Source organism: Humulus lupulus, chromosome 2 (genome assembly GCF_963169125.1).
Source record: "Humulus lupulus chromosome 2, drHumLupu1.1, whole genome shotgun sequence".
In the NCBI taxonomy this organism is placed as follows: Eukaryota; Viridiplantae; Streptophyta; class Magnoliopsida; order Rosales; family Cannabaceae; genus Humulus; species Humulus lupulus.
Genome location: NC_084794.1, coordinates 293,417,823 through 293,479,219, shown reverse-complemented (window position 1 = coordinate 293,479,219; position 61,397 = coordinate 293,417,823). Strand labels below are relative to the sequence as shown.

At 32.7% G+C, this 61,397-nt stretch overlaps 6 protein-coding genes across 8 annotated transcripts; 5 read left to right on the top strand and 1 right to left on the bottom strand.

Moving 5' to 3' along the window:
- The first annotated feature begins 13,187 nt into the window (after positions 1 to 13,187).
- LOC133819837 (dehydrogenase/reductase SDR family member FEY-like) lies at positions 13,188 to 14,983 on the top strand. Its single transcript, XM_062253192.1, has 5 exons — positions 13,188 to 13,532; positions 13,603 to 13,723; positions 13,809 to 13,926; positions 14,234 to 14,370; positions 14,837 to 14,983. Exons 1-5 carry the CDS (start codon positions 13,252 to 13,254, stop codon positions 14,966 to 14,968), a joined length of 789 nt encoding a protein of 262 aa, XP_062109176.1. The 5' UTR covers positions 13,188 to 13,251; the 3' UTR covers positions 14,969 to 14,983.
- Positions 14,984 to 16,499: 1,516 nt separating this feature from the next.
- On the top strand, positions 16,500 to 21,253 carry LOC133819836 (dehydrogenase/reductase SDR family member FEY-like). The gene is made up of 8 exons (XM_062253191.1): positions 16,500 to 16,844; positions 16,915 to 17,035; positions 17,121 to 17,238; positions 17,546 to 17,682; positions 18,149 to 18,250; positions 18,761 to 18,853; positions 18,953 to 19,025; positions 20,711 to 21,253. Exons 1-8 carry the CDS (start codon positions 16,564 to 16,566, stop codon positions 20,971 to 20,973), a joined length of 1,188 nt encoding a protein of 395 aa, XP_062109175.1. The 5' UTR covers positions 16,500 to 16,563; the 3' UTR covers positions 20,974 to 21,253.
- Positions 21,254 to 23,013: 1,760 nt separating this feature from the next.
- On the top strand, positions 23,014 to 25,878 carry LOC133819835 (actin-related protein 2/3 complex subunit 4). Its single transcript, XM_062253190.1, has 8 exons — positions 23,014 to 23,175; positions 23,511 to 23,576; positions 23,833 to 23,885; positions 24,041 to 24,068; positions 24,171 to 24,245; positions 24,811 to 24,915; positions 25,057 to 25,146; positions 25,611 to 25,878. The coding sequence occupies exons 1-8, from the start codon at positions 23,173 to 23,175 to the stop codon at positions 25,698 to 25,700; spliced, it is 510 nt and encodes a 169-aa protein (XP_062109174.1). The 5' UTR covers positions 23,014 to 23,172; the 3' UTR covers positions 25,701 to 25,878.
- Positions 25,879 to 28,096: 2,218 nt separating this feature from the next.
- LOC133819834 (protein NO VEIN) lies at positions 28,097 to 45,507 on the top strand. Of its 2 annotated transcripts, XR_009886462.1 has the most exons (14): positions 28,097 to 28,601; positions 28,805 to 29,142; positions 30,162 to 30,849; positions 31,433 to 31,531; positions 31,747 to 31,921; positions 33,575 to 35,355; positions 36,835 to 37,047; positions 37,840 to 40,101; positions 40,726 to 40,835; positions 41,395 to 41,794; positions 41,873 to 42,187; positions 43,193 to 43,450; positions 43,894 to 44,988; positions 45,059 to 45,507. XR_009886462.1 is itself a non-coding variant. In XM_062253189.1 (13 exons), the coding sequence occupies exons 1-13, from the start codon at positions 28,149 to 28,151 to the stop codon at positions 44,926 to 44,928; spliced, it is 8,127 nt and encodes a 2,708-aa protein (XP_062109173.1). In that variant the 5' UTR covers positions 28,097 to 28,148; the 3' UTR covers positions 44,929 to 45,507. The 2 variants fall into 2 exon arrangements, 1 of the variants encoding a protein (XP_062109173.1); XM_062253189.1 differs by having other exon boundaries at positions 43,894 to 45,507.
- Positions 45,508 to 46,123: 616 nt separating this feature from the next.
- Positions 46,124 to 48,329, top strand: LOC133819833 (uncharacterized). The gene is made up of 3 exons (XM_062253188.1): positions 46,124 to 46,567; positions 47,744 to 47,927; positions 48,025 to 48,329. The coding sequence occupies exons 1-2, from the start codon at positions 46,169 to 46,171 to the stop codon at positions 47,912 to 47,914; spliced, it is 570 nt and encodes a 189-aa protein (XP_062109172.1). The 5' UTR covers positions 46,124 to 46,168; the 3' UTR covers positions 47,915 to 47,927; positions 48,025 to 48,329.
- Positions 48,330 to 48,332: 3 nt separating this feature from the next.
- Positions 48,333 to 51,662, bottom strand: LOC133819832 (alkaline ceramidase). Of its 2 annotated transcripts, none has more exons than XM_062253186.1 (3): positions 51,506 to 51,662; positions 50,264 to 50,587; positions 48,333 to 49,290 (listed from the first exon to the last, which is right to left on the bottom strand). In XM_062253186.1, the coding sequence occupies exons 2-3, from the start codon at positions 50,512 to 50,514 to the stop codon at positions 48,777 to 48,779; spliced, it is 765 nt and encodes a 254-aa protein (XP_062109170.1). In that variant the 5' UTR covers positions 50,515 to 50,587; positions 51,506 to 51,662; the 3' UTR covers positions 48,333 to 48,776. The 2 variants fall into 2 exon arrangements, with proteins under 2 accessions (XP_062109170.1, XP_062109171.1); XM_062253187.1 differs by lacking the exon at positions 51,506 to 51,662 and adding an exon at positions 50,880 to 51,289.
- Positions 51,663 to 61,397: the final 9,735 nt, after the last annotated feature.

Sequence of the window (61,397 nt, the reverse complement as noted above, 5' to 3'; positions counted from 1 at the left end):
GGGTATGAGGCTATGTTGTCGGTCGAGTTAGATCCGCCATCACATTGGAGAATCACATACGATCAGGACCAGAATAGCCAACTGATGATGGAGTCCCTAGACTCGCTTGAAGAGAAGAGAGAAAAGGCCCAACTCCGAGTAGCTGCGTACCAGCAAAAAGTCGCCCGGTATTTTAACTCAAAAGTGAAAGAAAGAAAATTCAACGTCGGAGATCTAGTACTTCGACGAGTTTTCTTAAACACCCGCAACTTAGCTGCTGGAGTACTCGGACCAAACTGGGAAGGACCTTACCAGATTGAAGAAGTCCTTCATCCAGGCACATACAAACTTGCACGCTTAAATGGAGATCTCGTTCCACGCTATTGGAATGGAGAACACTTGCACAAGTATTATCAATAAACAGTCCTTCTTAAAGGACTGGCTTGTATTAATTTTTACTTTTTACAAGTTTTGAAAAAGGGTCAATCATGTTGTATGGCTGATCGCTTATAAGTGTAAGATCTTTTTAAAAGATCACTCGTGAAGACATGTTTAGTCCATTTTAATACGAGAATTATAAGGGACTGTGCGCAGCCAGTCATTCTTGCCAACCTTTGTAAATTTTTTTTACAAGTATTTGTTCATTACGTGTGTTGTTTTGCTGTATTACAAGTGTTGCATTTTTTTACCGAGCAGTAATGTTCGTACAAGTCGTGGTCAAGGCAAGTGACCAAGGACCTAAAGCTCCTCAGTCACTTGGGGGGCATATAAGGTACATCGATAGCAAAGCATACCAAGAGGTATGTAAACACATGAACAAAATAAGTGAAAGCATACTACGGTACTTAGAATATTTTTCAAAAATTATATTTTGTTAAATCATGCCAAAGTACTATGCTAAGTTCGGTCATGCGAACAAATGTTATAATAAAGCAGAAGTATTATAATATCAAAAGAAATTATTTTACACCGCGAGCAGTACTGCTCAGATGTAACTGTCCAATTAAAAGTAAAAAGGCTGCCCTTGCAGCATTAAAAGTAAATTGTCTGTATGATACGACCTGTGAGTCGTATAGTTGAGATAAAAGAAAAATAATTTTTAAGGAGCTGGAGGGTCCTGAGGGTCTTGAGGAGCGCCTTGGTCAGCGGAAGGGCTAGCTTCAGCATCTATGTCATCAATCCCCCCCGCCAGGGAGATCTCTGGAGAGGTAGGCACTTTGGCTTTTTCTTCTTCTTCCAGTCGGATGGCGCACTGCGCCATCAGAGTCGTTTTCAAACACTCAGACAGGTAGTTGAAGTTAGCCTCCCGGTTATGCTTCTAGAATTCGTAGAAGCAGAGATGAGTGGCCTCCTTTTACTTCTTCAGATCCCTGGCCCCGGCCTCCTCGAGCTCCCGCACTCGTTGTCCGAGCTCCTCCGCCTCCTGCCTACTGGCAACCAGATCAAGCTTGAGCTGTGCAGCTTCTTGATAGTTGAGCTTGGCGCTTTCCCTGAATTTTTCCCTGGATTCGTTGGCTTTCTTCAGGGCGTCTTAGGCTTCCAGAAACTCCTTGGTCAAAATAGCGTTGTCCTCGAGTAGCTCAACTTTCTGCTTGGATAGCTCCGTCCTCTCCTCGAGCTGCTCACCGTTCTATTTTATGAGCTCAATGTTTGCAGCCTCGAGTGCTTGCTTAGCCTCGGCAAGCCTGGAGTCAAAGTTCCTTCCCCGAGACACCAGCGCCCCAGTACGGCGCCAGCCAGCAATTAGAGTCAGCATCCCCTGAAAACAGATAGGAAAAGATGTATGAAGTAAAGAAGGGAAATCAAAGATAAATATTACAGTAACAGAAATTAACTTACGCTGACTATCTCATTTGGCCCTCTGTTGAGGACTTGGTCAGCCTCCATAGAGGCGGTGTCAGTGATAGCTGCCTGGCTGCGTTTATGCTTGGAGAGTTTGTATATCCTCTCCCTGGCCGAGCTAACCACGAGGCTGGGCAGGGAGCCTTCAGGCTGGGTGTTTAGTGCCTCCCTACTAGGAGCCTTAGGAAGAGGCTGTTGGTCGGCAGGAGTAGGGGCTGGTTCCTCGGGGGATAGTGGAGGAGGTGAGTTCTCCTTTGAGGGGGTAGTAGTTGAAGGTTCATCAATTCGGGCCTTCTTCGAGGGAGTTTTGCTGCTCTCCCCTCGTGCCCTCTTGCCATCTTTCTTCTGGCCAGAAGAAGCGGCCGCAGCCTTGTAGTGCTCAAGGACGTCATCGAACTCCATATCTGCACAAAACGAAACATCGCGGGCAGTAAGACTAAATAGTCACGCAGGGTAAAAGAATGAAAGTAAAAGGATTACAAGTAGAGTACCCGCGCTACAACTATTGGTCGTTACATTATTTACTGAACTACCTACTGTCTGGAAGAAATCTGAATTTAAGGGGGGAGCATTCTTAAAGTTGCCATCCCCATCGAATAGATGACAAGGAATTGGCAAATGGTATAAAAGCGAGATTAGTATACCGTTTTCATCCGACGAGTTGTCAGAAAGTTCAGTACGATCAGCGGCCTTTTGTTTCCCTTTTCCCCTAGGAGCCGAGGGCCTCTCTGTTTGGTGAGTAACGGCAGGTTCCCTGATTATAACCCCAGTTGTTCTCCTCTGTGGAGGAGACGCTTGGGGCTACTGCTCGGGTTCCACTTCGGCATGAGCGTCTTCTGCCGAAGGTTTGCTCGTCGATGGTTGGAGATTCCAGAGGTCGGCCAACCTAAGGTTAGCCTCCGTAACTAAATCTTTGACACTCTTATTAGCACTCGGCATGCTGGCTAAGAGTGCCGCCCTCGATTCCATCCCTAGAGTTGGGATTGGACGCAACCATGGGCCTGAAACACATTGAAAATTCAAGACATTGTGGCAGAAAAGCACCAAGTGAAGAAGCTAGCGACGTAAGAATTTTTACCTCCTCGGGTGAAGGCCAAATTGTCTGCGACTAGGTCGGGTGTAAGGAAGTATTCTTGGTGATACCTCCCCACGTTGGAGATATGGGTAGTGTCAGTCAGGAAAGTGCGCCCAGTTTCCTGGTGGCAAAAATGGAAAAACCCCGTGCCTTCTTGGTTAGGGTTGGACTTAAGGTCAAAAAGGAAGTTGACCTCGTGGGGAGTGGGCTCTGGCCACTTTTTAAGTTTGTAAAGGATATAGAGTGCAGCAAGCATTCTATATCTGTTTGGAGTAATTTGAAAAAGGGCAACTCCGAAATAGTTTGCCACACCCCGGAAGAATGAGTGAAGAGGCAAGGTGGCACCTGCCTCAATGTGAAACCGTGACCAGGCGCTGTAAGCCCCGCCAGGCAGGTTAGCCCTTTGGTCGAGGGAAGGTTTGACTAGGGTCACCCCTGTTAGTTTGTATTTATTTAAATAGTTGGCGATCATCCTGATCGTCGCTCTACTCTTAGGAACAACATGCCACTCGACATCCGGCTGAGAAGCGTGTCGAGGGCGGGCATGCCTTTGCACATTGGCATCAGGAATATTTTTGCTTCGACCACTGGTCGATGGGGCATCAGCAGCAGGCTGGCAGGAGGTGTTGGGCGTTTTTCTTTTTCGAGCTTTGGTTTTGGTACGAGCCATTCTTTGAGTTGGAACCGAAGAAGTATTTGGGCTAAGGCGAGAGAATGGAATGTCTGGTATCAAAGTAGAAGGGCGTTCTTCACCTTTAAGCAGCTGAGCTAGGAGGTCATCTTAAATGGGTCTTTCCCCTCCCCAAGGGTCTTGCATATGAACTGCAAACAGACAAAGGAGGAGATAAGACGCATAGCCTGGGGATTTATGTGGGAAGTTGGGATAACGTTGCTCGCGTCTATTGACCAGCAGCATCCTAACCAAACACTAACTTTTATTCTAGCAATTTGAAAAACGGATCAAAAACTAAAGAAAAACGTTTTCTGTAAAGAAGCTTTTTCAACTCCCAAAGGACGGGAAAAAACCCAATTTTTCAACTAGCCTAAAAATCGAATCTTTTCGTCGATTTTGCGTCCTAAATCTATGATCCTTACTATCAAACTAACTCCTAACTCATATAAAGCACAAATACACCACCTTACCTCGCATCAAACAATTTATACAAACTCCTCACAAAATTCTACTCAAGAACGCAAAAAATTTCAGAGCATAGTAGCAGCAAGCATAGCATCAAGAAGAGTTTAAAAGATTAAGGAATTACCTGAGCAAAGGTTGGAGATTCAGAAAAATGAAAAGATTTGATTTTGAAAGACCCTCAGCAGTACGTCTGAAATTTTCGAAATTCTGAACTCCGGAGTAAAGTTCTTGAAGGTTCTTGACAGAAAATGGTGAGTAAAAGATTATAAGAAAGATGTGGAGGTTACTTATAGAGGCTGAAGCGTAACAAAAAGTGGCAATCATGACTTTCCCTTTTTCGAAGCGTGGGGGAGTGTATAAGCCGTCAAAATGGTTTCTTGGAAACTGGAAAGGCTTGATTATACATAATTAGGCCACGGTTTTAAAAAACGCACGAGGACTCTGACAGATTTCGTGGGGCATATGAACAGTTGTTTTCCTAAAGTTTGTTAATTGCTGGTCGCACTAAACAAACTTGGGGGGCAAATGTTATCCAAAAAGCAGGTATGGGTGATGTGTTAAGCGTTTTCAACACGTGGTTGACACTTGGCAGAAGGCTTGTTCGACCATCGACTAGAAAAATGTCCATGGCGCAACGCTTGAACGTTATGTACGACCAGCTTGGTCGTATACTCGATATATTTGGAGAAAATCTTATGCAGTTATGATCATATCCGAGATTGTCTCCCATGATTTCCTGAGTATCCGATTATTTAGGAGAGAATATTTGTAACTGATTCATGTAATCATTCTTGAGCCTATAAATAGAGAAAGATAGGGCAAGGAAGGGGACTTTTGAATTTTTTTAATTGAGATTATACACTCACGAGAGAATTAGAGCTATTAGACTACGATTGTATTGTTTATTCCTCTGAGGTTGGTGAAACTCATTGAACCCTTAGTTCTCTGATCACTCCTTTGAGATCTCATATCAATAATAGCTTAAGTGGACGTAGGTCATTACTAGTTTCTGGGGCCGAACCACTATAAATTCTTGTGTTCTTTACTGTTCTTTTCATTATACTCATTCCAACACTTATAGAACTTATAGAATCCTAAAACTTATAGAACCTAACATGCAATAAAAATACTATGGAAACAACTTCAATAATACTTCAAAACAACCAAAAGGTAAAGAACAAAAATCGACCAAGATAACAAAATCACAACTTGACAATAATTTTTTTTAGAGAAACTAAACAAACAAAAAATGTAAAATTTATGGGAAATCATAAAAAAACAAAAAGGTCTCATCTTCAATCAATAAATATACAAAAAATAAAGGGAAAAAAAAACACTGCTTCACCATTGAAGACTCCAAAATCAGAAACGAAGTCTCCTCCACCATCGGCAAGGGAGATGGTGATGGTATTCACAGTGCTTTGGACTCTCATTTTTATTTATTTTTTGGATATTTTTTGTTTTTTTAAATGAAGAAGAAGATGAAAGGATATGTATGTAATAAAAAATGAGTTAATACAATCATATCAATAAATGAGACAATTTAATTACTCATACAATCCCACATTTTACAAAATCTCATAAATTACAATTAACAAATAATATAAAATAAAATCAATATTAGAAAGAAATATAATTACATAAAATCTAAAATTGGTTAAATATTGTATATAAAAATGAAATAACTACAATCAACATTAATATAGAAATATAAAGATTAATTTAATGACTAAGGTAAAAATCCCTAAAAATAATAGTGATTAAGGAAATTTATGTCAAAAGTCAATAAATAGTTTGAAATATTGTGCTTAAGTCACTAAATAATTTTTTTTACAATATAAATCATATTTGTTACCATTTTAGTATTGTCATAGTTCATCTCAAGTTAACTTAGCCCAATGACCATGTGACAGCATCTAATTAGAGTAAAAATAATTTATTTATTATATATTTTAAAGGTTGTTAAAAATATACTTTAAAAGTAGGAATATTTACAGCAAAAGTATCAAAGTTATTATGTTTGACGCACTTAAGTTCCAAACTTATTTTTTGGTAGCGGAAGTACCTTTCGTCCATATTTTAGTGCAGTTTAGTATTGTCGTTTATTCCCACCGTTAAAGATGTTTGCGACACGTAAACGAAAGTACCTAATTAAAGGGATATTAGCGGCGAAAGTACTCAATTTAAAATATATTTGCGACAAAAGTACCCAAGTTATAAGCAAATTTTACGCCACATAAGGAGACTTAACGACAAAATAAATAGTTGCACTAAACTATACCAAAACGTGAACGAAATGTACTTTTACTACCAAAAAAATAAGTTGATACATAAGTGCTACAAACATAATAACTTTGATATTTTTACTGCAAATATCTCTTAAAAATATAACTAGTTTAAAATTAATTAAAAGTATATAAAATAAACGTAGAATATAATTTCTAATATATATATAAAAAAAATATAAATCACTAAAACCTAAAAACTAAAGAGAAATCATATCTAAAAAATCCTTAAAACAAAACACCAAATTAAATTAAAAATAAATAAATAAAATGATAAAATTCAAAAATTAATAAATTAAATTCAATTTATAAGTTTATTGAAAATTTCAAAGATTACTACTCCACCCTTATATTTCTCTTTCTACATATTGTGCTTGTTAATTAATTTATATATATGAAATTTACACAAATGTACTTACTAGTTACTAAATTTTAAGTAGTATAATTATATTTTTTGACATACACACTTAGACTTATAGTACATCACAATACAAACAAACAAGTAACTTCCCTTTAGCTTGGTAGACTTTAAAACATTCACTAATGAGGAGACTTTAGCTGCCAAATTTGCAACTAACATCATGTACTCTTGCAACTATTCTTGTGGCATTGACTCTTTTAATGAGCCATTGGTAATTGTTGCTGGCTATTCTCTCTAAGCAACTCATAAGCTTCATTAAAAGATATAGGGAGAACAGTTCTATTGGTTGAAGCATCATCTATAATTCTTGTTTGATCATTTAATCTATTAGAGAAATATATTTATTCCAATTAAAAACTGAAACAAAATACAACTCTAGACAAAATATTATAAGGGACAAGATGATAAAATAAGTGTTACAACTCAATTGTAAAAAGATATAAATAAATAGAAAAAGATGATGATACATAGAATGAAACATACAACTCAAGAACAAAATAGTACAAGTAAATAAAGACTACAAAAATGAAATAAGAACAAAGAAGAAAGATGGAAACTCTTACACTCACGCAATCTTAAGTATAGAGTAGTGGAGATCACAAACTTGAACAAAATTCAAAACATTTATCTAAAAGCTTATTTTTCCATATTCTCTAAACACCAAGGGAACTCTCAAATTGAAAATAATTCTATGGAATTATCAAGTCTTTGGTGAATTTCTAGCCAAGTGCTCAAGTGGATAGAACTTGGCTTGAAATTGTGTTTCTTACAAGTGATCACTAAGCTCCTATTTATAGAGTTTTGAGACACCATTTGAATTTCAAATTTCATCAACCACTTGGTTGTTACACATATTAAATTGGATGTTTATGGAATTAAATAGAAGATTTTGGAGTTACTTGAGCTGTTCAAAATGTTCAAATTGATCAATGTGCAAAATAAGATTTGGCTGTCAGCACCACATGTCACGGTCGTGTCTTTGCGCCGTGATCTGGAATGTTTTGTAACCTTCCAAATTTTCACATTTTCACAAAAATGTCCCAAACTTTTCTCAATTGATTTTGTAACATCTATACACCTAATAAAATAATATAACACAATCTATTATAAAAATGTCTCATCTGAATTCAGTAGGGAATCTCATGATTAAGATATTTTATTAACAATTCCTCGAATCACTCCCGAGTCTCATACGTGGAATCCGCTCATGAAGTTGGAATGTCATGCTCTAGCCCTATCTCATAGTGAATAAGGAAATGGCTTAAGTCTAAGAGCTTCTTCAATCATTATTGTCCACTTAAATGAACCACAAACCTCTATGAACAACCTCAAATGCAAATGAGGATTCTCTATTGGTTACCCACTAAATTGTCCCAATTTTGGAGAAATTGAAACATCAATCATTTATGACGATCCCTCCAAACAAGCATAGGCTTATCGCCAAATGTCTCTTTTATTATGAAGACCACCAGACCGCGAAGCTTTTTCTGGAGATGTTTTTTATTTGCATTCACGCCTTTTGGAAAGAGTTGCTAAATCAAATTCTAGTTTAGGCGATGGAAGTATGACTGCTTTACCAATAGTTGAGACCCATTCGGAAAATGTTTCGCTTTAGCTCAAATTGTGGGACTTGAATGTTGGGTCTAATGATACAAGGATTCAGCCCCTCCAACACAGATGTTTCATACTCCCTTGTAGTTTCTATCATCCATGGGTGGTGTCATATTCATCAAATTCCATAGTATTAATAGTAATTGGAAACGTTTGTTCTCTCATTCTTTCTCTAAATGTGCATTCAGTCTCCTGCTTAGCAATAAAAGAGCATTTCTGACAATAAAGTCAAAAATTTGTTGTAATATTTTCACATGTATATGAGATTTGCTCAAAATAAAAAGAGATAAGAGAAGAAAAAAATAACAGAAAAACCACACAAATTGTTTAGATTTTTTAAAAACTATGAGTTGAATTGACGAATGAAAATCTTATTTTCTATATAAAAATCACTTTTAATTTAAAAGTATGCATCCAAAAAATTTCATATTAACCATGATTCAAACATTAAATGGTCATAGAATTTCAGCTAGAATTAAAGGGTCTTTAAATTTAGTTTTTCTGAGTTGCAAACATTGTTGCAGGAATAATTTTAGTGCAAATAAAATAAAATGTCGACCTTGTAGAGGGGTGCATATGGGTCGAGTTTTTGGGTTTTGCGGGTTTCAGGTGGGAAAATAGGGTACCGAACCCGCTCCGAAGTTTTCGGTTTTTGGGGTGATTTCAAGTTTCGGGTGTCGGGTGAGGTCGGGTTTCGGGTGGGATTGGTCCAAAAATGGACTTTGAGCCGAAAATGGGCCTTGGTAAAAAAATTTCAAAAATACCATTTTTTGACACTTTTTTAATTTTTTTTTTTACTTTTCACATGTTTTTTTAACTTTGTTGTTAGTTTGGTAATGTTGATTTTTTACAAATTGGGTCTTGGTAAATTTTTTTGAAAAATGCATTAATCTCTAAAGTCTAATTTTTTTTTTAAATTATGTTCGGGTTCGGGTGGGACCCGAACCCGTGTGTCCTTAGTTTCAAAACTTGAACCCGACCCAAACCATGTCGGGTTCGTACAAGATTTCACCCGAATCCGATGAGTTTTGCAAAAAATTAGGTTTTTGGGTTGCGGGTCGGGCGGGTTTACTGGTTTTTCGGGTCAAATGTTCACCCCTATTGTAGACTACTAAAGACTCCCAATATATCTCATAAAATATATAATATAAATTTGTACAAATTATACGAACTGCCCAATTTTAGAGATATCATTTAATTTTTAGCCACTTTTTAAAAAAATTAATTTTATACCCAATATTTATTTGATACTACCAATTATACCCTTCAGACATATGTGAGTTATATGATTTTAAGCAAGGATACTATGAGAAATGTCATTATAATAATAGGTAAAATTTAACTAAATTTATTTAATGGCTAATTTTAGTTAACTAATCCTAAAAATAGGTACTTACCAAGTTATCCCAAAAAATTTAGGAATATTTGCGGCATAAGTACCCAATATTTGGGAAAAATACCCGACATAGACCCAATTTTTTTTAGCGGGTAAAGTACCCAAACATCCTAAAACTGTAATTCCGTCCAATTCCATTACTTAGGGTTTCGTTAGTACCTTGTTCTTGTTGGCGATCGAGCACAAGTTTAAAAGGCTCGAGCTTAAGCATCAAGCTCGAAAGAACGAATCTTCTCTGATGCATATGAGTGTTATTCGAGCCTTAGTTGCAAGCTCGAAGATGTTGGTCTCTGAAGATTGAGCTTGATGAAATCACTAGCTAAGGATGGGGCTGACTAGAATAACGAGCTAAGGATGGGACTGACTAGAATAACGAGCTTGAAGTGTTGGTTGATCTCGAAAGCGCGTAAACTTTGCGTTCGAGGTCAGCAACGCGTTTAGCACACGACAATTGCTAGGAGATCCCTATTCCTTAGGGATTTATTGTTATCTGGTATCAAATCTCAATTATAATGAGATATTATGCATTTAATGTATTTATTTACATTTATTTCAAATCTGTATAATTGATTGTAACTTCCTTGAATTAGTGGAAGATATTATTCTAACCAGGCCTATAAATAGCCTGATATTTTTCATTTGTACTCACGCACAATATTGTACTGAGAATACTCTGTTGAATTGCTGTGAGAAAGCTTTGAGAGAGTATTACGAATCAATAATATTGACTCGTGAATTAGGCAGATTTAAACTGTTGAACCACGTAAAAATCCTACTGTTCTTCTCTTATTTTATGAATTTTTGTTTAGTGCTCTTCAGATTTAAGTTGACGAAAAACAGCGTCAACACCTTGATTTTTACATTTTAAAGAATAATTTTTCATAGATTGAATACAATCCTATAAAATATAGTTGTCACGCATATATATGACACACTACAATAAGAATGCATTTCCAATTTAACTATAATATGACACATATAATACACACATACAATAACACTTAGAACCATGTGCTCAAATAAGGGTAATTTGGAAAGTCTCATGATAATAATGAGTAAAGTTCAACTATATATATTTAGTGTCTAGTTTTAGTTAACTACTCCTAAAAGTAGGTAGTTCTCAACTATGGCCAACTTTAGTTAACTAATCCTAAAAATTGAATTTTTCAAAATTATGGCTTTTATACCATCAATATGCAAAAATATGAGAATTGTACTACTTTCTTAATTTGTATGAGAAAATTTATTAAAAAAAAAATTAAACTATGGGAAACACAATTAGTAGCTAACTAAAATAAGAAAATGCCACATTTTTTTATTATAGTTATGTTTTCTTTTATTTTGAAGGTAATTTTATTTTATTTTTTTCTTTCATTTTTTAATTTTTTTTGTTATTTATTTTTTCTTTCTTTTTTTCCTTACTTATTTATTCTTCCATTTTTTTCTTTTTCTTTTTTTTTCTACAGATTTTTTCCATCATTCTTTTTTTTTTCTTTTCATTTTTCCATTATTCTTCTTCTTCTTTTTATTCATTTTTCTATTTTTTTTTCTTTCATTTGTATTATTATTTTTTTTTTCCACATTTTTTCAATTTTCTTTCCTTTTATTTTTTCTTCATTTTTGTATTTATTATTTTCTCCTTCTATTTTTTTTTCTGTTTTCACATATATGAGCTTTTTTTTTTCTTCTTCCATTTTTCTTTTTTTTTTTTTCATTTTTTTCTACCAATTTTTTCATTCATTTTTCCATTATTTTTCTTCTTCTTCTTTTCATTTTTATTCATTCATCTGTTTTTTTTTCTTCATCATTTGTTTTTTTTCTTCATATTTTTTTAGTTTTCTTTCCTAAGTTTTTTCCTTCTGTTTCTTCATTTTTTGTACTTATTATTTTCTCATTCCATTTTTTTTCACACATATTTTAACATTACATAATTATTTTACTATTTTTTTTATTTATTATTGTAATTTATTTTTTATTTTTTCAGTATTTTCTTTTTACTGTAACCCTCATAGAAACATCAAAATTTGGAAATAAAACTAATAAAAATATGAAAATGTGAATAGGTAACCAGTTACCTAATGAGAACATTCAAATCTAGAAAAAAAAATTATATGAAGAAGATGGGATAGAAGGGAAAGGGGGTGGATCTCACTTTTTTTTTTCTATCATCAGATCTGTGGTAACTAGTTACCTTCTCGTTCTTTGTCTGTATATTTATGGGGGTAATTTGTCACCTTCACGTTCTTTGTGGGTATATTTCTGGTAGAAACTAGTTACCTTCACCTTTTGATGCGTATGTAGATTTCTGGGTTCTTTATGGTAACTGGTTACCTATGTTACTAAAATCATAGTTACTTCTTATTCATTTTTGAATGAAGTGTTCTTCCTATTTTTCTTTCAAATTTGATGTTTCTTTTTATATTTAATATGAGTAACCCGTCACCCCTCTTATAGTAACTAGTTACTCCTCTCATAGCAGAAAGTTACTCATCTCAGGACAACTGGTTACCCCTCCTGGTATAAGATCAATCAAGTAACTGATTATCTTACCCAATATTTGAAAAAAGAAATGTACAATCTAAAAAAAATGAAAAAATGTTTATAATAAATATAAAATAATTTTAAACACAATTCATATTAGAAAAAAAATGCAAAACAACCAAAGAAAAATTTAATATAAAAAACAAATAAACTAAAATAATAATAATAATCAAATTACAAATATACCATTCAAAATTAATAAAACTTGATTAAGAGTAAAACTATGACATAAACCAATTTTTATAGAAAAATATGAGAAAATAAAGGGTAGATAACCATTTAGTACCCTGTGTTTTTGCAAAGTTTCATCTTGGTACTCTATGTTTACAAATAATGCTCATTTAGTACTTTGTATTTTGAAATCGTACATATCTGGTACCCTACATTTTAAAATCGTACATATTTGGTACTCTTTATTTTAAAATTGTACATATTTAGTACCCTAAACTCAAATTTAATTAATAAAATTTTACCAATTTAATCAAATTACTCTCAATCGTACGAGTTATAAATTATATATAATTGCTGATAGTTTGATCATATTGACAAAATTTTATTAATTAGGATACCAAATATTTATGTTTTCAAAATACGGGGTACCATATTAGTATTATTGAAAATAGAGGTACCAGAACGATACTTTGCAAAAACAAAATGTACCAAATAAGTAAATTCCCAAAAATAAATCTATAAATGTTTTTTTATTAACTTTTTTTTTAAAGTCATATTTTTTAAAACTATTAAAAATCTCTGATAAAATATAATTTCCAAACCTAAAAATATCCCAAAAAAAAAAAAAATTGTCAGAAGAACCAACCAACAGATTTCATTACGTGGGCCTGGGTCTGGGCTGACGTAATAACCCAAAGTGCTTAACTTTATTTATTTTTTCTCGAAGAAGAAGAAGAGAAGAGAACTCAATCCAGTGCTCACACTCCCATTACTAGCTACTGGAGCTCCGAGATGGAAACGACGTCGTCGTCGAGGACTTCGGAGGAGGAGGAGACAAAAGAGATGGAGAAGCATGAGAAGACGAAGACGAAGACTGAGAGTGAGACTCAGACGAAGAAGAAAGCTCTGGGATGGATGGAATGGCTGAGAGGTTGGTTCTATGTGATTTACGAGATTCTCTTCCAGAGAATAACCGCCAGTCACTTGCAAAACCCTATGCCTTTGCCTCCTATCAACGACCTCACCTGCATTGTCACCGGATCCACCAGTGGAATCGGCCGTGAAATCGCCAGGTCCGTTCTTCAAATCTTGGCTATTGCGGAGGAATTTTTTTTTTTAATTTTATGGTTTTTGATTGGATAGGCAATTGGCGGAAGCTGGAGCGCACGTGGTTATGGCGGTGAGGAATACGAAAGCAGCGCATGAGTTGATCCAGAAATGGCAGAACGAGTGGTCCGGGATGGGTCTCCCTCTCAATATTGAGGTAACTAATTTTGTTTGTGGTTCACCAAAATGACCTCCTTAACAATCTGTTGGTTTTCTGATAAAGGTTTTGGTGATTTGCCTAGGTGATGGAGCTTGATCTTTTGTCTTTGGACTCTGTGGCGAGGTTTGCGGAAGCATGGAATTCTCGTTCAGGACCTTTGCATGTTCTTATCAATAATGCCGGAATATTTTCTATTGGAGGTTGGTGTTTATTTGAGATATGTATCTGAACATAGATTTGTGTGACTGATTACTAATTAAAATTAGTGCATTTTTTGATTATATATGCTCAGATATGAATGAATATTAACTGGGTTTTTACTCATTTATAAAATTGTTCGTTGTAAACTTCATTTTTTTATTACTTTGAAGCGGTCCTTTTTTTAGTAAGTTTTTCTATTCCACGACTAAACAAATATGTATGAACAAGCTATGCTTTGTGAGCGTAAAATAAATAGTTAGATGTTAGTTCTGGTTAGTTGATATGCTTTTACTTTCTTGTATTTAGAGCCACAAAAATTTTCAAAAGATGGGTATGAAGAACACATGCAAGTGAATCATCTTGGTCCAGCATTACTTTCAATATTGCTTTTGCCATCTCTTGTCAGAGGCTCTCCAAGTCGAATTGTTAATGTGAATTCTGTGGTAAGTTACTCTGCTATATTATGTGCGATGGACATGAATTCATGTGGTTCGGCTGCTAATTACAGCAGAGAGCTGAAACATAAAGTTTTTTTTTTGTTCAATCCATATCCCCTCAATTTTTGGAAACAGCATATTGAATTTCTGTAATTAGCTCATAACTTTAATGAGCCAAATCTAACCAAAGAATCTGTACTGCTGTATACTCAATTATACTTACCTGCACAACAAATATCTTGATTTTGTAATCCTCCTTCTAGTGTTTTTACATCCTTTCATTTAAAATACTTCCCCCTCCTTGTTTATACAGTTTCACCTGTTAGTTATCATGTGAGTTTTTTATTTCATTGTACAATTAATTATACATTAGATTAAAATTATGCCACTTTAGTCTATTTCATGTGAATCTTCTTAGTTTCATCTTATGTTATTACATGCATAAGAGTTATTACTGGCTTTCTATATGTAGATGCACTATGTTGGCTTTGTTGACACGGAAGACATGAATGTTGCTTCTGGGAAAAGGAAATTTTCAAGCTTATTGGGATATTCGAGCAGCAAACTGGCTCAGGTGCACTGTGTTTTATCTTGTACTTCATAACAGTTTGATTAGCTGGAAAAAATTCCTATTTGGCCCTTACATGCTTTTTTATTTGTATGAAAGGAAAAATATTGATACTCTATTTTAGGTTGTACACTAATTTGACTATGTGTTACTTGTATTGGAACTCATAGAAACTTATTTTTTTTAATGTACGAAATTGCTTCTGGTGACAATAACACCAAATCAAATTATAACCCGACAGGAGTCTCCACAATATGGGAAAAGAGGGGTGGATCTCACTTTTTTTTTTCTATCATCAGATCTGTGGTAACTAGTTACCTTCTCGTTCTTTGTCTGTATATTTATGGGGGTAATTTGTCACCTTCACGTTCTTTGTGGGTATATTTCTGGTAGAAACTAGTTACCTTCACCTTTTGATGCGTATGTAGATTTCTGGGTTCTTTATGGTAACTGGTTACCTATGTTACTAAAATCATAGTTACTTCTTATTCATTTTTGAATGAAGTGTTCTTCCTATTTTTCTTTCAAATTTGATGTTTCTTTTTATATTTAATATGAGTAACCCGTCACCCCTCTTATAGTAACTAGTTACTCCTCTCATAGCAGAAAGTTACTCATCTCAGGACAACTGGTTACCCCTCCTGGTATAAGATCAATCAAGTAACTGATTATCTTACCCAATATTTGAAAAAAGAAATGTACAATCTAAAAAAAATGAAAAAATGTTTATAATAAATATAAAATAATTTTAAACACAATTCATATTAGAAAAAAAATGCAAAACAACCAAAGAAAAATTTAATATAAAAAACAAATAAACTAAAATAATAATAATAATCAAATTACAAATATACCATTCAAAATTAATAAAACTTGATTAAGAGTAAAACTATGACATAAACCAATTTTTATAGAAAAATATGAGAAAATAAAGGGTAGATAACCATTTAGTACCCTGTGTTTTTGCAAAGTTTCATCTTGGTACTCTATGTTTACAAATAATGCTCATTTAGTACTTTGTATTTTGAAATCGTACATATCTGGTACCCTACATTTTAAAATCGTACATATTTGGTACTCTTTATTTTAAAATTGTACATATTTAGTACCCTAAACTCAAATTTAATTAATAAAATTTTACCAATTTAATCAAATTACTCTCAATCGTACGAGTTATAAATTATATATAATTGCTGATAGTTTGATCATATTGACAAAATTTTATTAATTAGGATACCAAATATTTATGTTTTCAAAATACGGGGTACCATATTAGTATTATTGAAAATAGAGGTACCAGAACGATACTTTGCAAAAACAAAATGTACCAAATAAGTAAATTCCCAAAAATAAATCTATAAATGTTTTTTTATTAACTTTTTTTTTAAAGTCATATTTTTTAAAACTATTAAAAATCTCTGATAAAATATAATTTCCAAACCTAAAAATATCCCAAAAAAAAAAAAAATTGTCAGAAGAACCAACCAACAGATTTCATTACGTGGGCCTGGGTCTGGGCTGACGTAATAACCCAAAGTGCTTAACTTTATTTATTTTTTCTCGAAGAAGAAGAAGAGAAGAGAACTCAATCCAGTGCTCACACTCCCATTACTAGCTACTGGAGCTCCGAGATGGAAACGACGTCGTCGTCGAGGACTTCGGAGGAGGAGGAGACAAAAGAGATGGAGAAGCATGAGAAGACGAAGACGAAGACTGAGAGTGAGACTCAGACGAAGAAGAAAGCTCTGGGATGGATGGAATGGCTGAGAGGTTGGTTCTATGTGATTTACGAGATTCTCTTCCAGAGAATAACCGCCAGTCACTTGCAAAACCCTATGCCTTTGCCTCCTATCAACGACCTCACCTGCATTGTCACCGGATCCACCAGTGGAATCGGCCGTGAAATCGCCAGGTCCGTTCTTCAAATCTTGGCTATTGCGGAGGAATTTTTTTTTTTAATTTTATGGTTTTTGATTGGATAGGCAATTGGCGGAAGCTGGAGCGCACGTGGTTATGGCGGTGAGGAATACGAAAGCAGCGCATGAGTTGATCCAGAAATGGCAGAACGAGTGGTCCGGGATGGGTCTCCCTCTCAATATTGAGGTAACTAATTTTGTTTGTGGTTCACCAAAATGACCTCCTTAACAATCTGTTGGTTTTCTGATAAAGGTTTTGGTGATTTGCCTAGGTGATGGAGCTTGATCTTTTGTCTTTGGACTCTGTGGCGAGGTTTGCGGAAGCATGGAATTCTCGTTCAGGACCTTTGCATGTTCTTATCAATAATGCCGGAATATTTTCTATTGGAGGTTGGTGTTTATTTGAGATATGTATCTGAACATAGATTTGTGTGACTGATTACTAATTAAAATTAGTGCATTTTTTGATTATATATGCTCAGATATGAATGAATATTAACTGGGTTTTTACTCATTTATAAAATTGTTCGTTGTAAACTTCATTTTTTTATTACTTTGAAGCGGTCCTTTTTTTAGTAAGTTTTTCTATTCCACGACTAAACAAATATGTATGAACAAGCTATGCTTTGTGAGCGTAAAATAAATAGTTAGATGTTAGTTCTGGTTAGTTGATATGCTTTTACTTTCTTGTATTTAGAGCCACAAAAATTTTCAAAAGATGGGTATGAAGAACACATGCAAGTGAATCATCTTGGTCCAGCATTACTTTCAATATTGCTTTTGCCATCTCTTGTCAGAGGCTCTCCAAGTCGAATTGTTAATGTGAATTCTGTGGTAAGTTACTCTGCTATATTATGTGCGATGGACATGAATTCATGTGGTTCGGCTGCTAATTACAGCAGAGAGCTGAAACATAAAGTTTTTTTTTTGTTCAATCCATATCCCCTCAATTTTTGGAAACAGCATATTGAATTTCTGTAATTAGCTCATAACTTTAATGAGCCAAATCTAACCAAAGAATCTGTACTGCTGTATACTCAATTATACTTACCTGCACAACAAATATCTTGATTTTGTAATCCTCCTTCTAGTGTTTTTACATCCTTTCATTTAAAATACTTCCCCCTCCTTGTTTATACAGTTTCACCTGTTAGTTATCATGTGAGTTTTTTATTTCATTGTACAATTAATTATACATTAGATTAAAATTATGCCACTTTAGTCTATTTCATGTGAATCTTCTTAGTTTCATCTTATGTTATTACATGCATAAGAGTTATTACTGGCTTTCTATATGTAGATGCACTATGTTGGCTTTGTTGACACGGAAGACATGAATGTTGCTTCTGGGAAAAGGAAATTTTCAAGCTTATTGGGATATTCGAGCAGCAAACTGGCTCAGGTGCACTGTGTTTTATCTTGTACTTCATAACAGTTTGATTAGCTGGAAAAAATTCCTATTTGGCCCTTACATGCTTTTTTATTTGTATGAAAGGAAAAATATTGATACTCTATTTTAGGTTGTACACTAATTTGACTATGTGTTACTTGTATTGGAACTCATAGAAACTTATTTTTTTTAATGTACGAAATTGCTTCTGGTGACAATAACACCAAATCAAATTATAACCCGACAGGAGTCTCCACAATATGGGAAAAGAGGGGAATTAAATAAAAGAAGTATGAGATTTTCTTGTCTTTGTCACTACTAGAGCATTATGTGCATCTGCTTTCCATTTTGTAGTTTCTCATTTTCTTGTCTCTGATATCAAAGCATTACACCTAATATAAGTTGATTGTCTACTATGTAGGGTTGTATTGCACATCTACACATATTGGGAGTGAATTTAGATCAGCTATCGCACATTTATAAGATGGTAAATAATACTGAGAATTGATTTCTCTTTTGCAGGTTATGTTTAGTAGTGTTCTCTTTAAGCGTCTGCCTGCTGAAGCTGGTGTTAGTGTACTTTGTGTATCACCTGGAGTTGTCCACACGAATGTTGTAAGTGAGCTTTCTATTGTTAAGCATCACAATGGTTTTCAATTTTTATACAAGATGTTAATTCAATTTTTTATCTTCTGATGTGAACTTCAATTGCAGGCAAGGGATCTGCCAAAACTTGTTCAAGCTGCATACCATCTAATACCCTATTTTATTTTTAGTCCTCAAGAAGGTGAATCTTCATAAACTTTAGTACATCTGTTTCAAAATCTTAAATGTTTATCTCCAAGCAAGATAATATAAAATTGTTCAATCTTCTGACAAGCTAACATTAGCTTAAGCTGGATAATGACCTATCTCACCACCTTCTCTTTCATCACTCTTTATTAAGGAGTTTATAAAAATGACCAAAATAGTGTGGCAGTTTGTGCTTATTCACTCTGAAGAAGACATATGTTTCTCATGTGGCATCATAAGATGCACCTAGTTGTATATAATTCTGAAGAGTTTTATATTCCAAGCCTGTTTATTTCGTCTTCTTCTTCTTCTTTTTTTTTTTTGAGAAAGAGACAACCCTATTTAATTGGGAGCCCTCACTTATGGTGGAGGAAAACCTTGGTTACAAGGATAAAAAAAAGGAACCAGAAAAACCAAAACCAAACCAAAACTAAAAAGAGCCAAAGACAGCTTGAAAAGCGCATACAAACATCAGAATCAGTGCAATAAACAACCCCAATCTCTACAAAGGTCTAGGAAGGATAGTCCCTGGAAGTGCTTTGTTTTATAGATCCACGTAGCAACTCCAAAACTTAACCTTTTCCCAAAGAGCCTCTACTGTGGACTCTTTGCCCTAAAAATTTTTGCAGTTTCTTTCAAGCCACATCACCCAAAATATGGCTAGGATGGCTGCTAGCCACGGCCTATTTTGTCTTCTTTTTTTTTTTAGGACAAGTTTTATTTCTGGTGCATAGAATTTAGCTGATTATTTCACATTTTGATTAGGAATATTTAGCTTGAAATTAGTAGAGTTTTGGTTTCCCTTGATGATCGAATTGGAAAGTATTAAATGTGTGCAAATATAATATGATGATAATGACAGTATAACACATTAGGAAAAAAGATCTTACAATAAAGAACTGGGTTATTAATATATGAGCTTTTTTTCAAGTTATTCAAGTAAGTAAACAACTCTTACCTAACTGATTGTCAACAATTCTATCTATGACTTAATGTTAAACTAAAGTTTCCATTAATATTTTTTTGGTTCATAAAATTCTGAGTTTGAGACTCCATTTGGAAAGAAATTAGTGGTCTCTACCCTCAAGATGTTAACATATTTGGTTAATTGAGTTTTTTATTATCTGAGTGTATTTTTTTGTTCCGTAGTTGCAATAAGTGTCGGCGTGTAGAATGATTTTTATATTTTCTGATAGTGGTATGGTGTAACTCATTTAATAGATATTAAATGATATTTTCTGATAGTGCAAAATAGATATTACTTTGAGGTGTCAAAGGGAAAAAAATACATTTTACATCAATATTCTTTCCCATAAAATGTTGCTTTCATTCCTGAGGAGTTTCTTTACTTCATAGGCCACTCCCTACATGTAGTCATCAAACTGAAGCCATCTTATTTTACCGTCACGCGATAAATCCTTAACATATCAAGAATTAGAAAATCTAAATAAAACTGCAGAATTCAGTGGTGTCATACAATAAGCTCAATGTTGAACTAGATCTTATAGAAATGAACTGTGTAGAGGGTGTAGATTCATTTGGACAATACAGATTGCACCTCTTGTTAGAACAGACCCAAAAAAAAAAAGTCAAGTATATGCATTGGGAGCTTCTCTGACATTCTGTCTCCCTAGGAATTGTTATAAAAACTGAACTTGTTAACATCAATTTCAAATGCAGGTGCCAGAAGCACTCTTTTTGCAGCCACTGATCCTCAAATTCCAGAGTACTGTGAGCTGTTGAAATCCGATGACTGGCCTGTTTGTGCTTTCGTATCTCAAGATTGTCATCCCACAAATCCTTCTGAAGAAGCACACAGCACTGGAACTGCTCATAAAGTGTGGGAAAAGACACTTGAGCTGATCGGTCTACCTTCCGATGCTGTCGAGAGGCTCATCGAAGGGGCAGCCGTTGAGTGCAGATATGGAGCTAAAAGGGATTAATTTTCTTCATCATTTGTCACACTATGAGATTTAGTTCTGAAAAAGCCCACTAATTGCTCAATGTAGATTATGTATCGAGCTGCCTGTGTAGTTTGATTGGCTTGAGTTAAGGACCTATGGTCATTCATTTTCTAACATATAACACAATTTTTATGATCTTGGGATTGCTATGTCTATGTTTGCCCTTCTTCCTGGTTCTGGGTATGTAACTTACACCAAAGTGATTTCATGGGCAAATTTAATTCAAAGAGCTTGGAGAAACTCAGGTTTTAGTTAGAAATGATTTACTTGTCTCTAGTGGTCTTGATCGATTTTCAGGTAAAAAAAAATGTCTTTTAGCTACTAAAAAATTAGTAGCAAATAGTAGCTGAATCTTCGTAGCTAAAAGTTTTCACTAATAAATTTTTTGGTAGTTTAGTAGCAAAAAATATTATGTCCAGTAGCAAAATGATTATTCTTTGGGTCCAATAATTGTTATTTTGCTACCATGATTTGGTAGTTTTTTTTTATTAGAATAATCAGCAATGTTATTTTGCTAGTAAAATGTGGAAGCTAAATATTTTGAAATTGGTAACTAATAAATTAATTTAAACTGACAAATGGATAAAGGTTCTTGTTTGGTAATTAGTGTACTAATTATTTTAGTTAATTTTATAACTAATTACCCATCATAGTTGTTTACTAAATTTTATATAAATAATAAATGATCATGAAAAATATTAAAACTAAATATAATTTCATATTTAAAACAAATATACATTGCATTCTTACAAATTTTATATACATTGAAAAAGGTAAGATTGATACAAAATTTACAAGATACAAGTATCGTATAGGTTAAAGATTCAAACTAAAATTATTGCGTTGTTGATACAGAAAGATGTGACATAATGGGTTTGTTTACGGTTTTTATATTTTATTTTTTAAAAACTGACACGACTGAAAATAGGAATTTTTGTTCTGAAAAAGAAGCTGCAAAGAAGACTGACAAAATTTGAAAAAAATTAATGTTGTAATATTTTTTTATTTGTTTTACAATCTACTTCTACTCAGAGTAAATATTAAATTTGTATTTCGATAAAGATAAAATAAATAATATTGAATAATTATATACCCATATATATATATATATATGTATGAGGTTGTAAAAAAAATCCATATTTATATATTAAAAAAACATTCTTCTAATTATTTGAGAAATTGAAACAATTATATTAAATATTTTAAAATTTGAAATTATTTTATTCTATTTTAAATTTGATATTTTTTAATTTAAAATAAAATATAATAATTTAATTTAAAACAAAAATAAAATCATTTCAATATCTAAAATAATTAAAAAGGGTTATGTTGCTAAAAAAATTACATGGCATTTAAGTACAACAAATATAACTATAAGGAGTTATGTTGTGCGGGCCCCTGGAACACAAATAATGGCCAGAGAATAACGGTTGCACTAAAATATTAACGATAAATGTTATGTCACAAAAAATTTTACTTAGACATTTAAGTACAAAAAAATACAACAACATAAAGAGTTATGCCGCAAATTTCCTATTATTATATTACTTCGCCAAAACTTAATCAAGTAATTTAGTATTAGTGATAACAAAATTATTATTATTATTATTATGTATGGTTTGCACCAAAATTGAAAGTCTTGACAATAAATAGAAAATTGTTGTAGTTTATTCATAAAAATAATATGATATAAATTATGATATAAGTTTTTTTCTCCAATAACCTAAGAGGACTCATATTATTATTTAAACAAAAATAATGAATTCTTACATAATCAAAACACACTTCACACAAGAAATTCATATGTAAGAAAATTATTATATAGTAGTAATTGGTAAAAATTTAAAAATAAATAAGTAATTTAAAATAATAAATTCACAGTTTTTATATATATATATAAATATTTATTTTTAATTTTATTTCACAAAGCAGCTAACCTGGTCGCTGGTTCGAGTCCAGCAGGTCGCAATTTTTTCCTGACGATTTAATTTTTTAAATTTAAATTCTCAAAAATAAATTCTTTTTTTTCCCTTGCTCTGCCGATCGTCTTCAACAAAAGGCGCATTTTAGCGGTTTCACTGAACAGCACAAAGCGCACATTAGCACCAAACTACATGATTCAAAGATCAATTTCACCACAATCATCTTTGTTCAGAACCACTCTCTTCCCTACGCGATATGGTAAGCCCATCGGATCTCAATTTCTTTCTCTTTTCCCTGTTTGGTTGCCGAGAAAGTCTAGGGAAATCAATGGTTCTACGCTTGAATTTCAGTTGAATTAAAATTATTCTGCTTCGTCACGCCAAATCTACCTCATTCACTCGTTCCTTCAGTAATTTCCTTTTCAAGATTTCTGAACTATAACGCCCAGATTTTATTTTCTTTGTTTTTGAACTCCATTTTATGCCCGAAGTTTAGGTTTTTTCTTGTGCATAAATTTGCTTAAATTCCTAATTGTATTACACTAACGAATAATTAATTTTTCCATTGAATTGGAAAAAAAAAACAAATTTCAGGCCAACACTCAACGATTGTACTTAACTTGCATACGGAATACTCTTGAGGCTGCAATGTGCCTTCAGGTACTTCCTAACGTCGGACTATTTCCTTTTCTTTTTCTTCATAATAACATTTCTGGTCGAGTGGTTACCAATTATGCTATGTCTGACTATGCATTTTCACCATTTTTAGTATCAAGAACCTTTAGGCCCTCCTACTTAATTGCCCATATGAAACTCATGTTCAAGAGACAAACTTTTATGTGAAAAATTCATTGTTGTAGCTGTTATTTTTCTGGGTGAAACTTGTTTAGTCTTTTTCTTGTTCTTTTTTTTGCAGAACTTTCCTTGTCAGGAAGTTGAGAGACATAACAAGCCGGAGGTTGAGCTTAAGTATGTTAAGGATTTTTGGCTGTTAGCATGTGCCACTCTTTTTAGAACTATGAGTACTTTCATGTGACTTAGTTTTTCACGAGTCAGAGAATAATTTTCTGAATGTTGGATTGGTGTTTTTATTGATATGTGATAGCTTTCTTCATAACTTTCAGGACTAGCTCAGAACTTCTGTTGAATCCGGTAAGTATCATATGTTTACTTTAGTGACAGAAGTTCTTAATCTTATGCAGTGTGTATTTATACTATTTATAGATCACGTTTTAATTAGAAACACTTTTTCAGGTTTTGATTTGTAGAAACGAGGCTGAGAAATGCTTAATTGAAACATCTATTAATTCATTGCGCATAAGCCTCAAGGTAATTATGAGCAATTCTTGTTTACTTCAGAAAATTTAAACAGTTTGAGATAACTGAGTCTATGTTATCAATATTATTAACTCTGTTTATTTTCACATTGATATGGAAACTTATGGTGAGAAACTGGGTCAGCGGTCTTTGTTGTTTGAGTTATGATTATATTATGGATCTTCATTTATATATGAATGAACCTTATAGTTATTATGTAGAACTTCACCAATTTTTTATTTTAACAGTACGAGAGATCAATCAAGTCAGGCTTAAATAGTAAGATTCAAATGTATAATAAAATGTGTTGTAGAAATGTAATATAGAAACTTCTTACATAGCCCAAATTTTGTGATTATTGTGGACCACTAATAAAGAGGGCATTCCATGCATGATTTGGTGATTTTTATATGCACGGCAAATCATTTTTTTTCTTTCTTAAAAGATAATTGAATATATTGAATAGCCTGCCCTTTGTGTTTGTGGGCTTTTCCTGTAAATTTCAACTTCGAATCTTTTTTCGGCACAGTTCATATTATAGGTCTGATAAGGGTACATCAATTTTGCTCTTGCATAGGTGAAGCAGGCAGATGAACTCGAAAACATACTAACTAAAAAATTTCTTAGATTTTTGTCAATGAGAGCAGAAGCATTTCAGGTGCTTAGAAGAAAACCAGTACAGGTACGTAGTCTTTGTTACTTCTGTAGTGGTCAAGACATTTCTAGAGTCTGGCATTAACATACAGATTTACTTGCTGTGTGTATATGGAATTTAACATTTTATCAGTCTATTCATTTGCTCTTTTTGCTGCTTTGCATGCAGGGTTATGATATTAGCTTCCTTATAACAAATTACCACTGTGAGGATATGCAGAAGAACAAGCTCATTGATTTTATCGTACAATTCATGGAGGCAAGAACTTTATTAAAATCTCATAAAATTCATATTTCAATAAATGGTAGCAGATGTATGTGTATTCCATTTGATAGTTTAATATTAAGTGATTCAGGACATAACAATGAACCCCATAAGTTTCTACAGTCTAATTCCGAAACAATTCCTTTCAAGAACACATATTTACAGTTGTTTAGTAGAGTTCGGATAGTAAATACTCAATCGTATGCGATTTCCCTGTATTTATACATTGTCATCTCAGACCTGAACTAGATATTGAGCAAAATTATCCTTTATGGTTCAACCGGATATCGAAAACCTGATGCAGTAGTTAAAACTCTGTGGGAAAAGGGTTTAGGAGTTCATTGTTTTGTAAATATGAAGGTTTGCTGATTATTTTTTTCTTAATCCTTATCATTATGCATTGTTATTGTTTATCATGATTGACCCTTTTATTTATATATTCAAATTTTCAATGGCAGGATATCGATAAAGAGATTAGTGAACTGAAGATGTCAATGAACACTCGAGGGAGGCTGGTGGCAACAGAGTTCTTGAAGCAATTTATCTAAAACATTGTGTGGATCACCACCACTTTGTTGTATAAGGATATGAGGCTTTGTGATTATGTGAAACCATTCTTAATCACATTTTTCACTATTAAATTAAGCTTTCTCAAATCTATATGCATTTTAATCAATTTTAAGCAAAAAAGAAAAAAAAAGAAGCTGTTTTGCATTTTATACTTAATTTCCTCACAGTTGTGAAAGTTATTCACATGGAAGTTTATTGATAAAAATCCATTTTTAGCTAGGTAACAATTCCATTTCCAATTCTCTTTCAAACTCATTGTCTCAATTAAGAAAAATATGAATAATTTTTAGGAACACAAACTAAATGACATGAAATAAAGAGAAAGCTACCTCCTATATGTATTTTATAAAAATTATTTTATTCATATGATACAGAAAATTTTGTTACATTTTCACTATCACTCTCCTCCAAACAAACAAATTGAGTTTGTTCCCTCGATGATTGATGAAGAAGCTTGAGCAAGCTAGAGCAACCATTAATGAGTTCGTTGATAGATTGTTTAAAAAAATTAGGTCTTTATCATGTGGCCTTCAACTACTACTATGAGTAATTTTTCTCTTCCAAAAATCATGCAAATGTTCTATTTTTGTACCAATGGATTGGAAAAGAGAAAGGTATCAATACATATATTTATTTATTTCTCTCTCTTTATTCAATTTTTATTAATTTTTGTTGACGCTGGTTTTCGTCAACTTAAATATGAAGAGCATTAAATAAAAATATATAAAAAGTATAAGACATGGTTCAGCAGTTAAAATCTGTCCAGTCCACGAGTTACTATTATTCTCACAACTCTCTCAAAGTTTTTTCAGAAAGTAATTTAGCAGAGTAGTCTCTAATACAATTTTTCGTGTCTTTACAAATGAATTACTCCAGGCTATTTATAGACCTGGTCATGAGAATATCTTCATCTAATTCAGGGACTGTACAATCAATCAAATAAATTTGAAATAAATACAATAAATACGTTAATTACATAATATCTCATGACAATAGAGATTTAATATATGATAATAACAGTCTTTCCGTACCAGACGCGTCACTGAGCTCGATCATTGTGCTAATATGCTTTCGAGATTGGCCTGACTTCGAACTCATCGATCCAGTTGTAACCTCTTCCTCATCCCGTAATTTTGTTGGGTACGTTCCTCGGAGAAGGTTGGTGTCTTCGAGCCTACAACTCAGGCTCGAACAATGCGACTCATGCTCGAATACTAATAATAGATCTGGGACCACTTAACAATTCAGATAAGTATTCTACCAACATTTGTAGACATGAGCTTAACCATTTTGAGCCTACATTTCAAAACTATTTATTTTATTCTCGAAATTTGGTTGTAACAATTTTTATTTTTTTATGTTTATTCCAATGCATAATAAAAAATAATTAATTTTTTTTTCTTATGCATTTGAATAAACTTTTCTTTCATTTTATGAATGAATAATGAGTATTCTAAAATAGTATAAATCTCATTTAGTTAAAATAATATCTCAGTGTTGCATAAATGTAATAAAATGTAATGTATTGAGACAAAATAAAAATATTTAAAATATCTATTAATATAAAATGTGTGCAGATAACTAAAAATCTTAGTTTTAAGGTTTTTTTTTTTTTGTTTGTTAATTTTAATAGAATATTATAATATTTAATGGAATATATTTTTAAAATTAATTAAAAGTATATATTTATTAATTATATTAATATAGATTCAAATATTATAAAATATTATTATTATAATAATATTTAATAAAAAATTACATTTTTAATAATTATATTAATATAAATTTAAATTCAAATTCAAATGTTATAAAATATTATTATTATTAATATATGGTCTGTTTGGTAACACTCAAAAAAATAATTTTTTATTTAATTAATTAAAAATTTGAAAATTAAACATAAAATATATTTGATAACTTTATTTTTATTTATTATTTTTTTAAATTTTAATTAAAATTTATTAAATTTTGAAAATAAAAAATTTCCGCTTTCAAAATTTTTTTAAACAGTTTTCATTTTTTTCTTCTCCTCTTCAAATCAACAACTCATATTGTTAAACAAAAAATAAAAATAAAAATTATCAAATATGTTTATTATTTTTTGTTTTTAAAAACAAAAAACAAAAAACAAAAATAGTTAATAAAAAATAAAAATAAAATAATATTTCATTTTTAACAAACAGGGCTATAACAAATCAGATTTGTATTTTGTAAAAGGTAACAAAATGAGTCAAATTTTGATAAAACATTTTTCAATTCAAATAAAATATCCTCGTATTTTTTAATTAATGAATCCGCGCAATTTTTTTTATATATAAAGCCACGTGTAACCATAATTACTTAAAACCACGTTTCAAAGACAACCCTAACTCCAGTTTATTCTCATTCCTTTCTTCCTTTCTCTTTCACTTTCTTCTTCGCCCGCCATGGACGGGCACCACTGGAGGTGGCCACAGCCACAGTCACAACCATCGCATTCGCAACACCTAAACCCTAATTACTCCATTCAAAACCCTAACAACTTCTACTTTCAAAACCACGCCTTCCAATCCCAGAACGTCCTCCAGCACCAATGGCAGCACACTCCGGCTTTCCCTCCTACATATCCCGTTCAAAACCCTACCTACCCCGTCCAGCAGTTTTCTGCTCCCGCGTTCCAGTTCCACAGCGCCCCTCAGAATCGGGAGAATATGATGGAGAAGGTTGATAACGCCGCAGAGAAGGCTCGCCGCGAGTTTATTGCCGCCGGGGAAAGCGTCTCGTCGTGGAAGGTTGCTCAGGCTGCTGTTTCGGCTCTGAAAATTGATTCTTGGTTATCTCTGGGGTTTAGGATGCAGGAAGTTCCGTCGCTTAATAACATTATACTCGTTGAAGGAAAGGTAATGTATTTCCCGAGAACTCTCGTTTTCTTGTATTATTCCTTGAATTTCGATTGCTTGCAGTGAAAAAGAAGTTTCAAATCGTGTCAATAGAGATGAACTATGGAACTGTTGTTTTCATTAATTTGGTAGAAGTTTCAAATATTTTGTTTTGATAATTTGTACAATTTTCACCCAATTTTCGTATTTTCTATTGGAATTAGATAAATGCATTTATCCATTGCTTTGTTGCCGTGCGGAGAATCACTTCGGTGTATGAATTGGAACAAGCAATCTGCAAGCTTGAAGGCATTAATGAGTTTGATGAGCTGGGATTGGGCCCTTTGGTTCGACACCCTCTTATTGAGCATTATTTCTCGCTGAATTCGGATACCACTAAAGTTTTTAAGATAACGGCTAAAGAGATGATGTCGTTGCTTTTCCAGTACATAGTTAATTATACAAGTAGAGATATTCAGGCTGATGAATTTTTGGATTTTGTTGCTAAGAAACGATCAGTTGCTACGAAGGAAGAGCTTGGCATAAGAATTCAAAGCTTGGGGTGTGTATTATATTCTTTTTTAATAAAGCACATTTACTTTCCTTATTACTTTTTTAGTGTAGCTTCAAGCTCTATCAACCTCGTTCTTTATTTATTTATTTGAACTCAAGATTGTTCTTATCAGGTTTGGGAGAAAGTATGGTTACCACTTTTTTATGCCTGCAACCATACGAACATCATCTTCATCATTATTGTTGTTATTATTTTATAAGATACATTTACACTTACACCATATCACTCACACGAACACTCACCCGTGCAGTTAAAAATGTTATTTCTATATTTTATACCTGGTTGTGAAGTAAATCTCCTTCTAGGCTTTACAAAGAGTTAAGTGGTAGATGGTAGTTTCCCTTTATTTATTTGTATTTTTATAATTGGCTTTTTATTGCAATCGTTGCTAATGTTCTTTCTCAATTTGGAGAATATCTCTTTCATTGGTCATACATATTTTTGCTATATCTGCCGTCGTTGATTGTGATTATTTTTCACATTAACTATTATAAAGTTATTCATGATTTATAGTATATTTATATATGCTTCAGAGTCTTTCTGTTTTTAGTTGTCACAGTTTGTTGTTTTTAGTTTTCTTTATGGAGAATTGAAAAATAGAGATCCTGTCGTTTTTTAACAATTAGTTTCTTGATTGTGGGCAAAAGAAAGAAGCTTTCCTGTGATTATTTCTTATGGAAATTAGACATGCTAAGAATAACATATGAAGTATTGGTGTAGCAAACACGATTTGACTGTAAAGGATTACAATTTCTGTCAGTAGGCTCATTTATCTTGAATTTATCAATTTTGTATTGTGCACTACAAAGTTTGGTCTGATTTGCTTCCCTGTATCTACCAGGGGAATTTTATCAACGTTCAGGCTGACTAATATAAAACTTTAGGTTCTTGAGGGTCTGTCTGCTATATTGTTGTTGTAAAGTCTCTGGTTTGCCTATAAGCAATTATATACATGCATGTTAGCAGAATCTTGGTGTGTGATCTCATCTGAATAAACTTTTCTATAGGCTGCATATATCTTATATCATGAAGGCCAAGAGGTTGGAAAACTCTGCGCTAACGAAACTTCGAAAGTCGGTTAAGATAGATTTTACCAAACAAAACAGACAACTTCTTCGATCCATGCAGAAAAAGGAACTAGATGAACGTTTTAATGCCATTTCTGATCGTGTTGAATCATTTTCTTCTGTACATAAGGATTTTTGTGGCAAGCATACTAAATTTATGTCATCAAGCTCAGAGGATGAATTTAGTGATGGTTGTGTAAATGAAGACGATAGTGACGATGCTACTGACATATCACCGCAATGTCTTAAAAGTTCAGACCGACCAAATAGTTGTCCTTACCCATCTGCAACTGAGGAGATAAAACGGCTAGGGCTGAAAGGTGAAACTAAAGACCACCTGGCTTCAGCTAGTGCCAGCCACAAGCACTGTAAGAGTAATGGAGCAGTTAAAAAAAAAAGAAAATGTGAAGATCTAAAATGCACCAACTCTGAACCTGCTAAATTAAGAAAGATAGATAAGGTAGGACTGGATGTTCTTGTAAATAATGAGAAGAGGCCCAAAGAGAATAGCCATATGAATGAAGATGATTATGAAGCCACTGAAGATGAGTTTACAGTTACCGATGATTCTTTGAGGATGTTCGTTGCAATTTGGAAGGATCGATGTCGAGGTGTTAATGTGGGTCAGGTGCGTTTGAAGTCTTCTTTCATTGCATAAGTTGTCGAGTTTTCACTATCTACTTTAAATACGAGTAATGATATGTGCACCCAAAATATGCACCAAAACAATACACACAGTGACATGTTACCACTTTTTAAAACAGTGGGTCCCAGTTTTAATAAATGTGATTGGCTAGGCTAAACTGCCACGTCACTGTGTGTAATGTTTAGTTGTATATTTTGGGTGCACATATCATTACTCTTTAAATACATATAATATAATGGATACGTGCCTGGTGCTCTTTGCCTTGCTAATGTTTTGGATTAGTAGAAATAACATTTCTGAGCAGTGGGTGTCACTGCTTTTTAAAACAGTGCCACACAGTAACGTGTCAGTGCTTTTTAAAACAGTGGGTCCCAGTTTTAATAAATGTGATTGGTTAGGCTAAACTGCCACGTCACTGTGTGTAATGTTTGGTTGTATATTATGGTGCATATATCATTACTCTTTAAATACATATAATGGATACGTGCCTGGTGCTCTTTGTCTTGCTATTTTTTTGGATTAGTAGAAATAACATTTCTGAGCAGATTTCTCCTGGTTCATGTAGGTTTTAAAACGGATGCTTCGCTTTTATAAAGTTAAAGATCGAAAGAGGATGATATCTATGTATTCATCTTATCCATTCATTGGATTATTAAATGTTGCTGTAAGTTGATGGTGATCAATTATTGCCCCTTTCTTACCACATTTTTTTCATTCACATTTAAGAACATCTATAAACATTCTATATGTTATCTATATGTATAAATATTCAAAACATATACGAAGCTATATATATTTTGCTGTGATTATATAAGAATTTATTTGTTTCAACTGTGACTTTATGACATTGCATGTTGTAATGAGGTTTTCATATTGTAGGTTTCATCTATCAAATTAGGAATGTGGGATAGCATCTATGACACAGTGCAAGCTATTAGTAAATATGAAACACCGAAGCCTCTTATTAATGATAATCTTGAGTATGAAAGCATAAACATTGAACCAAGAAAGGATGTACTAGTGACCAGTGAACCTATGCTGGAGCATGCACAGGGTAAGTATGTTTGCTTTTGAAAGTTGTTTAATACTTGGTATATTGTAGTGAATTATTGTGCATTATGATTTAAAGGGAAAATATGATGAACCACACATTAATGCTAGTCAACGTGAGGTTTATCATCAATTTATAGATTTGAGTTAAGAATTTATAGGTGTCATTTAGATGAATTTTCATCTAATACAGTAATATGACTAATGCCTAAAGTGTGCTAAACCTTATCCAGACATCGTTTTTTTTTTTAAAAAACTTAAACCCTGTTGCAAAAAAGCCCCTTTAACATGTGTTTGAGAGAGGGAGAGGGCAAATGATGTAAGATGAAGGAAGAAAACTTAGGAAGAGAGAGAGGACTAACGGAGAAAATACGGCTTTTTTTGTTGGTGAGTCTTTATACACAGAGAGGGGGAAGGGTGGAGTGGGGAGGGAGAGAATGATGAAGGAAGTAGACATGGAAGAGAGTGGACTAACAGAGAAAATTTGTTTTTTTTTGTGAGTCTCTATACACAACTATTATTCTAATATTTTGAAGAAAGTGATAGAGGGTGGAGAGAGAGGAAGAATTTGATTTTTTACTAAGTGGTGGCGTTTTCACTAGTGAGTTTTCGTATTTGGTATAAAGGTTGTTTGGTTGTTTTGTTGCAAGATTATTGGTTTACTTTACTAGTTGACCAATTAGTCTGGGTATTAAAATAACTTCATGATGAAATTCTGGCCAAATATGACACAGTCGATAGTTTTAATTCAATTGTTGAACTCAGGGGATGCATTTTGCTTTTTTGAGAACACAGGGGTAAGATGAATGTTCATTAAACCTCATAGGAGGTTTATGATATTTCCCCTTATTGTATTCTGTGTATCTATAATTTTTGAGTTTATTCTTATATAATGACAACAAATGCAATAAAGAAAAATGAACCTTTAATCTCTCGTGCGAAACAAGTTCAAAATTGGCAAGGTTTGCATTTTATGAGTACTATAATAGCATGATATTGTTGTCACTTTAGTAATAGTTTCCTCTTTATTTTGTTTGATCTTTTTAAAGCAACTATGTTCATTTAATTGGTCTAAAAAGTATGCGGGACCCAAGGTCATGTTTATCCTTAATAACTTCATAACACAGGCCCCTTTTGGTTGTGTTCATCTCCTTTGTTTGGTTAGATACTAAGGGCCGTTTGGTTGGAAAACTGAGAATTAATATGAATAAAAAAAATTGATAAAAAAATTATTAAATTTTTTTCAAGCTTGCATTATAATGATCTTTCCTCACATTTTCAATTGGAATAGCCATTCCACCAAAATGGTGGAAAAACCATTCCATTGGAATGACATTCCAATGCTCTAAAATGCAATCAAACAAATGAATGAAATGAAAATTGATTATTTTCCATTCCATTACCCCCAATCAAACATTTCTTAAAGTATTGGAATGACTTTTCCACTCCAAAAAATAAATGGAAAGGTCTTTCCAATGGATAATTACAAAAATCATTAATTTTTCTATTCATATTTATTTTATTCTCGTTCCCATTCCCATTCCTTTATTTTCATTACTCCCAACCATATGTACCCTTGTAGTGTCATAGATATCTTGCTTTTTATATTTCCATCTCGAGACTTGTATCCTTTTTATGATGCGTTCAACTACTACAGGTGTTTCAGCTGAAGATATTATCAAGAAAGTTGCTGCTTATGTCAAGCTTGATCATGAAACCCTTAAAAATGATAATTCAATTATTGAGAAAAGATATAGCATTTTGATAAACCTTTCCAAATGTGAGCGTTGGGTTGCAGACCAATTTTGTGTCAAGGAATTTAGATCCCTTGGTTATGGGGATTTTCTACCGTTTTTGGAAAAATATACGTCTCTGCTACCACCAGAGCTGTGCAAGTTCTTAACTGGTGATGTGAGTGAAAAAAGGCCTTTGGAGGTTCGGATGATGCACCAGCAATTGGTATGTTTACTGTCACAAGCTTCAAATAATTTGTGGGAGAATAGAAACATAACCAAGCAGGATATATCTTCACTTCTTATGAGGCAGTTCCCATTTGTCAGTTTCAAAATTGTAGCTAATGGTTCTTTGGAAGATTTTTTAAGCATTGAAATGAAGGATAAAGGCGGTGTGATTTCTAAATCTGTTATATTTTCTGTCACATTATCTACAAGAAATGTTATAGAATCATCAGCCAGTAACAAAAATGACTTATTGAAGAGTACTTTTTCGAGAAATGCTGATGTCCAAGATGTAAGAACTTGTGAATCTGTAACATACAAAGATGCAATTGAAGTCTTACTAAAGGCACCGATGCTGTCAGATTTAAACTTATGGTCACATTGGGACCTTACATTTGCTCCCTCACTTGGTCCTCTTGTGCCATGGTTACTAAATGAAGTCAAAATGGATGAATTGTTGTGCCTGGTGACTAAAGATGGCAAGGTGGTTCGAATTGATCCTTCAGCTACTGTTGATTCATTTTTGGAAGCGGCTATCCAAGGATCCTCTTTTCAAACAGCAGTCAAATTCTTATCTCTGTTCTCAGTCGTCGGAGGAGAAAAACATGTTCCCTTTTCCCTCTTAAAATGCCATGCAAAACATGCATTTAAAGTATTGTGGAATAATTCTCTAGAAAATGTGGAATCAAATAGCTGTGGCTACTCTCTTCTTAAAGAAAAAATCTTTTATGAAGAGAGAATGACTGGAGAAGTTACAACAGTTAATTCTGATAGCAAGTTACAAAATAACTTGACCAAAATGAACATAGCTGTGTCTGCTGTTTCAAGGTTTGTCCTTGATTGTCTTCATTATCTACCCACAGAGATTCGTGCATATGCTGCTGATGTATTCATTTTTGGGATGCAATCTGTCACCAAAGATGCTGCTTCAGCTATCTTATGTGAGTGCAATCTATTAGAGCAACGTCTTATGCTTCATGAAGTAGGTTTAACTCTTGGCATCATGGAGTGGATTAACGATTACCATTCTCTTTCTTCCAGTGATGCTACTGATTTATATCTGCCTGGGGATTCATGCTTGAAAGCAAATGTATTTAATAGAAAATCAGGCTCAGTACATAAGCAAGATGCCATGGAGAAGTTTTCCATGTCTGAAGAAGGGAATATGGATGAATCTGTTACAATTAGAAAAGATGAGCAAAGCAGAAAACATACTCAAGTTTGTGCTGTGGCAAATGATGCAGAAGTGTCTGGTTATGAAAATGGTAGTTGTGGCTCACTGCAAATTTCTGAACTTAATGAATATGAAGATGCAACTCTTGTCATTGAATCTATCAGGAAAGATGAATTTGGCCTGGATTCAAGCCTTTCAAACGTGGAGAATGGCATGCTAAAGAAGCAGCATGCTCGCTTAGGGAGAGCATTGCATTGTCTTTCGCAGGAATTATATTCTCAGGATTCACATTTTCTTCTTGAGCTGGTAAGGACATTCCAATTTCTTTGAAAAATGTATTTGTCTATTATCAGAATGTGTAATTAATTGAAAATTAAGCCAGTACGGAAGGTATTTAGCTGTTATATTTTATGTATGTGCTCTATAGAAGAGGTTTACAATTCTATAATTGTGTTACCCTGCTTTATCTTATAAATCATTGGTTTTGGTCTCTTTTTTTAATATGCAAATTGGGCGCTTCCTTGCCTCTTATATAGTGCTTTGTTAGTTTGAATACTCAATCCTTTTTTTTTTAATTCTCACACGTTTTATTGTTTGTTTGTTTGTGTTGTTTGCTTGTTTTGTAAAAAGAGAGAAGAAATTTGTGTATTCTTTTCTCTTGAATTAGAGGGTTTATGCACATATCTAAACCAAACACTAGACTATCTTATTAGGGGTGAATAAAGTACTGTAGATATTCCTGGTAATTATAATCCAAGACTCTCAATATGATATTCTGTACAACTTCCCCTTGCCTTGGAGTGGTCTGGTTGGGAAAAAATATGTGAAATGTTAGGGGCTGTTTGTTATATGGGGAAGTGTTGGGATGGGTGGTCATTTGAAGTGTACCCCATGTTTGGTGCCATTTTTTAGGTGGGAAAGTGGTGGGTCTCACAGAGTTTTAGTGGTAATGTGAATTCTTGTGAAAGGGTGAGTTTTAGATTAACCCACATGTGAACCCTTGCCACACATTCCCATGACACCCAAAACTTATAACAAACACCCTTAATAGTTACCCATTTATAATTGTGGTTAAATTATTTAAAAAGTTATTCTACCTGACATTTGTCCTGATAAGTTAATTAATATGTTCACAATAAATGTTACATGGATTCTGGTCAATCTTACATGTATGTATGCTATGCAAGAAAGGCATAAATGTGACTTCGGAAAGAATTTACCAATTTGACCATCCCTGGGAACAGATGTGCAGGATATTTCAAATTACAGGTTTTTGAATTGTAATGATTAGGTATAAAATCTTCATTGATACAGAATTTTGGGGAGATTTCTGTAATTATCTCTACTTAAGTCTGCACAATTCTATCAACTTAGGACTTGTTGGATGAACAAGAGTTGAAGGGTTTTTTTTAAAGACTGCTGTGAGTATTACAAGGTTGATTGGAATTTGGAAGGAATTGAGTCCGGGTTTTTTTACGGCTATTGATGGGTCAATTTGGCGTAAATATGTGATTTCTTGTTCTAGTTTCTGCCATTTTCTCTTTGTAGGAGGTCTTCTCATCTGCTTTTGTACTCTAATTTTTCCCTCCTATTTTTTTTCACGTTTGTTTATGTCAATAATATCTGATTTTCTTTTCTTGTTTATTTTGTGTTCTGTTTCATTTCTTTTATAATATCTATTTTCTTATTGATTTCATAACAACTCGTCTATTCGAATCTGCTTGTGTACAAGTCCACAATTTTTCTCTTCTTTTAAATACATTTCATTGTTCATTATTGTTGCAGGTTCAGAATGCTGATGACAATATCTACCCTGAAAACGTGGAGCCGACTCTGACATTTATTCTTCAGGATTCAGGTATTATTGTTTTAAACAATGAGCGTGGTTTCTCTGCACAGAATATTAGAGCATTATGTGATGTTGGAAGTTCAACAAAGAAAGGCTCAAATGCTGGATATATAGGACAGAAGGGTATTGGTTTTAAATCAGTATTTCGGGTATGTTGAGAAAACACTCTCTTTCTTTTCCTTTTCACACATAAAACCTCAAAATGGTTGCTTGACAGTTTGCTTGCCACTCCCCTACATTTACTTTAGGCTTTATAACATTACAAAATTGAGTGAATTTTTCTATTGCTTCAAGGTCTAGTTCTTTTGTATCGAGATTTCATTCCATGATTCATCAAAGATACCATGGAAGTGTTACTAGGTGTCTGTTTTTTTTAAATAATAATTTATCATTTTGTCATTTAAAGTTGTATTTCTTACCCATTGATAATACCAGTTATCAAACAAGTGAAGAAGAAAAAATTCATACTAAATAAGATTTAATCATTTCTTATCTGAAGTATATATAATTTTTCAACAGCATATCAAATGTGTTTTTATTGTGTGTTTATTGATTTTTCGCTTAGTTATCATAAATGAGATTAAATCTTACGGTTGTACTTTAAAAATTATATAATACAATATTTTTTTTTAAACAAGTTGCACAATAATTTTTTTAAGGACTGGTACTGAAGTTTAGATGCCTCTGAAAACCATATTGTTTAATAGTTGTCTAGTTGCTCTGAAGACCATTTGATAGTTGGAGTACATTTGGCTGCTTCTAGATTTTAGAAAAGTGAAGCTTTGTATTATAATATTTCACCTGAATTGCAAGATTTTTGGTCACAAGCCAGATAAGGGAATTAATTCCAGTGTCTAATATGTCAACTGTCTAGTTTGGTGAATTGTAGTTCATACTCTATTGATCAAAAGCTCTTGCTAATATTTGAAAATTCTTTGCAGATTACAGATGCTCCAGAGATTCATTCCAATGGCTTTCATGTCAAGTTTGATATAAGTGAGGGCCAGATTGGTTTTGTTTTGCCAACATCCATACCTCCTTGTGACCTTAACCTGATTAGTAGGCTGGCATCTAGTGGCAGTGATCAATTAGATTTTAACTATTGTAGCACTTGCATTGTGCTTCCTTTTAGATCAAGATTATCTGAAGGAACTGTGGTGAAAAACATTATAACAATGTTTTCCGATCTTCATCCATCCTTGTTACTTTTTCTTCACCGCCTCCAGTGTATAAAGTTTAGAAACTTGCTTGATGACTCGTTGATTGTCATGAGGAAAGAAATTATGGGCCATGGTATTGTTAATGTCTCACATGGAAATGAGAAAATGACGTGGTTTGTTGTGTCACAGAAATTACAGGCAGATTTTATTCGTTCTGATGTACAAATGACAGAGATTTCAGTAGCATTTACACTGCAGGAATCAAATGATGGCGGTTATAGTCCACTCCTTAGCCAACAGCCTGTATTTGCATTTCTTCCCCTCAGAACTTATGGCCTGAAATTTATACTTCAGGGTGATTTTGTCCTTCCATCATCTAGAGAAGAAGTGGATGGGAATAGTCCATGGAACCAGTGGTTATTGTCAGAGTTTCCAGGATTGTTTGTTGAAGCAGAGAGATCTTTTTGCAATCTTCCATGTTTTAAAGATAATCCAGGCAAAGCTATATCAGCTTTTATGAGCTTTGTTCCTCTTATTGGGGAGGTGCATGGCTTCTTTTCCAGTCTTCCGCGAATGATTGTTTTCAGATTGCGCGTGTCAAATTGTTTACTTTTGGAAGGCGGTAGTGAATGGGTTCCACCATGTAAGGTTTTAAGAGGCTGGAACGACGAAGCTCGTTCTATTCTTCCTGCTGATTTGCTTTATGAACACCTTGGCCTTGGTTTCTTAGATAAAAATATTATTCTATCAGATCCCCTTGCTAGGGCTCTAGGTGTTGAAGAGTACGGACCCAAAATTCTAGTTCAATTTATGTCATCCTTGTGTTGCACAGAAAATGGCCTCAAATCAATGGGCTTGACCTGGTTGTCGTCTTATTTAATTGAACTGTATACCATGTCAGTGCATTCTGGGCGTTCTGTACTAGATTCTGAAGAAGATTTGGATTGGATAGATAACCTTCGAAATATTTCATTTATTCCACTTTCAAATGGTATGTATACTGCAGTATCTGATGGTACAATTTGGCTGCATTTTGATGCCTCAAGCTCTGGTGTTGATGGTGAGTATGGCATTGAGTCCTTTCCAAATCTATATGCTAGACTTCGAATCGTCAATCCAGCCTTCCTAACTGCATCATCTGCTGATAGTTCACATACTGATGTGACCGTATCTGACAAACTTTCCATGATGCTTTATAAAATTGGTGTACAACGAATGTCGGCACATGAAATCATCAAGTTGCATATCCTTCCAGCAATATCTGATGAAACTATTATAGATAAGGACAAGAATTTGATGACAGAATATGTTTGTTTTGTAATGTCCCACCTAAATTTTGGCTGCCCTGATTGCCTTGTTGAAAGGGACTACATAATTTCGCAGTTGCAAAATACAGCTTGTATTTTGACAAATTACGGATTTAAACAACCTTCCAAAGAGTCAATTCATTTTAATGAAGAATTTGGAAATCCTGTCGATGTAAATAAGTTGGTTGAAGATGTCGATATAAAATGGCACGAGGTGGATGTCTCCTATTTGAAGCATCCAATAACCAAAACACTTCCATCTGGACTAATCAAGTGGAGGGAGTTTTTCCAGGGAATTGGAGTCACAGATTTTGTCAAAGTCCTCCAGGTTGAGAAGAGTGTTGCAGATATACCTCAAGCTCTATTCAAGTATTTCATGTCGGAAGGAGAATTAATTTCCCATGAATCGATTGTTAAAGATTGGGAATCTCATGAATTGGTGAAATTATTATCCCTGTTATCCACTGGTAGCAACAGAAAAAATTGTGAATATCTCTTGGCAGTTCTTGATAAATTATGGGATTCTTGCTTTACTGACAAAGTGACAGGTTACTGCACCACCAAATCTGTTCTAGATGGTAAGCCTTTTAAGTCTACCTTTATAAGCACCATCACTGATGTGCAATGGGTTATATCAACCATGGATGATAAGCTTCACTATCCAAAAGATTTGTATTATGACTGCGAAGCAGTGCGCTCAGTTCTTGGCACATGTGCTCCATATGCTTGCCCAAAGGTTAGTTGGATGCATGCTTCTTCCTTCATGATTTGGGTTATTACTTATATATTCTAGCACAGTACTATCTGCTAGCTGTAGATTTTTTTGGATATTGTTTGTGCTATCTGCTAGCTGTAGATTTTTAATTTTCTTTCTTTGCCCATATAACTTTTTTGCTTGTTCTTTTATTTGGTGACCCGACTGAAGATGAGAATAATGTGAAATGAAGATCACTGCATAATTCCTCTCAAACAAAAAAAGAAAAAGAAAAGAAAGAATCACCGCATGATCAACTTAGTCAATGTTTATATGATCGCATAATAATTTTTTTTAATTGTGATGAGAATTTCCAAACAATATTCTAAATTCAGATGAGATTTTAGGAACATTTTGCAATTTCTTTACAATCGTGTAATAATTTGTGGAGCATTTTTCCTTTTCTGATAACAGGGTTCTGAAATTTTATTGTTGGATTTTTTTGTTTTATGTCTTATTAACAATCTTGTATTCGAAGATGGATTTTGATAGAGAAACTCGTAATTTTTGTAAACGAACATGTATGTTAAGCCTCTATAATTGCATTTGCATACCCATCTTGTGCAATTTATTTCTGTAACGATCATATATTTTTACTTAAAACAGGTGAAAAGCGAGAAGTTGGTTAGTGATATTGGGTTTAAGACTAAGGTTACCCTTGAAGACGTTCTTAAAATGTTAGAAGAATGGAGGTTAAAGTCCCCCTTCATGGTCAGGTATTGCTATATCTTTCATGTTTAAATTTGTTTTTTATATGAAAAAAATATAGGATATCATACTTTGTTCAAATTGTTAATTTCACCTGTGTAAAGAGCTTCGGCATCACTTGTTGTCTCTGTTAATTTTTCTATGGTGTACTTTAAATATCCACCATGTAGTAAAAGGATTGTCAAGATATACAACATACGGTATGGAAGGTTATTGTTATTATTTCACTGGCTTAATTTGCTATTGATTGAACTTGGTCTATCTAAATTGAGGCCTTTATCAATGTTCTTCATGAGATTGTCATCCTAGACGATTCTTGTTTCTTTGATCTATATTTTTAACTTCCCCCTTGCTTTGCTGTTAAAGTTAAAGGATATTTCCTCTTTCTCTTCAGATTTTTTTTTAATTTTTTATGAAAGATAATATGAAATATCTTTGGAACTCTGCATTACAATTAGTTACCTTCTTGTTCAACCAGCTTTCAGGCTTGCATTCTATTATTTATAATGTAATTTCCATGTATAGATTTTGGCCTTTCAGTGACACTTTTACATTTTTGCTTGCTAGCATAACACAAATGTCCAAATTGTATAATTTCATTTGGCATGAAGTAGCTGTTTCGAAGAAACTGGCAAAGCAACTCCACTCTGAACCTTGCATATTTGTTCCATACACGTCTGGTTCAAGGCATGAGGATGTAGTATCTGGTGTATTTTTGTCTCCTGGTGACGTATTTTGGCATGATCCAACTGGAGCTATGGAGCTAATGAAAGAAATGCTTCCTCAATGCACCTTAAGCAGTATGGCTTCTGTTCCTTTAAACAAAACGTTGTGCAATATCTATCCTGGCCTTCATGAGTTTTTTGTTGATGTGTGTGGAGTGCATGAGAAACCTCCTCTTCCTTCATACCTTCAGATTTTGCAGCAGTTATCCAGTGTCAAGTTGCCTCATCAAGCTGCTAAAACAGTAAGTTAAAATCTCAGCATTATTAATTTTGGTTAATGCGGGCTCTGCTGCAACCTTAGTTTTCTGCTCATGTCTCAGGTTTTTCAAGTTCTTTTAATGTGGAGTGATGGACTAAAATCAGGATTGATTACGAACGAAGTTGCTTACATGAAGGATTCTCTTAAAAAGGTGGAATGTACAATTCTTCCCACCATACAAGATAAGTGGGTTTCCCTTCATCATTCTTTTGGCTTTGTGTGCTGGTGTGATGATAAGAAATTAAAAAAGCATTTTAAGAATTTGGACGGGATTGACTTTTTAAACTTTGGTAAGCTGAGCAAGGATGATAAAGAAATGCTGCAAACAAAAGTATCTGTCCTCATGAGAGATTTAGGAATTCCTGCTCTTTCAGAGGTATTAAATTTCTCTCATTTAAATATTTATCTTTTGGCACTGAAGAGATATTGCAATACTTGGTGAAGATTTTATTCCCTCAGATGGTATTTTTATATATTAGCAATCGCGGCTTCCAATTTTTTTGGTTTCAACTGTTTCAGATCTGCTTTTTCTTAGTTTTGTCCAAACAATGTATGTAATAGCTCCAATTGTGTTATACATATTTGCTGTTTCTGTTAGGATCCCACTTTGATCAAGTATGAATGTGGATGGTGGTTTATAACTAATTGGACACCCTTTTGAGAGTGAGTTCTAGTGGGAACCGAGTTGTGGAAGAGGCAAGTTGAGAAAATCCTAGAGTGGGCTGTTGTGGATGTGATCAGTCCAAAACAGTGGTGTGGTGTTTGGATCCCACATCAACTAAGTATGAGATTGGTTGGTGGTTTATAGCCATTAGGGTACACACCTCTCAAAGGCTAGTCTTTTGGGTGGAACTTACATCCAAGTAGTTGTAACTGTTTCACCAATGAGAAGAGCATAAATTCTGGAACATTCTCAAATAATTGAATGTTGTAAACAACACATAGATGAGATGTCTAGTGTCTTTTTCTAAAATGTGATATTTTATTAATTTCATTATTTGAAACTTCTAGTACTTGTGTCTTCATTACTCGGACAAAGTACCTAGGATAAACTTTAAAGGCACGGGGACACATTGGGTAGTGGGATTAGTGGGGGAAGGAGAGTTTTAAAAATAAATAAGTGAAAAAAACACAGAATTAAGTGCTATTTGAATGTGCATGAAAAGATCTTTATATTAGCCTGTATTTTTAACTGCTCTTTCTGTTTCTATAAGAGAGGAAGTGAATTTTTTCTTGAGTTTAGAAAGTATATTTCCTTGCAAATGATTATTAAATTGTTAACACCAGAAGAAATGTGTTTGCATGCTACTACCTGTTGTGACTTCAAAAAATATATCTTGTTGACTTTTCATCTTCTAATTTTTTTTTATTATGTATGCAGGTTGTAAGTCGGGAAGCAATATATCATGGTATTGCAAACTCCAGCTTCAAAGCTTCATTGGTAAACTGGGCTCTTCCATATGCTCAGCGTTATTTGTCTGCTTTGCACGCAGATAAATATTCTCAATTTAAGCAGTCTGGTTATGATATTGTAAACAAGCTACAAGTAGTAGTTGTTGAACAACTATTTTACAGGAATGTTATAAAGAGTTGTGGCAGTACATCAGAGAAGCGGGTTCAGTCTGACTGTCTTCTGCAGGTTTGTCGTACTTTTTTCTTTCGTAATGTGTGGATCAATATCCAACTGCTTTATTGAAAAACTTGAAACTTGTAAAAGCTAGATGACAAAAGGCTGAAACTTCTGCATAATGTTAAACCGCAAGATTTTGCAGAAGACAAATACGGGCTACATTGGGAATTAATTATAGTTCGAGTATAAGTGTTATACAGCGGGCTACTAGAAGGAATTGGTAAATTATCTTTGTTAGATGCAGGAGTTTCATGCGTGTAAACTACAACATCCTTTCCTTTAAGAAAGGAGGAGAGCTTTTTTTTCTTCTTCTTTTCGACAAATGCCTTTTGAAACATGCTCCAAGTCCAGGATCTTTTTCTTTTACCATAATGATTGATCATTGGCATTGGACATGAACTTATTGCCTCTATATCTTATTCATATAACACCTTCTTTCCTCATTTTTACAGGGTGATATTTTGTATTCAACCCCAGAATCAGATGCTCATGCTTTATTTTTGGAGCTTACTCGTTTATTTTTTGATGGAAATCCTGAACTGCACATGGCAAATTTCCTTCACATGATCACAACCATGGCAGAATCAGGTTCCAGCGAGGATCAAACAGAATTTTTTATTTTGAATAGCCAAAAGATCCCAAAGCTTCCTGTCGGAGAGTCTGTTTGGTCCCTTGTATCTGTACCTACATTGCCAGAGAGTGATAAAATAGTTGATTCAGAATCTGGTTCAAAGCTTACAAGAAAAGCACCAATTACATCAAACTGGCCACCTGTGAATTGGAAAAATGCACCTGGTTTTGATTATGCTCGTGCTAATGGTTTCAAAACACAGGCATCAATTGCACAGCCCAGTTGTGACTCACCGAAGGATAGTTGTCAAAACGTTGACCAAATATGTAATGAAATTCCGATGTTAGCTGAGAATGGTTGGACCAACGAAGACGATTTGGCAGCAACATCAGCAGCTTTAATTTTTCCCGATTTCAGCAGTTTAGAACATTGTGGCAATGTTTATAATCAAACCGATTCTGGTATGACTGGAGAATTTGATCTAGGGTCACACAAATTGGGTTCTTCTCAATTTTTTAGGAGAGATCAGATAAGAATTGGTACACCCAATGCCCAAGGAATGTTGACTGGGAGGCTTGGCGAGCAACTTGCTTTTAATTACTTCGTTGAGAAAGCTGGTAAACATGCTGTGAGGTGGGTTAATGAACACAATGAAACGGGTTTACCTTACGACCTGGTTGTTGGTGAAGAGTTTATTGAAGTTAAAGCAACCGTATCTCCTCGGAAAAACTGGCTCAAGATAACAATGAATGAGTGGAAGTTTGCAATAGATAAAGGCGATGCTTTCAGTATCGCACATGTAGTTATATTGGAAAATAACGTTGGTAAGGTTTCAGTGTTTAAGAATCCAGTAAAACTGCTTCATCAAGGGAAGCTCCATCTGGTTGTTGTGATGCCTACAGACCAAGAACTCTAAGTGGTGCTCAGAAGTAGCCATTCGCTCCAAATCGGGAGGAGGTGGTTCGATGGGGGAACGGTATGTTCCACACTCGCTTTCTGTTTTCATCTCCGAGCACCAACTGCTAATTTAACCATATTTGGCTCAGGTTAACTGTAGAGGAAATGTAACATTCTTGGAATCAACCACTGGTGAGTAGTATTGTTGAAAAGCTATGGCACTGTTAGATTTCCATTTACGAAACCTCTACCAGGACTGTTAAATCCCACACAAGGCTCTCGTTTGATACCATCTCAGGATTGATTATTTAATTGGTGGCCAGTCAAATTTTTCAAGAGTTGTAACTTTAGATATTGTCTTCGGCAATGTGTATATATGTTTTTATGGTTTTTTATTATTTGTTTTTTTTGTTCCTTTAGTTAGCTTATTATTAAGGCAAAGAATAAGTTGCCTTGAGATTTGGAATTCTTCGTTTCTTTTTTCCTTGGTAGGCATTTGTAAATTTCTCTCACCGAGATATAGAAAAAAGGTTATAGCTCAAATGAAATTACAATACCATTTATCTGAATGGGCATTAATATTATTTAATTAATGTTATGTGGAAAATGTGTGATGCATTAATGTAGTTTACAAATAACTCTGTTTATAACCATCAATTTGGTAAAATTACTTTTCTGAGTCCTAATATTAAATTACATCAATTGATTTGTGTTCCTATGTTTCATTCTAATTCGCTTAATTGCTAGAATTAACTTTGTTTACAGCCATCAATTTTGTAAATTATTACTTTTGTGTGAGTCCTAATGTTAAATTACATCAAATGCTTTTTGCCACACTATATAGTATTAAGTAGCAATTGATAAATACTACTCATTTTATTATTAAGTTGATCGTAGACACATAAGCAGTTTAATTAAATTATCAACCAATTGTAAATGTACGATGATGCAACTTACTCTATTTTGCTATATTTTAAAGTTCTTTGGAGATTTTATGTTGTAAATATAAAGTAGAAAAAGGGGTATAATTCGTACTTCAATTATAAATTTTGGTAAAACTTAAATGAATACTCTAAAATGGATATACAACTTTAGTTATGTTGGTATATCAACGAAGCCCAGTTCTGAAACTTATTGGGCTGGCCCATTAAAAGCAATTGGGCTTGCTCAAATATCAAAAAAAGAAGAACCCTACTGAACTCGGCTCCATCACAGAATCCCAACTCCTCACTCTCTCTCTCTCTCTCTCTGCCTCAACAATGGCGTCCTCTCGTTCTCTGTCCCAAATCTCTAAAACGGTGCGTTTCTTCTCCACGAGCAGCGCCCCAAAGCCGTCGCACCACAATCATCACAGTAAGAACCACACGTACTTGGAGCCCAACTCCTACATCGGAAGCTGGGAGGCTCCAAAAAACCCCAAGGAGGCCGAGAAAAGGCTAGCTCAGCTCCGCAGGGACTACGCTAAACAAGTCAAGGAGGTCCGCAAGGAGTACATTAAGGAGGTCGAGCTCATGAGGCTCGACAAGCTTCGCAAGGACGAAGCCCACAAGGAGGCCCTCAGGCTCCAAACCGAGGAACGCAAGAGACTTAAAGCTGAGGCTGCAAAGGCTCGAGCTCAGGAGCGCCAGGTCGCCGAGCAGGAGTTCCGCCAAACCCTGGTATGTTCTCTCTCTAATGTATTTTCAATGTGATGTATTTGTTCGAATGCTTAGGTTTGCAATTTTACTAGTTTTAATTCACAATGTGAGAAAGAACAGATTTTGTTTGATTTTCCGAGACAATTTTGTGGGAATTTAGAGTACACTTAGATTTTCATTTTCGATTATTATGGAAGTAAGTTGAACTGTTTCGGAACTATTCTATAGGAAAAACTCGATTATGAATAACATACTAAGAAAACGTCAAATTCATCTACTTTAGCTTATATTGATGCACTAAAGCGATGAAATTCAAAAGGATATCCTTTCGTTGTAGTAAAGGTGTCAAAGTCAATTCAAACTAGATTGATTTAAGGAGAATGCAAGTGAGATTTGAATGTTTATCAAAATGCTAACCTGGGTTTCAAATTATAGGAAATGTTAGAGGTTCTCCATCATTTTTGTTTTTCCATGGATGCTTTAAAATCTTGTAGTGTGGTAGTTCAGTAAACAATACTTGTTCTGGGTTGTATGTTGAGTTGCAATTAGGTGAAAAGCATATGCCCAAAATATGGTGAAGTAAAGCATTGTCCTTTGATAAATATTAAGGTTTGGAGTCAGATGAATGCAGCTTACGTTGTAGTGTTGCTAAAGTTTATGTTGTGAAGCTTGTTCAGTGTTTTGTTACCATAAAGTTGTGCCTAAAACATTTTCCTCCATGCGTGTGCAAATTAGAAGTCTTCAATTATACGATTTCGGTATAAAATTTGGGGTTTTTTGTTTGCATTGTACCCGGATGAGCTATGAGATTTTCTCAGAAACTTAGGCTTATGGTTTGCTTCTTTATAGTGTAGAATTTGATCCCTCGTGAGGTAAGCTTGTAGCTTGTATGATATTCTTTATTTTATTTTATTTTATTTATCGACAAAAAAGGATTGATGATCCAATCTAGAATATGAGTTCGAAAAGTGAGTTTGCATAATTTCTGGCTTATGATATTTGTGTGAAATTGTTAAAAGATTCAAATCCATGTTTGTTTGGTAATATCACTAAATTCTATTAGTAAATGTCATAGTATTCATCTTATAATCAACTATACGTGTAAAAGATATTTTAAAGTTGTATTCGGTGAATTTTTTTTTCTCTTATTGTTGATCCTGTGACATCTCTGAGTCTGACATCCTTTGATGTTTGTAGTTGAAAGAAAGAGCAGAGAAGCTTGAGAATTGGAGGATGAAAGAGAAACTTAGAGAAGAAAAGAAGAAAGAGAAGAATGAGCTGTTACGCCGAAAGAGTTCCCTATGGGTTGACCAATCTGGATTGGAGAAGAAAATACTTGAAGCAATTGTTGACACAACACCCTTATGATATAATAACAAATGTAAATTTTTATCAGAGCCACACTTTGTTTCTTTTGGAATTGATAACAGAAAATTCATAAATGAAAGCAGTCACACATTTTGGCCGTTGTTTTGTAGGTACATGGAAAAATCTGAGGATGCCCTTAGAAAGTACTTGATGGCCACAACGATTTTTTTAAATCGATATAGCAGCTAGAGAAGAGATGAATTACCATTGCATGTGTGGAATGCCATTTCAGCTTTAATATTTTATAGGTTGAAGTAGAAAAAACTATAGCTATTTCCTTTAATCCGTTGCTAATATAATGCAACCTTTTGTGTTGTTTAATCTTGTCAAAATGGTGGCCATGTTTTGCTTGCCTCTTCCTTGTAAGTGGATTGGTTCGAATTTAAGAAATAAGTGAAAAAATTTAAGATCAAAACAGTTACTTTCAAAGGAACTTGTACTGACAAAAATTCAACAATAATCCAAATGGAAATAACTGCCACCATATAGCTTTTGATGGATCTTTAGTCAAAGTGATCAGCTAAAGAAAACTAACATTTGGTGGATGAGGATCACAGTCTACTATCAAAAAGATCCTTTCTCCAAATCTAGATAACCCCTTTCCTCTCATTTGTTTGATAAAAAACACTAGTTCTGTGATATAAGATGTTAAGATTATCATATCCATTTCCAAACTATCATTAACATCCATCAAGTAAAACGAAGCAAAGAATTATAATGCTGGCCTTGAAAAAACAATCCACCTACTTCAAAATATGGAGTGGGAGTGAAGAGTAGTAGAAAGAAAAATAAAGAAAGCTTCTTTTCCTGCACTGCAAACTCACTAACTGAGTCTTTTCTTTTGTTTTTGGACAAGATTCACTTACTGGGTCTTTGGTTTCTGTACCTTGACAAAAGGAAGAAAACCCAAGCACTGGACTACTTTTGGATTCCAACCCAGTTGCTGGGCACGACAGAACATCAAGAAAGTGTTGGCAAAATAAGAATTAAAACCCATCAAGACATGCCACAGAGCATGACCCTGTGGGTTAAGGTACCAATAAGAGATGTTCTTGCAGAAAAAACGATCGAAGAGCCAACAAAAACTCCCTATGGATATGGTGCCCAAATACAGCTTTGCGAGCCACTTTGCGTGTGCATCAGTTGTGTGTATGTAGTACTTGTACATCCGAGGGATGCAGAGAAGACACAGGATCATGTAATGCACCTTGAAGCCAATTCCAAAGCGGACCAGTGAATGGAAAACAGCAAATGCAGCACCGTACAGAAACAGGAAGGTGGGCATTGTGCTCCGGTAATGCCAATCTGGCGAGTAGAGGATGTAGATATATAACAGCATTTCCCATACCATTGGAGTTTCATCCCCTTGCTGCTGTCTGAAAATAGAGAAAGTAGGCAGACATTATATTCCACGGCTACCATTTATTTCAACCATAAGAAAGATTTTGGGCGCAAGCCCTTCAATATGCAACACATAAATGCTGGAAACTGAATTGATACACACATCTACTTCCAAAGCTTCATCAGTAGTCAAAACAGCACCAAAAAAAAAAAAGAGTTCACAAGAAAAACAAGTAGATAAAATTAGATGATCGGTGATTTGAAATCTCAAAAAGATTTCGGGCTTGAAAAATGTTCGCGGAAGAGAGCAGACAATATATTTTCCTTCCCATTACCTTGTCAAACTGACATCTTTGATATTTAATCTACCAGACAAACCCTATTATTATGCCTTTTTCTGCTTAATATATGGTGAAATATAAAATAGGTTCTAGTCACAAGGTTTATCACACTAATTACGAGTTGGTTTCTAAGTACAGAACACTAACTTCTAGTTTGCAGGTATGACTTATTTTTCTTCCAGATAATGGAAGAGGAAGCACACTTCCTTCAGTCTTTTATGTACAAATTAGAGAGACATTTCAAATAGACTGATGGCAGAGCACCTGCATATTTAAGTTATTAAGAAAAATGAGGATCGTAATGTCTGAGCTCTGAAAATGCATTTGGTAGATACAGAGACATGAAGAGTTAAAAACAGACTAACAAAAGGCATAATTTGGCTATCGAGCCAATCAACCTCCCTCTTCAAATCAATCATTGAACAATGTGACGAAAGAAGCCTTAAATTGTTAGATACAAATAAAATTTAAGAGGCTAGGGACTTGGAAGAAGAGTTCCTATCTGCATACTAGGGATAAGGGGAAAAGCAAACTTTCAACTTTCAAATTAAGAATGGCTGCAGTACTTCAAGACAAAATGTAGGAACTAATTAAGCCCGTATTACATGGTCGATGGTCAAGGTTAGGATATTTAAAAAACAAAAAAGAAAACAAAGAAGATACTTACACACGCTGCAAAGTGGCATGGTACACCATGCTCCCAATGGCAAGTGTCATATTAGATAGGTGAAGAACACTAAACCTCTTCTCAAAACGCTGTCTAAGAGCATTTATAAGACCAAAGAGTGCCAAAACAACGCATGGGATGTTTGATATGGTGTTGAAAAACTCTGCGACATAAGAAGAATGTGTATAGTTTCTCTCACACCAATCAGTGGATGTTACAGGGCCCCAAAAGCTAGAAACTTCATCTGCCATTTTTAAATGATTACAGCCAGGGCCTATTACTCACTTAAGGGACCTCTTCACTCAAGATGTTGAGTTCATAAACCTGCAAATTTGAGTATTGTAAGTATAATAGAATGAAAAAGGAAGGAGCTAAAGAACCATTAAATGCTCCAAATGGGGGAGAATCAATGTCCCTCCATTATCATCAAAAGAGAGAAGAAAACAAATGACAGGAATGCTTGTTTAAAAAGCATCCCCAAGTACAAGGAAAAAGAAATGCGAACTCTTCTCAAGGCACATTGAGTTATATGTTTCAGTCATAAATAAACACAGGGTAAAGAAAAACACAAGTGTAGAATTCTACAAAGATGAACGATCAGAAACACCAAAATCACCTTAGTTTATTTTCATACTAGAGTTTCATAAAGACTTGGAACCAGGGTAAATTTTTTCCAATTGAACGTGTTCAGGCAGCAAAATCGATTATAACGCTCTTACTGAGTCTCTTCTTAGTCTTACTCAAGGAGTGAGGAAACAAATAGAATAACACAACACTGAAACAAATAGCTTTTGCGAAATAAGCACTTGCCCATATAGTGCAACTCAAAGCAATATATTACACGAACTCAAATTTTCAGAAACAAAATTCTGGGATATAATTTCTAGAAATTTGTAACTACTTTCCATGCTTAAATAACTGAAATCAATGCAATATTTGGGGTACCCAAATAAGAACCTAACATTCACTAAAAACTCCAATAATCAACAGAGAAAACAAAATTCATGATGCAAATTAAATGGCACATCAGGCTTAGCAACAGTAAACCTAATTGGGTGGAACACACAACACACACACACACACATATATATATATATACATCATAAATTATTGGAAGCAATTCTTCCAAATACAAATTCACAAGAAACCTAAATCAATCAATGTTGAAACATCAAAACCTCTTTCTCAATAGCGACGCCGAGATAAGAAAGTGGATGGAAATCGACATCAAGAAAATCTAACCTTTGCCCACTGAGATAGAGAGATCTACACACTCGTTCAAAAATCCTTGCCCAATTGCTTCTGGCTTTTCCCCCTTTCTCTCTCTACTTTCTCTCTCTAGGTTATTTTTTTTTATTTCCCCTAAAGTGGTGACGAATTGAGTTTTCAGATTTTGGGAGAATGAATTAGGGACGCCGAGAGTGGCGCGTGGGAATTAATACGTAGCGTGAGTGAACGACGTGGACCGTTCGATTAAGGAGATACGGACGGTTGAGATTGAAAGAGACGTGGATTATGGGATTCTCATGGAGTTGCTTTAGTGTTGGGGACGATGTGGTTTCCGCAACGCGTCGCGGTGCGCGTGTTCCCACGCTCAGGTCGGCTCAAGCTCGTTTGATGCCTTCACGTCGTTACACGTGTTGAAAGAACAGATTCTTGCTTCGTGGAAGGGTCTCTAGGCGCGTCTATCTTTATTCTAACTAATAATAATTTATTCACTCTCGAATATTCTTCTTTTTCTTTAATAATTAATTATTCTTTTGAAAATATTTTGCCAAAAATAAAATTATTGTTGAAAATATTAAACTTTATTTTTAAATATTATGCTTGCTAGTGTGGTGTTGTGGACTATATTTTTGTTGGATTGCATGGTGATTTACATAGGAATATACCACTTTGTATATGATAATTTGGTATAAAATCAATAATTGATAAAAAAAATTGATATCAATTTTGATCAAAATTAATTTAAATGAAATTGTAAATTTTTAACTTAATTACTTGATTTTTTTTGGAGTCTTATTCAAATTAATTTGGACTAAAATTAAAAGAAAGAAGATGAATGACGTTTGAGACGATTCCTTCGCTTTGCCATTCACATATATTTTCTCGATCAAAATTTCAAAACCTCGTGGTTTCTAGAGGGATTTTTTTTTTTTGGAACTTAAGTTGCTCAAATTGAGTCTTTGGTGTATTTTATACAAGTTTTATTGTCTAAATTTTGAATGACAACTCTATCTCATATTAGTGGCTTAATTTTTTAGCTACTCGTATTTTCACTTTGCAAGTCCTTGTGTGGACTTTGCATGGATATAATCAATCCACTTCTTAGTATATTTTTTATTCAATTTTAAGGTGAGTCAATAAGTTATTAAAAAATAAAGTAAATTGCGGTTAAAATATCTAATTTTTTTTTTAAAATGTTGCACTTTTATACTTAATTTTTTTTCAACGGTAAATATATTCAATGTCTTCCAAATGTTGTACTTTTATACTCAAAAAAAAATTAGCGGTAAATATACTCAATGTTTTTAAAATATTGCAATTTTATACCTATTTTTTTACTGCTAAAAATAAAATATTAGGAATAAAAATGCAACATTTTAAAAATATTAAGTACTTTAGCCACAATTTTAAAGTTTTAGTAACTACAGAGAGAGTGTTTATATTAATTAAAGGTGCGATTAGAAAGTAATTAGATGTGATTAATGAGAATTATCACGTAATTACATTATAATTATGTAATTGGAGGTGATTAAAAGAGTCTCAATCATACCTTACAATTTTCAAATGGAGCATTAGAATTGGTGTAATTATTTTGAAAAACAAATTACTTTGTAATTATTAACTAAATTGTCAAAAATGGCAATGAAAACTCAAATGTAATTACTATACGATATCCGAACACATCATATATTTTAAAACATAGTCTAATTACTTGGATGTATAATTATTAGGTTAGTAATTACAAAACCATAGTAATTTTCAAATACGCCCAAAAATACAATGGTGACAATGTGATCAAATATTTTAGCAAACCATATACAAATAAACTCACATAATGTTGTTTCAAATAATATTGCAAGTTGCAACACACCACACATATGTTTATGTTATTATTATTTTTTTATAATTTTCATTTACACCACAAATAAAAACTAATTAATGACTATGCTTTTAGACATTCTTGATTGTTTTATTGTGTTGCAACTTATTTATTAATTATGTTTTAATTTTTATTCTTTCTAAATTTATTTTGTAGTACAATTTATATTTGGTTGTCATTTGCCAACAACTAATTTAGATCAATTTAGGTTTTGGATCAATTTAATACAACTTTACATATAAAATCAACCTAAAATAATTTCTTAAAAGATGAACAAAATGTATACCACAATATATTACCATTTAAAGTATAAATTGGGAGATTTAGATTGAGAAATTCAAAATACATGATTTGATTAATATCTCTTTAAACAATACCATGATTTGATTTAGCTTAGTTACTCAATAAAAAAATTATTTTATTTTATGATTTTATTTAAAATAACCTTAAATTTTAAAAAAAAAAAAAAAAAAAAAACTTATGAAAACATTCAAATTTTCTCCTCCATCCCTGCCAAGTTTTTTTGTAAAATTATATTACTTCGAAATATTATTTATAAAAATATAATTCATAATCCTACAAGTCATTATATTTACATGAACATTTTTTATGACTACTTATTAGGATAATGAGTGATTACAATAATCTTAATAGTTGTTCGATGTAAAATTGAGAATGTTATTTTACTCATTTCACATTCTCAATAGACACCACCTCTAAAAATTATGCTTGAATTTTTAAACATTTGGTTTCTTTGTTTTTAGGAGACCTAGATTGACAAAAAAAATGTGTAACTTAAATAAACATGGACTCTTGCCCAACTTTCAAATTAATTATCTCCAAAGAACTCAAATTGGAGTTTGAAAAGTTTGAGAATCTTGTTTTGTATACAAAAATATTATTGAAGTTAAAGATTCTCATTAGAGTATGATTTTGTTCTAGGTATTGAAGAAAGTGAATTATTAGAGTGATTTAATTTAAAGACAAAAAAATAGAATTTTAATTGATTAAAATTGAGGTGTGCTTATTAAGCCTAAAACTTTATAAATAGATTTAATGATTTAAAATATTATATTTTAGTCATTTTAATAACTTAATCTGCTATATGATATTAATTCAAAGAGAACTCTTTGTTGTTTGATAGTTGAAATTGGTTACAAAAATATGAAATCAGTTGTCCCCACAAATGGGGTTCATAACCATTATCTATAGAGATTTTAAGTTGGGATGAGCTCTTTTTTCCCAATCTCGTCATGGGATACAAAAGTGGATATTATCGCAACCTTATCTTTGTTCAAAGTTTGCCGAGCGTGCTTATGTACCCCGTGACAGCAAACACTCGATTTTAAAGTAGGACCTAGCAATATTTATGAGGTATACATTTTTTTTTTATGATCGAGAAATATATATTTTTCCCATAAAAAAATATTTAATGACAATAATAAAAAATTTCTTAAAAATATTCACAATTAAAAAAATATATACAAAAAGATTTGGAAAAGAAAAGGTTTCAAAATTCCTAAAATTGAATGAACAATGGACCTTGAATTTTTTCGACACCAATCGGTCTTCCTCCTTCTTCATTGTTTTTGACTTTCAACTACTTTGAGTGTCTAAACTAATTTCCAAACTTGATAAAGTATTTCTTGCTCTTTATTTTGCTCACCATTTTGACAATTTTAGGAGTAGAAACTTCAACTCATACTTTTCTCTTTATGGAAGAAGAAGAAGAAGCCATAAACCTTCTAATATTTACCATATAAAACACAAATTAAAGGGAAGTATAAATCAAGGAGATGTGGGCTAAAAGAGGAGAAATTACCAAAAATGAATGAGAAAACAAAAATATAAAATGTATAACTCACACCCCTAAGGAAAATTTTAAAATAGAAAACAAAAATAGTAATATGTAAAACTCACAACAAAAATAGGTAAGCATTATGGTATCATAAATAGAAAAAAAAGGTTATGTTTGTAAATTAAAAAAATATATATTAGCAAAAGTGTAAATGAAATAAAAATATGTATGGTGGTGTAAATCTTGTTCTTTGATTGCTATGTGGATTGGTTGTTAAACATCACTAGCAAAGCCCAATAAATCGTTCTTTATAGGCCCATCCACCACTACTAGCTTTATTTATTTTTAATACTTTATGCCCATATTGGTGCCAGAAAATACTATTTGGGGTAATAATAATTTTAGTTTGTTAGGAAAACTTTATTGTTATTTTCTCCTAATTTTAGGTTATGGTAAATATAATTTAATTTACATGTAAAATATATATATAAAAAAAATATGAGGATGACTACTCCCTAAACTCTAACCCCTTAAGAATGAGAATGTCAAATCACATGGGTGTTTTGTATGATATTTGGTTTGATGAGAATGTTAAAGTTAAATTTAACTCGTGTTTGATAAATTTATTTTTAATGACTTGGGGATTTATGATTCCCAGTGAATCTCGTTTTTTTAATTTGATTTTAGGTTAATTTTATCCCCTTTAAATATTTGAGTTTCACATTTTCTTAATTTAAAAATCATTTAACTTTACTTTCATAAATTCAAACCTCATACTAAACATCACTGTGATTCTGATTGAAATATCAATTTTTTATTTTCTTAGTGGCTAAGTACCTAAGAAAAAAACTTTTTCATTAATACGTTCCATTGTGCATGAAAATGAAAGTCCTCATCTAGGTGAGATATGTTGAATAGTGAGACTAAGATAAGTTCAAATGGTCAACAAATTTATCCATATATGCATTTAATGGTAAAATAATGTATACCAACTCATTTTCTTGTTTTATGGCCACAAGACAATATTAAATAATCCTATTTCTTTATCTTTTCGATTTTTGGAAAAGGGTTCCAAAGGTCGGTGTCCTATTAGTACATAATGCTAAAATGAATCTTTGTTTAATTATAAAATATTTGAGATATTTAATTTTAATATATTTCTAGATAAAATTGTGTTTAATATACTTATTTCATTAGCTAGTAGTTATTGTTGTTTTGTTACACGATCTTATTATATTTGTTATTAGTGATAATTAAGATGTCATTTAAAAATAATAATAATAATAAGAATGAACTAGTAATTCATGTTATTTTCTCAACTTATTTATAATCAGGTTCGTATCGTGTTATCTGTTTATGATCTCCTTAATGAAAATCGTCATTGTGATCGGTATGTCAAAAATTAAATTATCGATATAATGATTAGTTTTGTTGAATTTTACAAAATATTTCTAACAAAAAAGCTAAAATAACTTATGAAGTTTATGTTTCTCATTTTATTTATATAAAAAAATATTATTTCATTTATTTTATATATTTTATTAAATTTTATAATTAACGTGTCAATTAATCATGACTTGTTTTGCCAATCCTTAATTAATAATTAATAATGTTTAAATATTGTTTTTTTTCATATAAAAATAGCATTTGAACTAACTTGAAATATTACCAATATAATAATATAAATGTTACTAAACAAATATTTTTAAAAACACATGTACACAAAGATTGTAATTACTCAACAATATATTTGCATAAATGCATACAATTATACTCATGAATTTTTTGTCCAAAAAATAAACAAAACATAAATTTCAAATATTATTTTTAATAGAATATATTTTTCAAATATTGTTCTTATTAGATATTTATGGTTCAATTTCTCTTTTATATATGTATTTTTTTTCTCTCCATTGATTCCCTTTGTCTCCTTAAAGTCATAAATATCTATAAATTTATTTTTTTTATTTTGTCATTTTCTTTGGAGAAATGAGGGTTGAAAAAGATAATCCCACCAAAGCATAGAGGACTAATGTTAAATGTGTTGTCATACTTTTATTTTAATAAAAAAGACTTGTCATTTTCTTTTCAATTAACATTGTTACATTTTCATGTATTTTACACTACTATCTTTTTCAATTAAGATAATATCAAAAGATAATGAACATAAAAATACGCGTTTATATATCAGAACAAATAAGACATTAACATCTTAGAATTTCAAAAAGACGTCCAACATTGCTCAACACCATAAAAAAAGGTCAATGAAAGGCCCAATAACTAAAAAAGAATCTTTAAGATTTCTAACTCGTCATTGATTCTTCCTATCATTCTCTCTTTCCTTTTTTAAAAGAAACTTTAAGATTTCTAACTCGTGATGTTACACTAAGCAGCGACCTTGGGTCAATGGAGGCTTCGTGGTGGCGGGTGGGCTTTGCAACCATGGGTATGATATGGATATCCATTTTTGTCTTTATTTCTCAATTTCGCTACAAGTTTACATTATAGTGGGTTTGAATTTACAATCTACTCGACGTCAAGTAAAGCTTATCATAAAAAAGGAGCTACTCGACGTCATTACGAGAAAGTGTTAAAATGTGGAATATGAATTTAGAAGTAGAATTAGGTGCATGATAAGAAATATAGGGTTTCATCAAATCAATTGGTGATGAGTATAGTAACTCATACTCTTATGTATTGTTAAATGTACCCACACAATTTCTATATGTGATATTTTCTTTAACAGAAAGATATCAAGTATTGCTCGACGTTACAACCCCTGATATATAATGAGAGTTGGTCCTCATCAAAGTCCTTTGATGAGAAATAATCCTTTTTCCTTTTTGTGGTAGTGTCATTATAATTTTCCATTCTTAATTGTAACTACCGACGAGTCTAAGTTGGAATAACCACAAATTAATAATAATACACATAAAGAGAAAGGCACAAGAACAATAAACAAAGCAACAAAAGTAAAAAGATTAGGCACTAAAATATTTAAGAGAATAAAATATTTAAGAGAATAAAACACACCAACTGCCTATTAATTGTGAAGATGTGTTATTCAAAGTTATGGATAAGCTAGAAAAATCATTTAAAGCATTATATATCTATATACACAAATTTCTTTTGTTAGTTATGTTTTGTAGTATAAGTATTATCACTTATCTACATCAAGTATATATGATTAATTGTAATTATATATTAATTAATTAAATTAAGTTACAATACAACGTATAGAAAAGATTATAAGTTGTCGATTTTTGTGTCTCTAATATTAGGGTGACCTATCTTAATCATTTAATGAGACAAGTTTTGGAACACATATCAAATTATCCATATATGTACTTAGTTGAGATTGGATCATCTAGTACTTTTATTTTATTATGACCAATTAAGATAGATTTTATATAGGTCACTGTGTGATTATACCAGAAAAGTTAGGTTTCGTGACTGTTTATTAAATCATCAATAAACAACCATATACTGGTCAATTCCAATGGAATAAGAATAATATCTATATATATATATATTTTGAAAATTTGCAGAATGTTCTAAATTGCTACAATATACACGGTCATAACAAAAATCGCGCTGAAAACTATTTATGGGTCGAAAATACTGAGAACCCCACGAGTTTGGCTTAAAGTGAAAACCCTATAGTAGAATTCAAATTTTCAGAAATTTCTGAATAGTTTACATTACCGGAAACTAAGTTCAAACATGTTGTTGTATGCCTGACTAATTTTTTTATGCATGTGGAAAGCAACATGTTTGAACCTAGTTTTCGGTACTGTAAACTGTTCGGAATTTTATGAAAATTTGCAAGGTGCTCTAAACAACTACAATATACACGATCATATAAAAAAATTGTGCCGAAAACTATTCACGGATCGAGAACACTGAAGAATCCCACCAATAAAACTTAAAGTGATGACGCTGTAAGTTACTTGTAAGTTACTTGTCCATTAAATATAAATATAATTTGGATGTTCACATCTCACATGTGTTTCCGTTCATTATTTCATAATAAAAATCAATATGCAAGTCCACTAGCTAGCTTATATAAGCATATTCCGGGTCACATAGTCACTACTATAGTCTATAAATATATATATATATATATATTATATGGTCATGCATATATTTACATGTGACTATTATTTGTCACTTATTTTATTATCACTTAAATTTTCAATTTCTCTTTTTAGTAATTCACATTCCCAAGTACTTTTTGCTGTCAAATTGATTTTTTATTGAATAAAGAGAGTATGCTTTTTAGTATTCATACAACCAACTTATTACATATTGTTTAATTAACTTTATTTTATTACCTTATATATATATATGACAAATTAGTTTAAAATTGCATCATTCCACCAATTTTGATAATTTTTTAATGAAAAATTTATAAATATATTGATAAATCTAAAAAATGAATTTAAATAAAAAAAATAAAAATATTTATAATTTTTTTGTTAAGAAAAATATTGACCAAAATAAGTAAAAAAAAAATACAATTTTAAATTGATTTACCATGTAAAAGGTATTAAAATAATATATCTGTTCGAATAAACTAGACATTTTCCTGGAATAAACTAATTACATTCATATATTAACACATAAATATCACTTGTATTTTGTTTTGATTTTTAAGAGTTTGTACTATCTGTTTTGTCTCATTATATGTTTGAATTTTTTGTTTTGACAAATTAATTTTTGGACTCTATATTTTATAAAATTATTCAAATAGACCCATAAACACAATTTTGATCAAAGTATTTTGAACTAAAATCACAAATAATTCATCAAACTAACAACTTGTTACAAAAACACAATCATTCTGTCTAAAAACTGGGTTGTTACATTAAAGTTTTGGTTATTAAAATCGAATTTAGGGATCTATTTGAACCAAAGCACATGGTCTAAAAATTAATTTATTAAAACACAGGATCCAAAAATTAATTTATTAAAATACAGGGTCCAAACAAATAAATAAACAAAACACATGTTCCAAAAATATATAATTTTTTTGAAATGAAAAGTAAACTTACCTTCAAATGGTATAGTTTAAGGACCAATAATAAAATCAAATATCTTTTTTTTTTGTATTTATAATTTGACATGACGGTATTGGTATAATTAATTGTTTAATTTTTTCATGTCATTTCTCCACTGAGACGAGTCAACTTTGGGCTTAATTGAAAAGTAAAATCATAAAAATATATTATAAAAGGCTTCTCAAGTAGTCCTCTGAAAAATAAAGTAACAATACATTTATTTCTATTTTTGTCACCTGAGTATTTATAATTATAATTTTTTATATATATAATTATGTATATTGTAGTTATAGTAAGCATTTTACCAATTTTTGAGAAATTTTAAATAATATACGGCGTCGAAAACAAAGTTCAAATATTATGTTGCACACTTGGCTTTTCTTTTTTTTATATGCATGCGTATGTACATATAATGTTTGAACTCTGATTTCGACACTGTAAATTTCTAAAAAATTGGTAAAATATCTACTATAACTATTATATATACTGCCATATAAAAAAATTAGATTATAATCATTCAAGTGCCTAAACTATCATGGGATGGTACTCCCCTGTTTAGAGAGAGCACTTGAGAATTTTCCTATACTATAATAGTAAGTACAATAATATAAATTAGCCTTAGAAATTCTTTGTCACAAATTCACAATTTCCTATATCTCATCTCATATCTCATTGTATATCTGTTAAACAATTATGTATATAGTTCAACAGATATATAATATAATAAATGATATAAGTATAAATATTTAAATGACTTTTCATTTTGAAAATATATAATTGTTTTAAAATATAGTACTCTAGAATCTAATGGCTACACTGATTTATTAACATTAGAAGTTTTACCAAAAAAAAATATAACTACATATATTTGTGTTGCTAGTACTCCTTGTGTTATATTATGACATATAATATAATGTTATATTAAATAATGTGACAAAATGTGATTTGTCACACAAATATGACTTTTCACACCTTGTAACATATTATTGAGAGTCACAAAATTGGACACATGTGTGTGTCAAAATGTGACATATTTTAGAGTTACAAAATCAGTTACAAATTTGTAACTCCCAAATATTACCCAATAATGTGTAGATTGTATGTTACACATTTGAGATTGGATTTCACAAAGCCATTATGAAATATGACTGTTGGAGATATGTTTTTAAC

Bases quoted from the DNA above. Each gene is read 5' to 3' on its own strand.
- LOC133819837 (XM_062253192.1), top strand. From the start codon at position 13,252: ATGGAAACGACGTCGTCGTCGAGGACTTCGGAGGAGGAGGAGACAAAA. The intron at 13,533-13,602 runs GTCCGTTCTTCA...TTGATTGGATAG, and splicing joins ATCGGCCGTGAAATCGCCAG to GCAATTGGCGGAAGCTGGAG. The intron at 13,724-13,808 runs GTAACTAATTTT...TGATTTGCCTAG, and splicing joins GTCTCCCTCTCAATATTGAG to GTGATGGAGCTTGATCTTTT.
- LOC133819836 (XM_062253191.1), top strand. From the start codon at position 16,564: ATGGAAACGACGTCGTCGTCGAGGACTTCGGAGGAGGAGGAGACAAAA. The intron at 17,683-18,148 runs GTAAGTTACTCT...TTCTATATGTAG, and splicing joins TTGTTAATGTGAATTCTGTG to ATGCACTATGTTGGCTTTGT. The intron at 18,854-18,952 runs GTAAGTGAGCTT...CTTCAATTGCAG, and splicing joins GAGTTGTCCACACGAATGTT to GCAAGGGATCTGCCAAAACT.
- LOC133819835 (XM_062253190.1), top strand. The intron at 23,577-23,832 runs GTACTTCCTAAC...TTTTTTTTGCAG, and splicing joins AGGCTGCAATGTGCCTTCAG to AACTTTCCTTGTCAGGAAGT. The intron at 25,147-25,610 runs GCAAGAACTTTA...TTTCAATGGCAG, and splicing joins TTATCGTACAATTCATGGAG to GATATCGATAAAGAGATTAG.
- LOC133819834 (XM_062253189.1), top strand. From the start codon at position 28,149: ATGGACGGGCACCACTGGAGGTGGCCACAGCCACAGTCACAACCATCG. The intron at 28,602-28,804 runs GTAATGTATTTC...TATTGGAATTAG, and splicing joins TTATACTCGTTGAAGGAAAG to ATAAATGCATTTATCCATTG. The intron at 37,048-37,839 runs GTATGTTGAGAA...AATTCTTTGCAG, and splicing joins GTTTTAAATCAGTATTTCGG to ATTACAGATGCTCCAGAGAT.
- LOC133819833 (XM_062253188.1), top strand. From the start codon at position 46,169: ATGGCGTCCTCTCGTTCTCTGTCCCAAATCTCTAAAACGGTGCGTTTC. The intron at 46,568-47,743 runs GTATGTTCTCTC...TGATGTTTGTAG, and splicing joins AGGAGTTCCGCCAAACCCTG to TTGAAAGAAAGAGCAGAGAA.
- LOC133819832 (XM_062253186.1), bottom strand. From the start codon at position 50,514: ATGGCAGATGAAGTTTCTAGCTTTTGGGGCCCTGTAACATCCACTGAT. The intron at 49,291-50,263 runs GTAAGTATCTTC...CTCTATTTTCAG, and splicing joins CATGCCACTTTGCAGCGTGT to ACAGCAGCAAGGGGATGAAA.